Source organism: Mchenga conophoros, linkage group LG13 (genome assembly GCF_057382185.1).
Source record: "Mchenga conophoros isolate Kocher_MC1m ecotype Shallow Benthic linkage group LG13, M_conophoros_male_GT1.1, whole genome shotgun sequence".
NCBI classification, from domain to species: domain Eukaryota; kingdom Metazoa; phylum Chordata; class Actinopteri; order Cichliformes; family Cichlidae; genus Mchenga; species Mchenga conophoros.
In genome coordinates this window covers 604,023-676,111 of record NC_140538.1, presented here as the reverse complement: position 1 = coordinate 676,111, position 72,089 = coordinate 604,023, and the positions used below count along the sequence as shown (strand labels likewise).

The following is a 72,089-nucleotide window of genomic DNA, read 5'->3' as shown; positions in this document are numbered from 1 at the left end:
TTACTGTCACTTTGCAATCACACAAAAAAGCTTGAATACCTTTGTCCTTAAAAATATTTCAGCCCGTAGGGTTGCATGGTTCCACGATCTGAATGTGCACGGCCCAGTTGGACCGCACACATTCAGATTCTCTTCATTAAAGTGTGAGGCACAGTCACCAATAATCATACAGGTAAAATCTCCAGATCTCCAAAAAAGTCTCAATCATGATAGTGCCTAGCATGAATAAATGTGATGTTCAAATTCTGTCACCGCCAAGAACATACAGTGCTTACTTTCACCTGCAGCTCGGTTCATAAAGACATCCGTTCGTCCCTGCAATGGAGGAAGATCCGTATTTGAATAAGCAGAAAACGATCGAATTGGAACGTGCAAAACCTGATTTCATAGCTTCGCCTGTTTTTGACTTAAGATTAATTTGTTGAAACGTCCATAAGATTCAGACGTTAACTGTTGGCCTTTCTAGTCTCAGTGTTGCACAGATGTAGGAGGCAGTCTGCCCTTTAACAGTCGTTGCATTAGGGCCACATTATTGTTTAAATTTCATGCTTTGGAAAGTTACAAATACATACTTTAAGAAAAAGTACAAGTACTTTGACGTATACTCAGTATACATCAGCACCCCCAGGTGCCATCATTAGAGTGGCACCTGTGGAGCACACTGACAGTCAGCAGGAGATTTAGGAGGAAAAACACTCAGTCTCAGCTGCAACAAACTCCCTTAAATTATATAATCACACTTTTGAATTTCATTTTTTCACTGCCATGGTCCAGATATGCAGCAGTTATGAGTTATGTCTGAATTATTATGGATTTCCTTTGATCCTTTGTTTAAACTGTGAATTAAAGCTGGTCTCGCCTTTCAGTGTAAGTGTACAAAGCTGCACAAGCTCCAGTGCCCTCTGCTGTCTTCAGCACTCTTTCTGCGATGCACGTTTTGCATGTGTCACATAGGAATGGCTGCTATTACTAATACACAAAACCACGCTTAACTACTGATGTTTACTCTGGTAGTGTCCTCTTTTTGAGCTCTGGTGTTTGAGCTCAAGCGATGGCAGCTCATAACAAACATTACTGATAACTGAACTAATAACCTTTTATTTTACACGTCTCTGTGTTCACAAAGCATAAATGTAAGACTCTAATAGCACCGTGGTTTTCTTGTTTAACATTAGATGATTGCTATGTGTTTTGTACACCTTTGAGTGTTATGTGATGCACAGGGTACTGTTATGTAGCAGCTTTTTACCTAAAGCTATAACAAGATTAGCAAGATTTAGCTGACTAGCTGACTTTAGCTGACTTTATTCTTGGTGTGTGAAGCATCATTTTTGGTCAATGAGTGAATGATTTCAGGTTATTTGGATGTGATTTGAGTAGCACTCTAGTCAGCTTGCGTTGTCTTTAAGCATCTCCTTAAGACTCTCTAGAAAATCCAAGAATTCAGAAGATTTCGCAGCTAAAATCACAGAGCTTGTTGTAAGGATCACCTTAGCCACTCTGGAACGCAAAAACTAAGCAAACGTTATTGTTTAAGCAAAGACATTTTTATGTTTATTATTTTTCATGCAGTACTATGTGTATTTTACCAATGCCAGATATTCACTGTCACTAATAAAATGTTTATTTCAAATTGTTTGCTGTACTTTCTTCAGCTTAGTTAAAATGGGGTCATTTCATAGGTCTTAGTAGCAGAGCCAAGGCAACCAACAATTAAAATGTTAAAGTTACGCAAAGTGTGTTTATCTATGCTAACATGTGCAACCACAGCCTGCGTGTTACTTGTATGATTAGCTATCTAATTTTAGATTTAGACCTTTGTATTTCCTAACACACCGACCAACGCTTTAAGGTTTTATCAGCAGGTCTGTTAGAGCCAAGCTGACACAATCTGAAGAACAATGGCTACATGTTTGTGAAGCAACACTGCCACCAAGTGGCTCTAATGAGGAATGAGCTGGCTCTACCCTGGTTTTATTATTGTGAGACGTCAAGGACTCCACTTTTTTTAAAAGAAAAAAAGTTTGCTCGTAGGACCAGCATGTTATTTTTGACATGAGTTCTCAAAGCACTGCAGACCTCATTTTAAAGGCTGCAAGTAATTTCCATTTTCATTGAATTTAGTTAATTATTTAGGAAATTATGTGGGAACTGCACCAGAAGTGGGAAGTTACAAATTAAAAATACTTTACTGTATTTAAGTGTAGGGGAAAGTGGTCTTGTTTCTGCAAAGCCATAGAGGAAATTGGTCATGTGACTGCACATTTTTGAAGAGTCAACCATTTTACTCATCCTGCAAGGAAGAGAGCCTCATTGCAACAAAGCCAAATCCTACGACTACGCTGGATTGGTTGAGATGGTTGATGGTTCCAACAGTGGTGCAAGTTTTTAAGGTCAAGTAGTAATAGGTCTGTGAATGGAAAGCCCAGCTTCACTTTCAAAGAAGATGATGATGGAGTCATCCCTAGTGTATAAAAACACTACCCACATCACAAAAACTTGGTGGTAGTGGGTAGCATCAAAGAGTGGGATGTTATGAAGTAGGCCAGATCTGTGAAGACAATTGCAATTCATTTCGTCTTCATTTGAATTTCATTTTTTTCTGAACATGTGGCCGTGTGGCGCTAGGCCTTGTTTAATAAAATTGACTTTGGATGTGCTCATGTGGCGCAACTTGCTTTTATAACTTACCCCGCACTGGGGGCAAGGTGTGCCACAAGACCACTTTGTTTTGGATCCACAGTGATTGTTCCCAGGGATGCACAACATCCTGAAACATCCTGAAATATAAGTACATGTTTTAGTTGGAAGCATTACTGTCATGGCCTCACTGTAAGTAAAAACTGGCACAACTCACCCCACTCTCTCCTAATTTTAAAGGCTCTTTAATTTATTTGTCTGAGCCTTCTAATACTTAAAAGTATTTGTTGGGCAGGCAAAAAGTCACTGATTTTGATTCTAGCTAACAAATGTCCGGTTGGTTGGCCATCACCATTTTGTCCATCTGTAACTGGAAATCTCAAATTATCTTAGATGCTTGCTGGCATCTCCAATCAGGAATTCCCACACCCGCCGATCCAAAGTCCCCCCGCCCATTCCCCGCCCAGTACCTGTGTGCGGAAGGCACTGAAGAAGATGAAGAATGGAAAGGCAACCGGACCAGATGACATCCCAGCCAAAATATGGAAGATGCGTTCCTAGCTGATCTCCTTAATCGTATTGCAGCCGAGAACAAGCCTTCCCAGGCCTGGACAACCAGCACCACCATGCCGATCTGGAAAGGCAAGGAGAATGTCAGCCAGTGCACCAACTCTGCGTCGATTCGACTACTCTGTCATGCAATGAAAATCTTTGAGCGAATCCTGAATAAATGCCTTCGTGATATCGTTGAGCTTACCCCAAACCAGTGTGGATTTGTCAAGGGCTCCAGCACCACGGATGCCATTCATGCTGCTCGACTGCTTATGGAAAAGCACAGGGAGATGAACGGGATGGCGCATGTGGCATTCTTGGACCTGGAGAAAGCTTTCGACCACGTCCCACACATCCTTATCTGGAAAGCACTTAGGTCACATAGCATCCCAGAAGAATAAGTGCAATGGATGCAGCTACTCTACCAAAATGTCACCAGCAAAGTCATATGCCCTGCAGGTACCTCGTCACCGTTTAGCATCACCATCGGCGTCCACCAAGGTTCAGCCCTGTCACCCCTGCTGTTCATCCTCTGCATGGACACAGCAACGGCCGACCTACAATCACGAATACACTGGAGCTTCCTTTACGCTGACGATGTTGCATTTGCTGACCCAGACCACCTGCCCCTCCAAGAGCAGTTGCAGGAGTAGAAGGACTGGCTGGAAGAAAGTGGAATGCACCTGAACACCAAGAAGATGGAGTACCTAAAATGTGGCCCTCGAACTCTGGGATTGATCCAGATCGATGGCCAGGAGTTAAAGAAGACCACTGAATACCATGGTCTGCGTGGACAGTGAGACCCTCGCGGATGTGCTCTTATGAGTCAACGCAGCATGGCTTAAATGGCGTGAATCGACCTGCATCCTGTGTTATCAGAGGATGCCCGAACACCTCAAAGCTAAGATCTAAAAGGCAGTCATATGGCCGGTGGCCCTATAGTACCAGAATGCTGGCCAGCCACCAAGAAACATGAGCAGATCCTCACTGCTGTGGAGATGAAGATGCTCAGGTGGATGGTGGGCTTAACTTGCCTGGATTGTGTGGGGGAGATATCATCACCCCCACCTGAGATTGGGTACCACGCCCCAAGTGCAAGAGGAGAAGGATCATTGAGTGTGAGAGGAACTGACCTGAAAGGTAGGATCATGGCCAAGCTTGAAACCTGGCCGGTTACCAAGAATGCGTGAAGTAATTCAATTCAATTCTATTTATACAGCACCAAATCACAATAACAGTCGCCTCAAGGCACTTTATATTGTACAGTAGATCCTACAATAATAGATACAGAGAAATTCCCAACAATCATGTGACCACCTATGAGCAGCACTTTGGCGACAGTGGGAAGGAAAAACTCCCTTTTAACAGGAAGAAACCTCCGGCAGAACCAGGCTCAGGGAGGGGCGGGGCCATCTGCTGTGATTGTTTGGGGCGAGAGAAGGAAGACAGGATAAAGACATGCTGTGGAAGAGAGACAGAGGTTAATAACAGATATGATTCAATGCAGAGAGGTCTGTTAATACATAGTGAGTGAAGAAGAAAAACTCAATGCATCATGGGAATCCCCGGCAGCCTACGTCTATTGCAGCATAACTAAGGGAGGATTCAGGGTCACCTGGTCCAGCCCTAACTATATGCTTTAGCAAAAAGGAAAGTTTGAAGCCTAATCTTGAAAGTAGAGATAGTGTCTGTCTCCTGAATCCAAACTGGAAGCTGGTTCCACAGAAGAGGGGCCTGAAAACTGAAGGCTCTGCCTCCCATTCTACTTTTAAATACTCTAGGAACAACAAGTAGGCCTGCAGAGCGAGAGCGAAGTGCTCTAATAGGGTACCCTCAGAAGGTCTGCTAGATGACATTAATACAGCACTACGGACGATACCTACAGCTACCAATACCGAGACTAACAAGCTGATCTACAATATGGCAGCAGTGATCAGTGAGATGCTTGGCTACAAAGTTAAATGGCCACAAGGGGCAGTACCCTCCATGGAGAAGGCTAGAGGCTAAGATCAAGGTAAGCTGCAACCACCAAGTACCCGCAGAGGGTCAGCCAAGTCCTGAGCAGTCAACTAAACGTTAACAATGAGATCCGGCCTATCAACACCTACGCCCTGCCCTGCCCGTGATCAGATACCCTGCTGAGATAATAAGCTGGTCAAAGGAGGAGATAGAAGCCACTGACATCAAGACCAGGAAGCGCCTGACCATGCATTTTTAAATACTTTTTTAAATCATAAAGTAACTATGAATCTAATGTAATGCTGTGTTTTTTATATTGTAAAATGTCCTGCAAAACAAACTGAAATATATTATGTTATTCAAAACACTCAGCAGTTCAGTGCGGGACAAATAACTTTGCTTGCAGTACTGTGGTGAATTTACAGTAAAGCACTGTGTTGCACTGCTGCATAGTGGCTGTTGTGTTCATGGGCAGAGTTAGGTAACATCAAGTGTAGCAGAGATGAATTTAAACTAATGACGCTTAGATTAATTCACTGAATTCAGTGTGTGTGTGTGTGTGTGTGTGTGTGTGTGTGCATTCTTTGATATTGTTATGTTACAGTCTTAGAAATTAAGTTCAATTCAATTCAATTTTATTTATGTATTGCCAAATTACGACAACTGTCACCACAAGGCAAGATTGTATCTCTTTGTATCTTTTCATATGGCAAATCGATTCTAATCCAGTGTAATAATGTTGTGTTGCACTTACAGGATATGGAGGCTAAGATGTGGGCCAAATCTAACAGCCTAAACATTTTGTTAGCTAAAGGATTTCAACCTGCATACAACCATCTGAACCAAAACATTACAGTTCTCTGTACAGACCAAAATGACTACACTGACATTTACACAATATCCACAGATGTGAGGAGCTCAGTATAAAGGCTCATGGGTGTATTTTCCGTTTTAATAAGAAAGACATGGTCGTAAGTAAATCTGACTGCTAAACAAGAAAGAACAAAACAAGCTGTTGTTTCTGCTGTGCTTTAAAGGTTACAAACCCCCATAGAGGAACCAATTTTCCATTAAATTCAGCTTTTTCTCTTTCAGTTCTCTTCAAACACCACCACCAGTGATTCACTCAGCTGAATATAAAACTAAACACAACCACTTATTCAGTAACCAGAACACATTTATGCAGAGTGTGTTATTCTTACACAAGTGCAGGTAGAGAGCTACTCGACCCTTTACAGGGCAAGGTTGTTTTTAGCTTGGGTATGGTGTTTGTGTGTGTGTGCCAGGGTCAGTAGAAGGGGCCTGTAGAGAAAGGGTGAGAGAGTTGGATAGGTGTGGCCAACTTCCCTCACGTTACAATGAAGCAGAGTAGTTGCTACAGCAATGTGGAGAGACCCAGACTCTCCAAATGGCCTTTTAGTTGCCAGCTTAGCTGCCCTCTCACTTATGCGTTCTCTTGCAGTTAATGGCAGAGTTCAGAGCAATATGACTAACCAATGAAATCACAGGACAATAACAGGCAGCTTGACACACGTGCTCGTTAATGATTCCTGTCATGAAAAAAAGACAGAATCTAAGTTCAACAACCTAATGGAAAATTTGTGTAACCTTCTTAAATTATCAGGAAGTTTTCACCTGTAAAGGAACCAAACACAGGCTCACTGAGGGAGAAAGACTGTGTTATTATCTATTAGAGAGCACCACAGGTCATAGTATTAAGAGGTGAACACAGATGAAGTGAAAAAGCACATACATCATATACTGATATTAATTATTTCACATAGTTACTGTTGGATTTATTAAGAAAAAACTGAATCAAGGTACATATATAGGTCAAAATTGTAAACAAGCTTCTGACAGGGTGCAATCTTCTTAGCTTGCTCTTTATTGGATAGACAGACAGGAAAGTGAGGAAGCAAAGGGTGCAGGTTAGACTCAAACCCAGGCCTCTACTTCATGCAGCATGTACTTGCCTGCTCGCCCACTGAGCTAAACTGGCACCTTCCAGTCTAAAATCGGTTGACATAATCACATGCATTGATTCTCCACAGTGTCACAATGACATTTATTTGAATAATCTAATGTATACTATTTATTTTTTTCAATGACTTATCTGCACTTCAGGTTGACAGTGATCAGTAAAAATGTTTTTTCATGCTTCATGATTATATTACACACATAATGTGTAAATGTTATTTCCATTCTGTGACCTTCTCTATTGTTTAGATTGGCAGTAATCAGTGAAAATATTTCTTCAACAAGAACCAGCACTAGCAAACCTGGTCAGTTCTTGCAAAGCCTTTCCCTGTTTGTTGCCTAGCAACATGATCATCAGAAATTCTGAGGCTCTTAATATTTTCAGAGGCACTTATTTTGAACCCAATTTCAACCCAATGAATGAGGACAGAGCCTGCATTTCTATGGCTGGAGGTATGTAACAAGTGCATCTGTAGAATCTCATATTTTTTTTAAAAATGTAAAAAATAAAAATGCCAAAAGCCCTCATCTTCTCCTCCTCATGCGTGCCGTCACAATCATCCCACAAAGCAGAAGCTTCATGTTAATTCTAATAAATGTTCTCATTCTTTCAAGCGCTTTAAGTGCTCAGAGTAGAAAAGCGTTACATAAGAAGCAGTCCATTTACCATTTGATTGATGTTATCTATACAATAAGCCAAGATTGCCCTCAATGAAATCTTGCATCAGTGTAGCAACATGATTGATCCATATGTTTTCCATTTTTACTCCTGATTGGTTCCTTTGGTGCAGGGGTGGGACAACCACCAGCTTTGCCCTTACCCCTGACTGTACTAACATTTATATAGTACATCACTAGTTTTACCATCCACTCAAAGCACTTTAGGAGGAAGCTGTTTTGCTTGAGTTCTGTGCCCCCTACTGGGCCTCGTGCACATTTGCTGAAGGTTTCCTGCAATTATCTGCTGCAATCCTCTTTGTTGCTCGTGCCTTTGAAAACATAGTCTCTGAAAACTTGTAAACTTTGGTATATAGAGTAATTTGTTAGTAATATTTTTAGATCTTGATTGATTTTCAAAACGTAATGATCATGAAACTGACCTCAGCCCATTGTTGGTCAGTGGTGCTAGCTCACAGCTATGACATTAGTAACCCCATACACCAACACTTTTATGAAACATGAGCTATCTTAGTTTTATATACACTGCACACACATATAATATTATATATTTCTGGTTTATATTATATTATATTATACTTGACATTGTTGAAATTAGTTACTTGTGTATCTTATTTCCTCTACACTCCACGTCTCTGTGTCATCCAGCACAGAGTGCAGACATCATTTTCATATTAATGATCATGAAACTGATCTTAGCCCATTGTTAGTCAGTGGTGAACATTTCACTCATTAAGCTCATAATGTTGGAAACCTGCAGTCAACTAAGACTGAAGAAGTCACCTGATGATGATGAAACGCTATGTCCAGATGAAGAGAATGAACTTTCTGTGATACTTTTGTTTGTAGTGTGCACATGTCATAGGGTGCTGTGTATTAGTTGGAGGGACCAAAAATGCAGGATATCTTAGACAGAGGTAAATTCAAAATGCAGCTTTATTAGCTAGCACTGGGAAGCTTAGCAAAAACTCAAGGCAGAGTTACCTGAAGCTGACTGACTGAGAGACTGACACAGACACTGACAGACTGGAGCCCACACGACATGAAGAGTTATGACGATAATCTGATGAACAACAGAGGGAAACGGAGGACTCTAAAACACATGAGGTAAGTAGGGAGCTGGAACACAGCTGCGGAAACCATGGGCACAGGTAATTAAGAAAGACTAACCACAGGGGAAACTGAACATAACACACACAGGACAAGAGAGTATCAAATAAAACCAGGAAGCTTACGTTGAGACTGAGACATACAGACTTCCCAAGGTGAAAATAAACAAAGTAATTTATCTTAAATGTGGTATATTTTTTTTGACTTATGAGTTGCCTTTTTACTTCGTCTTATGGTTAAATATTATTAATTCAAAGTAACCATTAATCAAACTGTTGGTTCTATTTCTGTGTTATTAGAATATTTTGTTAGTATTTTTGTTCCCCTATTTGACACTTTTATGTCATGTCAGGATGGTCAGCAATGTGATTATTTGAATAAGTTTATAAAACCATTCTAAATATAGCAGAAATAGACTTGATGAAATTTTATATATATCTTAGTTTATAAGAGGGTAGTACATACAAAAAGATGGACAGCTGTAGCGGTTGTATCTGATGTGTTTAACATGAAACAGGAAATGTTAATCTGGTTAGAATGAATCCCGGTGGGGGTGTCACCTGTTAATCACCTGTGTTAATCTGGTTGGACTGTCACACTGACAGTGTAGCACGAGCGGATTAAAGTGTGTGCTGTAGTTGTAGTGCTGACTATCCTCACATCATGTCAGAGTATGCATGCAGAATAATTATAGCAAAAACATTAACCGAACACTTTAACATTGTTGAAATTGCATACAGTGGCTTGCAAAAGTATTCAGCCCCCTTGAATATTCCCACATTTTGTCACATTACAGCCACAAACATGAATCAATTTTATTGGAATTCCAGGTGAAAGACCAACACAAAGTGGTGCACACGTGAGAAGTGGAACGAAAATCAGACATGATTCCAAACATTTTTTACAAATAAATAACTGCAAACTCCAAAACACAACGGAAGTGCTCCAGGACGCTAGGGGCAGTGTTGAGCTTTTGTTACCTAGTAACTACACAAGCCAGGAAGCACTAATGACCGGATTTGGGGTCTGCAGCCTTAAAGGCCGCATTTTAAGGCCGATTTAAAGCTTTCATCCTTCCATAAGCAGGTCCTCTTAGCGTGGACCCTCATTTATAAACACAACTTCTCACCTCACAAATACCTTATCTGGAACAACAGAGATATTTTATAGAAAAATAAATCACTTTTCCTGGAAACTTGGATCCAGAATGGGATCCTATTGGTGGCTCAGCTGGTTAATAAAGAGGGACAACTACTTACATACGACGACTTTATTGCACTATATAATTTTCCAATCAGTGTTCAGGAATTCTCAATGGTGCTTGGTGCCATACCCTCAGGGACTTTAATGTTATATAAAAACACTGACAGCTCGATCTCTACCTCAGTCACTCTCCCTGATCCAGCTGAGTCACCAACAGGAAAAATCTGCTTTTCACAGGAACTTGGTAATAGCAATAAGAGAATACGTAGTTTATTCCAAGAAGATATCATGTCTCTCCCATATATAACATCTTATTGGAACCGATATGTTCCAGATATCAAGTGGAAGACAGTCTGGATGGTCCCCCATAAATATTTGATTGTAAATAAGGTGAAAGAAGTCTCTTTTAAAATTCTACATAAATGTTATCCAGCCAGTCACTACATGGTCAAATTTAAAAGGGACATAAATACTAATTGTACTTTCTGTGGGGATCATCCAGAAACTGTGACACATCTTTTTTGGTGCTGTTCTTTTACACAGAGATTCTGGAAGGAATTTAGCAGCTTTGTTATTGTCCATATTTTAAGGGAGTTTTCTTTACGATGGGAAAATGTTTTATTCTGTTTCTTTAAGTTCCCCAAGAAGTATGAGAAATGTTTTTTATGATAAATTTGTTAATACTTTTAGCTAAAGTTTTTATCCATAAATGTAAGCTTACTAATAAAACACCATATTTCTTTCATTATTTTAAGGATGTGGAAATGTACATACAATCAATATCAGACGCCACCAACAGAAAGCCTCTCACAACAATATATGTATGTGAATCTTATAATTGTTACCTTTTTCTTTTACCCTTGGCTTTTTGTGTTCATGTTCTGTTGTTTTGTATACTTCATCTGTTCGTATGTTGTATACTCATTGTTTGTTAAATAAAGTAAAAAATTTAAAAAATAAAATAAAATTTTTTAAGGCCGATTACGTCACAGCGACACGACGAAGGCTGTCCCAATTCGAAGGCTGCTCAAATCAAATCAAATCACTTTTATTGTCACATCACATGTGCAGGCACACTGGCACAGCACATGCGAGTGAAATTCTTGTGTGCGAGCCCCACAAGCAACAGAGATGTGCAAACACAACAACACAAACGAGCAAAATACAAGAATGGCCAACCTGAAACTAATAAATATATGTACAATATATAATAGTGTATGCATTTCTGGATGTGTATACTAAATATTTTCCTACGTGTGTGTGTGTGTGTGTGTGTGTGTGTGTGTGTGTGTGTGTGTGTGTGTGTGTATACACATTTTTACAAATTAAATAGTAAAAAAAAAAAAAAAAAAAAAAAAAAAAAATAATAATAATAATAATAATAATAATAAAATATATAAAATATACAGAGTTGAATATGTGCAAAACAAGTGGCATTTATATACAGTGTGGAGTGCATAATGTTGAAGTTCCAGTAGTGAAGCTGAGGTGTCTATGACGTGTCAGCAGTCTGATGGCCTGATGGAAAAAGCTGTCTCTCAGTCTGCTGGTACGGGACCGGATGCTGCAGAACCTCCTTCCTGATGGAAGCAGTCTGAACAGTTTATGGCTGGGGTGACTGGAGTCCTCGAAATGCGGCCCTCAAATGCGTCCTTAATTTCCCTGCCTTCATGGCCCAACATATCCCAGACTTCATAGCTCGGCGGTGGTGTGGATAATTTTGCCGAAAAAAAACGGCGGAGGCGGAGCAGACGAAGAGTAAACTTTCAGAAGTAAGTACTGAATATTATGTCACTTATTTATGCGCAAATGTTTTTATAATGTAGAACATTAAAACATTACTGTTGGCCACATGTCGGCAAAGTCATGTGACATTAGCGATGTTTGTACTAACTTGGTTTTAAAGCCTTTACTTCAAAATATGCGCCGTTCAATAGCTGACTTTAATCTTACAGAGAATCTGATGATTTTATGGATAATTAAAGTCAGATATATATATACACAAACACAACAAGCTGAAAGTCAGTGATGCTGCTCGGTTTGCAGTCCTGAACATCACGGCACAAGCAGGATCCACTGCACTGTTAATGTTAGCTATGTTACATTGCTGCCTCTGCTCGGTGGTGTCGAGCCAAACGGACTTTAACGTGTGTTTGAACGAGCTGACGGTTCACTCGTTAAGCTGAAAGAAAGATGCTTTAATCACAGCAGTCACACATGTGTCCACTGCACCATCTGGAACTCTTCTTGTTTTGTAAAAACACAAACACTAAATCCTGCTTCTCTGTGCTGTTGTGTAGCAGTGTGTACACCTGAGACTGTCACCTGTCTGTCTGTCCTGCACTCTCTCTCTGTTTCTTTCTCTCTGATTGTGGAATAAAAGTATGAACATGTGTTTATAAGTTACACTTGTGTTTGAATCCTGCAGCTTATCACACATTTGATTTCCATGTGTGATGACTGCAAGTGTCCAGAGTGAGGACAGACTGAGGGACCCACTGCTGCACATCATCTGTGAGGCTTTGCACCCCTGATGATCCACCAGGACAAACTCAGCAGTGTGTGAGGAAGAGGAGGAGGAAGAGCCAGCAGCAGCTGACAGATGGAGAGAATAGACAGACTGTTCCCTGTTTGTGAAGGACTGCTAGGAAAGTTTAACATAACTGTCTGTGCTGAATCAGTCTTATTAGGTAATGTTCAAATAATGTGATCATCCCAGTGTTTCCAGTGTGGGAGAAAGTACTCAGGGCCTTCAAGTTACACACTACAGGGAGTGCAGAATTATTAGGCAAGTTGTATTTTTGAGGAATAATGTTATTATTGAACAACAACCATGTTCTCAATGAACCCAAAAAACTCATTAATATCAAAGCTGAATGTTTTTGGAAGTAGTTTTTAGTTTGTTTTTAGTTTTAGCTATTTTAGGGGGATATCTGTGTGTGCAGGTGACTATTACTGTGCATAATTATTAGGCAACTTAACAAAAAACAAATATATACCCATTTCAATGATTTATTTTTACCAGTGAAACCAATATAACATCTCCACATTCACAAATATACATTTCTGACATTCAAAAACAAAAACAAATCAGCGACCAATATAGCCACCTTTCTTTGCAAGGACACTCAAAAGCCTGCCATCCATGGATTCTGTCAGTGTTTTGATCTGTTCACCATCAACATTGCGTGCAGCAGCAACCACAGCCTCCCAGACACTGTTCAGAGAGGTGTACTGTTTTCCCTCCTTGTAAATCTCACATTTGATGATGGACCACAGGTTCTCAATGGGGTTCAGATCAGGTGAACAAGGAGGCCATGTCATTAGTTTTTCTTCTTTTATACCCTTTCTTGCCAGCCACGCTGTGGAGTACTTGGACGCGTGTGATGGAGCATTGTCCTGCATGAAAATCATGTTTTTCTTGAAGGATGCAGACTTCTTCCTGTACCACTGCTTGAAGAAGGTGTCTTCCAGAAACTGGCAGTAGGACTGGGAGTTGAGCTTGACTCCATCCTCAACCCGAAAAGGCCCCACAAGCTCATCTTTGATGATACCAGCCCAAACCAGTACTCCACCTCCACCTTGCTGGCGTCTGAGTGGGACTGGAGCTCTCTGCCCTTTACCAATCCAGCCACGGGCCCATCCATCTGGCCCATCAAGACTCACTCTCATTTCATCAGTCCATAAAACCTTAGAAAAATCAGTCTTGAGATATTTCTTGGCCCAGTCTTGACATTTCAGCTTGTGTGTCTTGTTCAGTGGTGGTCGTCTTTCAGCCTTTCTTACCTTGGCCATGTCTCTGAGTATTGCACACCTTGTGCTTTTGGGCACTCCAGTGATGTTGCAGCTCTGAAATATGGCCAAACTGGTGGCAAGTGGCATCTTGGCAGCTGCACGCTTGACTTTTCTCAGTTCATGGGCAGTTATTTTGCGCCTTGGTTTTTCCACACGCTTCTTGCGACCCTGTTGACTATTTTGAATGAAACGCTTGATTGTTCGATGATCACGCTTCAGAAGCTTTGCAATTTTGAGACTGCTGCATCCCTCTGCAAGATATCTCACTATTTTTGACTTTTCTGAGCCGGTCAAGTCCTTCTTTTGACCCATTTTGCCAAAGGAAAGGACGTTGCCTAATAATTATGCACACCTGATATAGGGTGTTGATGTCATTAGACCACACCCCTTCTCATTACAGAGATGCACATCACCTAATATGCTTAATTGGTAGTAGGCTTTCGAGCCTATACAGCTTGGAGTAAGACAACGTGCATGAAGAGGATGATGTGGACAAAATACTCATTTGCCTAATAATTCTGCACTCCCTGTATGAAAGGCAGCAACAAGTTTCATGTTTAGAAACCTAAAGTCTGTATCAGCAGCAGGATGGAGCTAAAATAAATGTTGGTTTCAGTTCTATGAAGCTTTGAGTATTTTGGATCAGTAGCTGCTGTGTTTGTTGCATCATATTGCTGTAACTGTTTATATGCTTTATATATTCTGAGCTAAGTTGATCTATAGTGTTACATCATATTCTATAAGGATGTTATGTGTTTGTAGACTTTCTGCCCAGTTTGACCCATTTAGCAGACGTCAGCCTGTTTAAGGCTCTGATATCGATTCTGTGTGACTTACAGCAGTTATGACATGGTCTGATTTTCTCACCCAATAAAGGAATATTTCATATATCAGTCTACTCTTCATTTTATCAGAAACAGTTATCACAGCTCATACATTTGCTTTTTATAAATATATGTAAGCAATGAGCCAAATTTAGTAATGCCAACATACTGAAGGAACAACATTTGTCTCTTATATATGATACACCTATATATGCACTGTCAAAGACACTTGTCTTTGAGTGAAGATTTAAGATGATAAGACATGTAAATAACTGCAACTTGAATCTGTACTGAGGCTCAGTATTTGACACAGAGTTCATGTTCACTGCTGTAATAGCTAATAATGATAAATATAATAACTATAATATTGGCCATATTATATTTACATTACCAAAGTGAGATGACTTTAGTCTCATGAACAACATTAACTAATTGTTATTTACTAACTAATCTTAAATGACTGTTCAGCACAGGAATGAAGCCCAACAATCATGTTTTACTGTCCTGTGGTCTCAGCCTCAGATACTTATCAAATCACACAAAGCTCTTGTAGAAACAAACAAACAAATGAACAAAATATGTTCTCCCTCATTTCTGTCAAACAAAGTTGTTTCCAGCGGTTAGTATCATGGTTGCTAGGCAACCTGGGAAGCGCGACGGAGACAGACAAACTTGCCGTTTATTTTGCAAATCGAGCTCAACACTGCCCCTAGCGTCCTGGAGCACTTCCGCTGTGTTTTGGAATTTGCACGTGTTTTTTGGGGTTTGCAAGTGTTTTGGAGTTTGTACGTGCTTTGTCTCTAGGGGCCACCGTAGTTGTGTGATGCTTGTATACAGTTTGCCAGTGGTTTGTATAGGCACGAGACACTGTAGTTACTCATGTTGAATTGACCAAAATGGCGCCACCCTTGTGGACTGAGCTGCCCAAAGTAAAGATGGAGTCTATCCCTGTGCAGCATCCCATGTGTGTCCACCAGGGGTGGTGTTTATTCATTTTTGATTTAGATTTTCTGTATTATTTAGAACAGTTTTGGTTTACTTTAATTGTTTTCTAATTGTAATTTCTGTTATTTTACAGAACCACACACACTCACATAGATTCACTTAATCATACGAAGATTAAAGATCGCAAATGTTCCGAAGATGTTTTTGGATTAAAGGAACCCATATTATCATTGCTGTGGACCCCTCTTTCATCATATAAGTCACCTTCTGACCAAGGATAGGAATATCCTGCTGTAATTTGCCAGTTTATTAAGCACGCACATGTCCAGTTCAGACAGTGTTCTTTTCTTGATAGGCTTCATTTGTCTTTCTGTGAACAGCTGATGTGCTTTGGAAGAAAGTTCAATTCTGGTCTCATCTGTCCACGGGACATTCTCCCAGAAGCTTTGTGGCTTGTCAACATGTAGTTTGGCATATTCCAGTCTGGCTTTTTTATGATTTGTTTTCAACGATGGTGTCCTCCTCGGTCGTCTGCCATGTAGTCCAAACAACGACGGATGGTGCGATCTGACACTGACGTTCGTTAAGCATGAAGTTCAGCTTGGATCTCTTTAGAAGTCTTTCTGGGCTCTTTTGTTACCATTCGGATTTTCCGTCTCTTTGATTTGTCATCAATTTTCCTCTTGCGGCCACGTCCAGGGAGATTGGCTACGGACCCATGGATCTTAAATTTCTGAATGACATGTGCAACTGTAGTCAGAGGAACATCTGCTGCTTGGAGAGGGTCTTCTAGCTGTTACCTTCAACATGCTATGATTTTCTTTCTAATTTAGTTCCTTCACTTTCTCTGGTCCATGTTGAGTGTGGTACACAGTGACTACCTGGAGCCCTATATATAGGCCCACTGACTGATTACAAGATTATAGACACCTGTGATGCTGATTAGTGGACACACCTTGGATTAACGCGTCCCTTTGGTCACATTATTTTCAGTATTTTCTAGGGGTACCATCATTTTTGTCCAGGCTTGTTTCATGCATTTATTTTTTAAATAATTCCCTTGAAGCATGATTGAAAAGCAATGTCTGACTTTCACTGGTAAACATTTATAGAATTTTTATTTATTATTACTTTGTGACCATTATGAGTTTTTCTTTCATTGACCGAAGGGTACCAACAATTTTGTTCACACCTGTATGTGCTTTAGCAAAAAGGAAAGTTTGAAGCCTAATCTTAAAAGTAGAGATAGTGTCTGTCTCCTGAATCCAAACTGGGAGCTGGTTCCACAGAAGCAGCACAGAAGAAAGACTTTTCAGGGAGTTTTTAGGATATTCTCACAATAACTTACAGTAGTCCAGGCATAGTCTGGAGAACGGTAGTTTTTGCCATACATTATCTTCAATGACATAAAGATCAGCACAGATATAAGATTATATATATCTAGACTACAGAAATGTGCAGCCTTACATACCCTCATGTGTGAATGAATTGCAGAAGCACAGCAACGGTTGTCTTCTCAAGCTGTCAAGTATCAGCACAAAACAAGTTAAAGCTAATGTCAGCAGCTGCTGTAAAACACTGCTCTGACTGTGTGTGACAACATTTTATTCAGCCTCTGCTCACTATGCAGACTTCTTTGTGTATCTCATATTACTGCTGGAATCATTTATTATGAAGGTCGAAACACATTTTGGTATTTAAAATTGTTTTATTATAAGGGTAACACAGACCTAATCTTTCTGCTGGCAATGTGGGAAGACAGTGAACAGTTGAACGTTTTGCTGTTCAGTGTGAGGTCTCTGCTCCTTTCAGGTTTGTCTGTGAGCATAATGTGTCCTGTTATGCTTTTAGTCAACATTCATTTATTGGTTGTTCCTCAATGTTGCACCCTCCTGCAAAAATGCTCTCTCGTTACCTCTCCGTCAGTGTTGAATTGCTCCTGTTGCAATAGACACTAACGGCCAGGGGTTAAGTTTGTTGTGCAAGCATTCCACAGGGAAGCTATTTTTCTTGCCACCTACATCTATACCTCGCTAATTCATGACCTGTCTATAAATGCTTTGTTAGTAACAATGCCACCCCTCACAACTGGCTTAAAGATTAGAAAAAGAAGCACTGTCATTCCAAAAATTCCTCTGACAAATACAGATAATTACAGGAATTAGCCTGCTATTTTGTCATTAGCCTTCACTTTCAATGAGCCAATAATGAAAAGAGAAACAAGAGTCGCAGACAAAGATGGATGTCTTTAGAGGATTAAGACGTTTTCTCCCCCCACCTCTGAGCCCACATATTCAATTTGCTGTTTTATTAATATTATTAATGTAGTCAAGCTTGAAGCTTTGAAGCCGAGAGTTTTTTCTTCTGATTGGTATTGTGCAAGCACTCACGGCTCAGCTCAGGGGAAGTCAAAGTGATTTCAAATGCACTTTGTTAGTGCCATGATGAAAATGGCAGCTCGCCTTTTTAAAGCTGTATATTTGCAAGCGTGATTATGGGGTGTGTGTTCAAATAAATGAAGCCAAAACAATGACAAACAATCAGCACTTCATAAGCTAGGGAAAGGCCATGGACAGATTAATAAGTGCTTTGCAGACACACTTGCATCCACACACATACATGCAAAGGACCTTTGGAATTACAGATATATGTGACACACTAGACAAGATTTAGTCTGGCACCGTTCTGTATCCAAACGAACAGGAGAAAGCAGCGACCTCACCGTATAATCTACTGTTGATTTGTGTTTGCACAAACGATATCGCAACATTAGGAGGATGATATTTGCCCTGACAGGCATCAGCGGGCCGTTGGCTTTGTTAAGCAGAGAAGGAGCAAGTTGGACATGTGCAGTGTGTACTCTGCAGTTGTTGAGGTGGTTAAAACGACAATGATAACACTGCAGTAATGGCACTATAAAAAACTGATGCATGTAAGCTCTGCTGCTCATTTTAAAGGTTTTGTTTTCATGTATCAAACGGCAGAGTTTTCAAATTTTAAAACGAATGCATCAACATGTTTTCTATTACAGGGAGTGCAGAATTATTAGGCAAATGAGTATTTTGTCCACATCATCAGACCATGTCATAACTGCTGTAAGTCACACAGAATCGATATCAGAGCCTTAAACAGGCTGACGTCTGCTAAATGGGTCAAACTGGGCAGAAAGTCTACAAACACATAACATCCTTATAGAATATGATGTAACACTATAGATCAACTTAGCTCAGAATATATAAAGCATATAAACAGTTACAGCAATATGATGCAACAAACACAGCAGCTACTGATCCAAAATACTCAAAGCTTCATAGAACTGAAACCAACATTTATTTTAGCTCCATTCTGCTGCTGATACAGACTTTAGGTTTCTAAACATGAAACTTGTTGCTGCCTTTCATACAGGGAGTGCAGAATTATTAGGCAAATGAGTATTTTGTCCACATCATCCTCTTCATGCACGTTGTCTTACTCCAAGCTGTATAGGCTCGAAAGCCTACTACCAATTAAGCATATTAGGTGATGTGCATCTCTGTAATGAGAAGGGGTGTGGTCTAATGACATCAACACCCTATATCAGGTGTGCATAATTATTAGGCAACGTCCTTTCCTTTGGCAAAATGGGTCAAAAGAAGGACTTGACCGGCTCAGAAAAGTCAAAAATAGTGAGATATCTTGCAGAGGGATGCAGCAGTCTCAAAATTGCAAAGCTTCTGAAGCGTGATCATCGAACAATCAAGCGTTTCATTCAAAATAGTCAACAGGGTCGCAAGAAGCGTGTGGAAAAACCAAGGCGCAAAATAACTGCCCATGAACTGAGAAAAGTCAAGCGTGCAGCTGCCAAGATGCCACTTGCCACCAGTTTGGCCATATTTCAGAGCTGCAACATCACTGGAGTGCCCAAAAGCACAAGGTGTGCAATACTCAGAGACATGGCCAAGGTAAGAAAGGCTGAAAGACGACCACCACTGAACAAGACACACAAGCTGAAACGTCAAGACTGGGCCAAGAAATATCTCAAGACTGGTTTTTCTAAGGTTTTATGGACTGATGAAATGAGAGTGAGTCTTGATGGGCCAGATGGATGGGCCCGTGGCTGGATTGGTAAAGGGCAGAGAGCTCCAGTCCCACTCAGACGCCAGCAAGGTGGAGGTGGAGTACTGGTTTGGGCTGGTATCATCAAAGATGAGCTTGTGGGGCCTTTTCGGGTTGAGGATGGAGTCAAGCTCAACTCCCAGTCCTACTGCCAGTTTCTGGAAGACACCTTCTTCAAGCAGTGGTACAGGAAGAAGTCTGCATCCTTCAAGAAAAACATGATTTTCATGCAGGACAATGCTCCATCACACGCGTCCAAGTACTCCACAGCGTGGCTGGCAAGAAAGGGTATAAAAGAAGAAAAACTAATGACATGGCCTCCTTGTTCACCTGATCTGAACCCCATTGAGAACCTGTGGTCCATCATCAAATGTGAGATTTAAAGGAGGGAAAACAGTACACCTCTCTGAACAGTGTCTGGGAGGCTGTGGTTGCTGCTGCACGCAATGTTGATGGTGAACAGATCAAAACACTGACAGAATCCATGGATGGCAGGCTTTTGAGTGTCCTTGCAAAGAAAGGTGGCTATATTGGTCGCTGATTTGTTTTTGTTTTGTTTTTGAATGTCAGAAATGTATATTTGTGAATGTGGAGATGTTATATTGGTTTCGCTGGTAAAAATAAATCATTGAAATGGGTATATATTTGTTTTTTGTTAAGTTGCCTAATAATTATGCACAGTAATAGTCACCTGCACACACAGATATCCCCCTAAAATAGCTAAAACTAAAAACAAACTAAAAACTACTTCCAAAAACATTCAGCTTTGATATTAATGAGTTTTTTGGGTTCATTGAGAACATGGTTGTTGTTCAATAATAACATTATTCCTCAAAAATACAACTTGCCTAATAATTCTGCACTCCCTGTAGTAATCAGAATATAATAGCAGAAAATGTTACATCTATAACTATGAGCATATTTATGAAAGGCTTTCCATTTTAACCACATGGCGGGAGGAATGACACAAAACAGTTTTCTCTGCATATTCTTCTACATGTTTCTTTGGTTGTACTCTCACTAAAGGTTTTCGGTACATGTTTAGACCAAGATCAGGTTGAGTTTTCCTGTAAAGAAAGCAACTGTTTGGTGCTTTCCAGTGAACATTAGTAGAATGCTTATTAATAATTTTGATTATTCTGTTGGGTTTTTTAAACAACAAAGCTTTAAGCATTTCCTGCTTTTGCACCCAACCTCAGGACAAAGATGCAATAAGGACGTTTGTTTATGTGGACTGACTTTGCCTTTTTCGCTGCACCCCACTGTCATTGTGCAGTAACTGTATAAACCTACTACATCCATGAGGTTGAAACTCAGACTGCACATTATGTTTAAATGAATTATCTTAAGCTAAAGTGAAATGATGATTGTGGTTGGTTAAGCATGGCTTGGAAACACAGGCTGGATTGGATTCTCAACATTTCCTGTTCCACTGTTACAGGAAAAATGATTATATGTTTCTTTACCTTCTTTTAAATGTACAAAGATGCCCTTTGTCTATGGTTAGATTAGTTTAGAATTATCCTTTTAGACTTTCCCAGCAAAGACATATTGTTTTGGGACATATTGTTTTATCTCTCACAGCTCTCTCCCAGCTCTCTGCTGACGAGACTAGCACCACATATGGAGTTGTTTATTTTATCTGTTTATTATTTTCTTATCCTGTTCTCACTGTCTCTCCTATAAAAAGTGCCAAGCCTCTGTTCATGGTGTGAGTTGTTCTCAGCAGCTCACCCGTGTACACGTTTAGCAAAGAAAGTAACTTTGTCTCATTGTGTCTTTATTTCTCCTGGGTTTTTTACAGAGTTTTCTCCCAACATTTCTTGGTCCTTCGAGCCGGAGCGCCTCCATCGTGTCCCATCTCCGTGACCAGTCCACGTTGTTCGCCTGTCGACAGCTCACACACCAGGTGTGTGATAAAAGACCAAGAGCGTTAAATTCGGGTCTTGGCCAACGTCTTAGAAAGCGACCCACGGTGGTGGGGCCCGATCGAGGTGGACCAGACCCGGCGACACTGACCAGGTAGATACAGACACACTGACACAATCTTGCGTAAAAGCGTATTTTAAATTCAGGGAATTTGAAATAGCGGAAGTAGCTCGTCGACTGGTAGCTTGGAGCTCGTCGACTGGAAGCTCCCCACCTCTGTGGGTTAGGTTTGGAGCTCTGGGTAGCTCCCCCAGCTGGGTCTAGACTGGGTCTAGGGAGTAAGTAGCTCTGGGAGCTCCCCTTATCATAAGGGTTCCGGTCGCGCGCGCGTCGAAGCTGTGAATGTGTGTGTGTGTGTGTGTATTGTTTTAATTAACGGAGCAAGCTGAATTTTCACGGTCCAATAAGAGACTGAGCTGCTCCTGTGTTTTTCTTTTACTGCTGTTCACTGACGTGCTGGTGGTTTGAGAGAACGGTCGAGTTCCGTCTCGTAAAGTTCACACCGCTTTCGGAACTAGTCCGAAAGTCGAAGGGCGTGTGAGCAACCACTCTCGTCTCTAATACCAGCGAAGGTGATAGCAGCTGTATCGCGTATACATTACTTAAACAAAAATAAGTAAATACACAAATAAGATGGGTAATCAAGCAAGTGAAATTAAAACTCACTCCTGCTGACGAGCAGTGGTGAGAAAAGAAAAGTCCAGACGCCGGACAAAAACAGTGTCTGTAAACTGAGAGATTTAAGAAAACAAAATATAAACAGTCAGAAGAACAGAACTCAACTGCCAGTTTAGTAAAACCAGAAGACGAGACACTGTGCAGTGCCCACAATCCTTTTAGTAAACCAACACTCATGCCTGCAGCCGCATCTGCAGCAACACCCATATCAGGAAGAACTTAATAATCCCTTATTAAGTGAAAACTAGAGATCACAGTAGTTTGAAGTAGTTTAAAAGGGTTGAAAACAGACCCCACTGAGTAGATATAAATATAAAAAGTACGAAATAAAGATGAACAAAGGGAAAATTACAGTAGAAATTATCTTTAGAGTATTTGAAATTAATAATAGCAAGGATAACAACCTGTAAAGTGATATTAACAATGAAACACAGTTGGCATGATGACCATGCCCAGCATGTATAAAATGAATATAAAGCAAATAATTCACACGAAAATATTTTAATAACATAAATAAAGTATATTAAGGCTGTGTCACTGTTCAGCCAAGGACAGTGTGTGAAAAGGTAACTGTCTCCATCCTGGGAAAAGGATGATACTGCAGGTCATCTGAAGCCCTTGATGGATACAAAATAAAATATAAATAATATAATAGAACTGCCTGGTCCGCCATGCAACAGAGAGAACAAATGTGACCGCAGATTGGATGAATTCTAAATTATCTGTTTGCTGAATAAGATGATCCTAACTATCAAATTGGCTCAGGAGTAGTATAATGGTACACACTAATAAAATAGTATAATATGCTATTGCTGTTATATAAGACAAAGAGGATAATATTAACAATGACATAATATTAATATGAAGAGGCACCTTAGTCGGTTATGATGTGAGGTGGATAATTGTTAAGCAGTAGTCTGCATCAAGCTTAAGGTTTGCTGAAACTCAGTGTAATGACATGTGAGATGAAGACAATACAGAGAATAACTAAACTAATGAAGTGCATAGAGGCACTTGACCAGCTTGAAACCTATCATCCTAGAATGACACATTGCTGAGATATAGAGCACACCTATAATAACAACCAATAAGCAAAACCCTGTAGACAACAGCTAAAACTACAGGATTGAGAAGCTGAATTAAATATGTAGACACTGCTAAGCTGATGAGCATGTTACACATTTTCTTTTATTTTTATTTATTTGTTTTTTTTTAGAGCAGAAGCTGCATGCTATTAAAAGCCAACATATGCAGACTTCTGCCTTGTTCGGGTGGCAGCATTTTTTTCTTTTTTCTTTTGTGTCCTGACACGTGTATGTTTTTTGTTTTTGTTTGATTATTTTGTTGGTTTTGGAAACGAATTTAAACGAACTTGTGACAATACTTGAGAATCACAATGACACATATTGATTAGGCATATGATTGAAAAATGCCTAGGTTTAGAGCTGTGAGCTATGAGCTGTGAGCAATGCAAAGTTTAAATATATATATATATGTGTATAAATGGGAAACAACCCTAACTTCAAAGTTTGAAATGTGTGAGATGCATGAATTGTTTGAAAAACTAGAAATTATCTAAAAATGCCTTAAGTGAAAATGTAGTGTTGCATCTATAGAGAAGAGAAAAAAGAAGAAGCATTCTATAACTTAAAAATAAGGCAGACGTGTTGACAATAGACTAAGAGACTCATTTGCAGGTGGCTATCAGGAACAGAGAGGCAAGAAAGGTCACAGACACCAAGGCTGTAGACAGCCACGCAGAGACAGCAGATAAAATAGAGACAATGCCTGCTAGAACCGTGGAGAGGAAGGTCACTTCACACGAGATTGTAGGAGTAGGCCACAGAGAAATAATGCAAAACAGTTTTGAGGCAGCCACTTACGAACTTACAGTTTTCAAAGGACAAATTAGTTGTACAGTCAGCTGCAGGCCACACAACTGTACAACAATTAACTGCTGAGTGCATGCTAAATGACACCCCACCAGAGCTAAAAGCACTACACGATGTGGCCCATCAACACACACCCGCCACATCCACTTTCCAGAAACCAACCGAGTATCACAACATTCTGAGATTTAAACAAACTCCAGGCCCAGATCCACCTTATGATCAGCAAGTGTGGAAGCTAGGAGAACAGCATTTGACCTTACAGCACAGGCCGAAATTGTGTAGGTTACGCAGTAACCACAGATAGTAGGATAATAGAAGCAAAACCACTTTCTTCTTCATGTTCTGCACAGAGCGCTGAGCTGATAGCTGTGATACGCGAAAGTGAAATACACAAAGACAAACTAATAAATATACATACAGACAGCCAGTACGTTTTCTCTGCTGTGCATCATTTTGCAAAAAATTTGGCAAAACAGAGGAATGATTACATCAACCGGAAAACCGGTTCAGTATGCCAACCTCTTACAACGCCTACTGACTCATTACTACAGGCAACAACTTTGCTGACAGAGCAGCAAAACAGGCGGCACAAATGACAAACATCACATTGATGGCAGTAAACACACATCAGATTCCACTGGATGTGTTGCAAAATGAACAAAAGCAGCAAGCACAGCCGAACAGGCAAAATGGCTAAAACACGGTGCAGTTCTGACAAACGACTTAATGATGTGTTATGGCAAGCCAGTGTTGCCAAAATCTCTCCACAAGATGGCAGCATTAGTGACTCATGGCTGTACGCATTTGTCATCGGGGGGAATGACCTGTATTGTCAACTCTCATTTCTACACTGTAAATTTTGAAACTTCAGCAAAACAATTTGTCAGAACGTGCATGACGTGTCAAAAACCTCACCCTTTTCACACAATTCATATGGATTTTATTGAGCTAAGCGAATGTCAAGGGTCGAAATACGCCCTAGTGGTTATAGATGTGTTCTCAAAATGGCCGGAAATCTATCCAGTGAAAAAGGCAGATGCAATTTCAGTAGCAAAGTGCCTGTGCAATCACTTCATACCCACATATGGCATCCTAGCTTTGATACGATCAGACAACGGCACTCATTTTGTAAATGATGTCATCACTAAGGTCTCTGAAGCACTCGGTTTCAGCATAAAACACCACTGTGCTTATCACCCTCAGAGCGCAGGCCTTGTAGAGAGAACTAACGGCGCTATAAAACAAAGGCTCAGGAAATGCATGGCAGAAACAGGAAGGCCGTGGCCTGAATGTTTGGGTTTAGTGAAAATGTGGATGCGCTTAACACAAGGCTCCCATAAACTAACTCCATTTGAAATCATTCATGGTAGGCCGTTCCCACTGCCCATCACCAGTCAACCAATAGACAAATCAATCAGAGAAAACACATTAGCAGAATGGATGTCTAAGCTGTTAGAAAACAAGGAGATCATTGTACATAATCAACAACCTGATGATGTTTCTCCAGTGTCTTGCAGATTACAGCCCGGTGACTGGGTTCTGATAAAGGTGCTCCAAAGAAAAAACTGGAGCGCACCCAGGTGGGAGGGACCACATCAGGTTCTCCTCACCACGCCCACCGCTTGCAAAATTGCAGAACGACCATCCTGGATCCATCAGAGTCACTGCAGGCGAGTAAGTGAAGCCATCTAAACTCAGTCGACACAGGCTCGCCCAATTGTTGTGATCTCGCCCGGTGGAGGGAACAGCCTTTCTGGCCGGGGGGGTCTACTCACGACAGGAGGGTGTGTCCTGTTGTCATGAGGTGGTGGCTCCTAATAACTGCAGCGGCCCTGACCCTGGCCGGGCTCCTCATCTTTGCTTCCGTGAGGGACAACAAGTCACGCTATATGAAGAAAAGGCAGACACTGTATGACAAAGGAAAGTACACCAAGTTTCCCCATGGCTACGCCACTAACTTCTGGTGGCAGTTTATGAACACTACAGCTCACTTGAATAATAAAACTGACTGCTATGCATGTACCCATATGCCCCTATCCTCACAGACGTCTGGTCTGTGGCCATACAGCATACCTGAAGATCACAGTTGGTGCCTGTTGGGCCTGGCAACACATCCAGGCTACGGTACTCTTTGGTCCAAGGCCAACTACAGCATCCCAGCGAAAGCAACCTGGAGGTCATCATCACTCACAAATGTGAACTGTTCCGGACAGACCTACCTACTGACCTGGCCCCAAGTCTCAGACCCGCTGCCTGATGTAATTCTACTGAACAAACTGAACGCAGCACAACTGCCAGTATGTGTGATGAACAATGGATCGCGGGCAGTGGGGGAGCTGCCTACTCACCTATGTAAATACATATACACTTTCTGCCCACCGAGGAATGAGAGGAAGTGTATGGCCTGTTCAACCAACACAACCTGTGCCAGTAACGCGACGCTGATGAGCCTCAACTGTCGCTCCGACTACAGCTACCGAATGCCACTACAAACAAAGACTCAGTACCAGACAGGATGTGCACGGACGGCACCCAGCAGTAGAGGAACCAGAGTTTTGGCTGACTGGTACTTCCTATGTGGCAACAAGGCTTATCTGTCACTCCCTGAAGGTTGGGGAGGTCTGTGCGCCCTGGTGCAATTATCAGATCACGTTTTCTTCATGCAACGTGTTGCACATCACCCAAGCAGCCGACAGAGACGTGAAGTGGACATCGCCACACCCAATTCTTTCGGCATTACAGTGGACACTGGAGTGCCGGGAGAGTTTCGCATCTGGGGAGGAGGAGTGAAATTCTTACAGAGCTTGATCCCCGGCATTGGAGTTGCCGAGGTGCGGGATCACGTGGAAATCAACCGATATGCTCTGCTACGACACATCAACTTAACTAAGACCCTGGGAACGGTTTTAGCAGGAGAACAGAAGGCCATCAGAACGATGGTGCTGCAGAACAGACTGACACTAGACCTGCTAACAGCATCACAAGGAGGAGTTTGCAAGCTGATCGGGGAGACATGTTGCACTTTTATCCCTGAAGGATACGAAGCTGGAGGAGACATTTATGAAGCTTTGCAGAATTTGACCATTCTGCAGAAATATGTCGCTGACCACACATCTGGAGCAGCCACACCACAAGGCTGGCTGGACTGGCTATTTGGCGGCTCGTGGCTGGCTGCTGCAGCGAAGCCGTTTGTCTTTCTAGGTTTCATCATGGTAGCACTGCTCATATTAGTGTTGTGTCTGGTGCCATGTCTAAGAGTAATGATTTCAAAGATGATAACAACTACAATGACTGCTTATGTTGCCGTGCCTCAAGAAGAACAGCATCCCGTCGCAATTCTGTTAGAGGAACTTGTAATAGCTGCTAATAAATGACGTGGTGATTAAAAATGACTTGTCAAGTGATCATGCACTGATTAACACATTAGTAGTTTATACAGGTACAACATAAGATTTTCTTATTCTTTTATTTTCTTTTATTTTTTGTAGTTTTATTTTTATTTTTTTTTCTTCATTATTACTTTTATGCTTTCTTTTACTGTATTTTCCTTAATTCTTTTTATTTTATTTGTTTTATTCTTTAGACCACATGATTTACATTTCTGCTATGCTGACATTTTGACAATTAAAAAATTGCTAAAGATACTTAATAAATAACCTTTACAGACAATTGTTGTATACATTTAAAATAAGTTAAAACAGGAGGGAATATGTTACAGGAAAAATGATTCTGTTTCTTTACCTTCTTTTAAATGTACAAAGATGCCCTTTGTCTATGGTTAGATTAGTTTAGAATTATCCTTTTAGACTTTCCCAGCAAAGACATATTGTTTTAGATTGTTTTATCTCTCACAGCTCTCTCCCAGCTCTCTGCTGACGAGACTAGCACCACATATGGAGTTGTTTATTTTATCTGTTTATTATTTTCTTATCCTGTTCTCACTGTCTCTCCTATAAAAAGTGCCAAGCCTCTGTTCATGGTGTGAGTTGTTCTCAGCAGCTCACCCGTGTACACGTTTAGCAAAGAAAGTAACTTTGTCTCATTGTGTCTTTATTTCTCCTGGGTTTTTTACAGAGTTTTCTCCCAACATCCACAAAAGAAGAAATTGTGGAATAAAATGAGATATACACAGAGACCGAATAAGACTTTGCAGCAAAGAATGTGAATATTTTAATTTACCTATCATGTTTAATTTACTGTTGTATAAATAGCAATGGAATATAATAATACACTGACATTTTTATGAGAAATAAATCTAATTATGCAGTAAATGTTTGAAATATGCATGTGCTCACAATCTGAGATGTAATAACTCAGATAATTATAAAAATAACAAATGCACCTGTTAAGTCTAATTGTTGAATGTTGCCATTGTGTTTCTTAAATTTGTACAGTCTTAGTTTAAGCAGTAGGATCAAAGCCATTCCTTTGATCCTGACCACCTCTCCAGCCACTCTGTGCTGGGGGAGGTTTTATTGTAGATACATCCTAACTTGAAGATCTGTTTGATGTTTGGTAGAGCTTCCTACCCTTTGTATGGTTTCACTGTGTTATCTTTGGTAAACCATACATTGGGTGTGGGGGAAGACTACCCTCTTTATGACCAAGGATGTTGTTCCTGCTTTTAGGTTTTATGACCCTTTGATCAAACACACACACACACACACACACACACACACACACACACACACACACACACACACACACACACACACACACACACACATTCTCACATAACACCCACACACACACACTTACATACAGTGCCTTGTCTTTGTAACCAAAGGGGGTTGCAAGGGGAGGTGTTTTGTAAACTATTGTTTGAAGTTTGTCAATAAAAGGCGGCGAGAGGAGGCCACCAGCGTGGTCATTTCAACGTGCTGGTCACAGACGAGAGGCCTCCCTTGCGCAAGAAATCGATCGAACACTGTTGCCTTGCTTTTCTTTCATGGGAATAAGTCCTGGATACAGCGGGGTCTGAGTTTAGACCCAACATTTTTTGGTCCTTCGGAGCCGGAGCCTAACACATTGCATCCACCGAGGAGAGGGAGAGGACGCCACCGCAACGTCTGGGATGATTGACGTAAAGCCCTGGTGTTTTTGGCTTGCCACCAGGCCGGGAAGTTTGCGCCTGACCTCCCCTCGGGATGGATGACGATTGACGGGATCCAGAGACTCTTCCCATGAACGTAAACAAACAGTGAGTACAGAAGGCCTTAGAGAGCGTCTCTATAACCGCGTGAATGAATGTGGGATCCTAGATACGCGTCACCGTGATTCTGCGTGAAACGTTTGAGTCCCGGGGAGCGCTGGTCACGAGAGCGCACGTGGACCCAAAACAATAGAGAGCGGCTACGGGCTGTGCGTTAAACGTGAGTCCGGGAGCGCGCTAGCCGCGTGAGAGAGACGCAGGCTTCTCCGCCGTTTGGGGCGTAGAGAGTTCTCCGCCATTTGGGGCGTGGAGAGAACCTAGGTTCAGAGTCCGGAATCTCCGCCATTTGGGGCGTTGGAGAGTGTCCGAAGGTTGAATTCTCCGCCATATGGGGCGTTTGAGAGTTTTCAACAGAGAGCGCTAGCTGTGCGTGCAGACGCAAGCGATAGGCCTATGTTGTGTGTGTGCGGGCCAGACGTGGTCTGCGTGAGTGTGGCTGATTGTTGTCTTGTAATGGAGAATAAAATGTGTAAGTCTGCCTTAGAAGGAGATGTAAAATTTATGCAGAAAGTTTTACCAGGCAGCACGCAGTATGTAGGTTGTTGGTATAAGAAATGTGGATTTGAAGGGACATTAGTGGAAGTTCAGTGTAAAATGCTGGTAGAAAGAATAGCTGTAAGTGTAGCAGGTAAAACAGGTAAAGCGAAGCAGAGGAAGGAATTGCAGTTAGCAGTTGCTAAGTTGTGGCTGGAGCAGGCTCAGAAGAGGAGAGAAGCACAGAATGTTAAAAGAGCAATATTGCAAGAAGTAGTTGTGAAACCTGAGGATGAAACTACAGCTCAATCCACTGCAACTACTCTAGAACAACACCATAGAAAAGCATTAGAAAGAGCAAGAATGTTAGCAGAAAGTAGAGTCAGAGAAGAGCGTGAGAGAGCAGAGGCAGAAGTGGAGGAGAGATTAAAGGCATATTAGGAGCAGCATTGAGTCCAAGACAGACTTGGCAGGGTAGGAAACAGAAAGTAAAGTTAGTGAACACAAACGTTACAACTACATATCCATCCCTGACACAACACAAAAAAAAAACAAAAAAAAAAAAACAAAACATATGGTGTTTCTGTAACAGAGTGTGAAGATGAAGAAAGTTTTTCTCCTGATCAATTCCATGAGTGTGAGAGTGTCTGACGTCATGGTGTGTGTGAAAGGTATCCAGCTGGGGCAGACGTGATTCTGCATGTCACCTGCCCAGTGGACAAAAAGAAATAAAATAGTTGTGTGGATGAATGATAGCACGAAGAGTGTTTGGTGTTTCTCAGTCTGAAACAGCTGTAATGCTATTTTCTGTTTTGGAGAAAAGTACAGTTAAAGAAAAAAAACAGAGAGATGTGTGTTGTTTTAAGCAGTGATGAGAATAATGGAAGTGTGATGAGAGATGAACACAAAAACATACTGAAAATGCATTAACCATACTAACCCTACATGCATATACACATACAATGATACTCATGAGACCAGACAGCATCTTAAGCATGAGATTCTGTTTGTCATCTTGTCCAAGTCACTAGTAAGATGAAAGTGATACATAGACTAGTGGACTGAATATTATAGGAGGACAGATGGTTGCATCATAGAGGAGGAAACAGAATGCTGATGAGAGGTCTTAAATGAGTGAGTTGAGTGAGCTGATTGTGAGTTTCTGGTGTGTGAAGAAGTTTTACCATGGCACACATTTAGTTACATGAGAACTAAAACTTATTATGTGCTAAGACAACAGGGTTATGCTGTATGTTGTGTGTATGGCTGATTGGATGAATGTTTGAGATTAAACTGGCTGTTTGATTTGTCTTTTGTTACGATTTATCCCCCTGGCATGAAGAACACGTGTCATGATTTAAACAAGGCCTATCTTTCCTTTATTTTCTTTGATTTCTTTTATTTTCTTTCTTTTATTTTGTTACTTTCATGGTGCACTGAAAGTTTTGTTTGATGATCTCTGTTGAGCAGATCTGCACGATTAGAATCGAAGCGTCGTCGAGAAAACTGTTGCAAAGTGAGCTTCCCCAAAATTAAAATGGGCTCTTATTTGGGACAATCAGGAAACAAGTTCCTGTCCAAAAGGATTCAACGAGGAAATCCAGTCTAAATTATTTTTCTTTTTGAAATGACGTTGTTTTGCTGAGCGTGGAAACGAATGCGACGATAATTTCCACAATTAGCAAAAGAAGGAATCACTGAGTGAATGAGTAAGAATTTTAAAATAAATCGGGAACTGACTGACTGACTTAACACCATTGTGTGAAGTCAACCCCCACTTGACAAAGGTGTGGATGTATCTCTGTGTGTGTCTCTGTTACAGGAGCAGAAAGATGATAGCAACATCTGAGGTTGCGTGATGGTTTAACCTTTTAAATGCCATTTTTATGTTTGTGAATCTATCAGAGGTGTGTTATTCATGGGCTTGTGGTACTCACAGAAGTTACTGTGAGAAAGTGTGTACACACCTGCGCAGCGCTAACATTTGCATTTTTTCTTACAGCATTGCAGTTTTTCATGTGATTTGATGATGTGGTTTTTAGCAGAACAACTGGTGGATGTTTGTTTCTTTATTACAGGTTTTGTTTTCTTTAAGAGTGCATGTAGCATTCAGCAGAAGCGGACAAGTGACATGAGTAAAACAAATAAGAGATTACGATATTTATGGAATAGTTTATTATGGGCTCATTTGCTGGCCACTTTTGGACCCATAATAAATATATGAGTGGAGTGACTTTGCTTAAGAGAAGTCACCGATTACATTAATGTTAACTGAGCACATGGGATGATCCATGTTTGAGGCGAATTATGGTAACAATAGTGATTTAATGATTTGAGAAAACCTGCACATGACACTTGTCTTGCTGATGCTGAATGCTTGTTACCCTTGTGATATACTTGTTTATAAGTGTGAAGTTTGATTTTACTTCCAGATCTTGTTTTCCAGGCCATGATGGTGAGTATGCAGGCTCCTGGTGGAGCCAGTTTTTAAGACAGGGATCCAGGTTTGGTGAGTTGACGCATGAGAAGTGTCCATGCGTCAAGAGGTGGGGTCCAGAATTAATATTAAACAATGTTTTCTATTATTGTTGCAGTGATTTGTGTGATTAGCTGTTTATTTACAAGTATTAAACCTATGCAAGTGGTGCATCCATGTTCAGATGAGGCTTTGATGGCCTATAAGTGAAGTTCACTGATTACAATGTGGAATAACATTGAGATGTTAAATAATTTGGAATAAATTATGGGAAAACGTAGGAGATTAATGAGTTTAGAATAAACCTGCAATGATACTTGTCTCTGTGATGCTGAATACTTTATTACTCTTATGATCTACAGTTGGTTGCAAATGTGAAGTTGTTTAAATTTAAGACTTTGTCTTCTGTGATACAGGAGCTGGGAGTTAAACAAGCTGAACATTTAAGTGCTGATTAATGTTCTTACACAGGGTTACAGCTTGGAGTGAAGCTGCTCCAAGGGACAAACCCTGGAGATTGTTTTAGGGAGACTGTGCAACACTCTTGTACATGTCTCATTGGGGAGTTGACACATGGCGAAAGCCGTGTGGCGAGAGGAGTGTCATTTTTTTCAATTTGTAGATGTCGTGAGGTGCCATGATGAGAAGGAGAGACTGAGAGGATCGTCCACAAGATGGAAGCTGAGGCCTGGAGGGAGTCTTCAGGAGGATCGGAGATCACCTTCAGCACAGAGAGCTGTGCTACTGGGCTTCCAAAGGATTGTCACAAGGAGACTTTCAGCGTTGGAAAATGGAACCTGAGGGAGCGTGCCAAGCTCCAAAAAGTGACAGCGCAGAGGAGGTCCAGCGATGGACTTGTGGTTCTGTGAACAGCACAAATGCCAGGTGACTGTAAAATAACTAACAGCACTTTTTCCACAAGTGAAGCCAGTAACTTACTATCCTAAAAGATTAGCTCTAGTTGCTCGTGCTTTACCTCCATGCGTGAGATCAGTATGTGCAGCAGCTTAAGCTGTACAATGTTTCAATAGTTTATTTCACCTTTTGCAATTGTTAGTTCCACACGAGGTAGATGTTTACTATTGCAGACTAAACTTACATTTCTGTCACCTACAAGACACTTGTCTTTAATGTTACTGTTACTCTCACAACCACACATATTACCATAAAGTGGTGCAGAATTCTGAATCTGTCAAACCCTTTTTGCCAACGGAGGAGGACACTTCTCATGAGTGTAGAGAGCGCGAGGAGAAGACGTGTAAGCTGAGGGATGACTTAATAGATGTGCCACTCGTTGAGGGAAAGGTTTGGTTTGTTGATGATTTGAGTTTTACAACAGCAGAGGGACAGACTAGAACACGTTTTACTGTAGCTGACAGTGAGAGAGAGTTATCTATGTAGGACAACTAGCATGTTTCATGTTTGCTTGAGCAGCAGAGATGCTAGCTTTAACGGAAGCGTGTAAAGCTGTAGAGAGACAATATACACTGATAGGTAGTATACATTTGCTACTGTACATTTCTTTGTAGTGCAGTGAGTGAGACGAGGTGTGACAACCTCTACAGGGAAACCTGCAGAACACACCAAACTCTTGCAAATTCTGCTGGATGCAGCGTTATTAACCAGTGGAATTGCCGTTTGTAAATGTGCAGCACACATGTGAGGGAAAGATCCGGTTGCATTAGGGGAAGTTTTTGCAGATAAGATCGCAAAAGAGGCAGCTTTAGTTAAACATGGTGTTAACCTTTTATCAGTACAGCATTAGCAGACATGCAGGCCCACTCACCTACTGCAGGACAATAGTTGTGACTTACAGAGGGAGCAAGCTTGCAGGATGATTTTTTTATCTGTGTGATAAACCAGTACTGCCTAATAATTTGTATAAGACTGCTGCTATTTTGAGCCATTGGCTATGCCATGTCTCAAACAGGAGGGAGATGAGCAGTCGTTATACTCACTCTAGGATTATTAAATACTTTAAAAAAAAAACTTTTGCAGACAGTAAAGTTAAGATTTAGGAAGACAGGCAGGACATGGTTAGACTGTATAGAATAAGTACATGAGGATTACTCCAACAGAGAATGGTCTGACTCTTTGAGATTACACATGTTAGAGCATTTAGAGTTCCAGTCTTCTGTAGTGATGATAGAAAAGCAGAAGAGAGAGCATATTAGCAGATTAGATGCTTGAAAATGTTTAAAAGTAAAGTAGTCATGAGAACAAATGATCTGCCAGATGATTCTGTTTCTCCGCAGGAGCAGAGCCTGAAGTCTGGAGATTGGATGATGATAAGGCCATGGAGAGGAAGTGCTGGTCCAGTCCATGGTGGGAAGGTCCATATCGGATGCTGCTGACGACGACCACAGCAGTGAAGATTGCTGGAAGGAACACTTGGATACATCAAGCGCACTGCAAGAAGGTGACACACATCCAGGCCAGCTCGGAGTAAGTGGCAGGAAGACCGGGAACAAAGGGGGGGAAAGCCTCCAGGGCCCCTCGTCTCAATCCGGTGAAGAAACCAACTGAGCCACAGGTACTCATCAGAATGGCTGGGAATGTGCTGTGCATCTTCTTGTGCCTGTGGACCCTGAGTGGGATGACAGGAGCGCATTGGGACAGAGCAAATCACACCCAGTACCCGCATGGGTTTTCAACCAACTACTGGTGGCAGTTTAAGAACACAACCGGATAGCATCACTTGGAGCGAGACAGTTTGTTTGGTTGCTTTAGCAACACATCCAGGAACACTGCCAACTTTTCAACTTTCCAATTCCTCATAACCTGAATGGAAGGTTGATTCACCAGTAGCTGGGAAGGTGAACTGCTCTGGTGAGACAGACCTGCTCGTCTGACTCAAAGAATATGACTTGTTGCAGGACATTATACAGTTAAACGAACTGGAAACAGGCCAATTGCCTATGTGTACGAAGGACAATGGATTAGCCCAAGTTGGAGATTAACCATGGAACATGGTAACATCACTTATTCTTTTGTCTTCTGCAAGAAGGATGTAAACAGAGAAGCCTTTTGTCTACATTTACATCATGAACACTTGAGGTTTTGAGCCAAGAAGATCAAAACAGCTGGATCCAATTTCCTTTACAAAGCTTTTTCTGTGGTGACAACAGGACAGGAGAAGAGTTGTAAATGCAGATAATTCACAAGTTGACTCTAACCCCCACAGGATGCCTACAGTGAGAAGATTTGGGGGGTTGATAGGAGTCATAAAGAAGGGTGTTGACCAGGCTGCAGCTTTGAAGTTAGCTGAGAGCCACATGGACAAACAATAAAGTCAACTGATGCGTTTAAATACCTATGTCTGTATACAGTTGGATTGTAGTGACATATGATTTTTGAGAATGATGATTCTTCTTGTTTGACCTTTGACATTCAGTTGTTTACTTGAAGAAATACATAATGAATTGCACGACAGGAGTAGATCCGCCACAAGGCTGGATAGCTTGGTTACTGTCTGGTCCTTGGTGGCATCTTCTTTTGAAGATATTAATTCCTGTTTTTGAACTGTTGATACTGATTTGCTTATGTATAGGATGTAGTTTACTGTGCATGAATGAAATCTACACTGACACTGTCTAAACAAAGGGTGCATAAGTTGAAATTTAAGAACAATGACAAAAAGGAGGGAAATGTTAAGTCTAATTGTTGAATGTTGCCATTGTGTTTCTTAAATTTGTACAGTCTTAGTTTAAGCAGTAGGATCAAAGCCATTCCTTTGATCCTGACCACCTCTCCAGCCACTCTGTGCTGGGGGAGGTTTTATTGTAGATACATCCTAACTTGAAGATCTGTTTGATGTTTGGTAGAGCTTCCTACCCTTTGTATGGTTTCACTGTGTTATCTTTGGTAAACCATACATTGGGTGTGGGGGAAGACTACCCTCTTTATGACCAAGGATGTTGTTCCTGCTTTTAGGTTTTATGACCCTTTGATCAAACACACACACACACACACACACACACACACACACACACACACACACACACACACACACACACACACACACACACACACACACATTCTCACATAACACCCACACACACACACTTACATACAGTGCCTTGTCTTTGTAACCAAAGGGGGTTGCAAGGGGAGGTGTTTTGTAAACTATTGTTTGAAGTTTGTCAATAAAAGGCGGCGAGAGGAGGCCACCAGCGTGGTCATTTCAACGTGCTGGTCACAGACGAGAGGCCTCCCTTGCGCAAGAAATCGATCGAACACTGTTGCCTTGCTTTTCTTTCATGGGAATAAGTCCTGGATACAGCGGGGTCTGAGTTTAGACCCAACAGCACCTTTAATTGAAATTGATTTGTTCTAAATCTTTTCCCCGAGCATTTCTTCTTTAACTGAAAGTGTACTGTAACAAAAAAAGTCACCAATGAAATTAAATCATGAAAACTAATCAACCACCCCATCCCCATCCTGTCCTCCAGCTCCAGTCACCACTAGGTGGCAGTAGAGACAGTCCCATGCTGCCCTCTAGTGAGTTCATTTGACAGAGCACTTGCTGCAGTTGGACACAGAGTCAGTGGGGCTCTGTCAGGATTTCTGTTTACACATCCCAGTTTCCCTTTCCTACTCCATAGTAACACGTTGGTGTTTCACCAACTCAGAAGTGCATGACTGCTCTAGATTTCATACAAATAGTGTTAGGATATTAATATTAGGATAGTCATTACTTACTTTAGTACTTCTGATGTTGCATGTTGTTTATGGAAAAAGTACCTTCACTATATTCCAAATAAATCTATTTGTGTTGCTTTCCTTACAGTTATCAGGGTGCTCAGCCTCTCTACAGCCCAGGTGACCTCCAGCATTAGGACACAAACATGCTGGCTGTGTGTCGTCTCTGACTTATTGGACCAACAGCATCCATGTACATTTGTTCATACAAGGGCATGTAAGAGAAACAAAATCATAAAAAACAAAACAAGCAAGTCATTATTTAATGAGATAAGGGCCTGAATCACATCTTTAAAATCTCCATTCTGAAATTATTCCTGACACCACTAGGAGGCGTACTATCAACATTAAATGGATGATGAGGACACAGCTGATAGCTATAAAAGGTTAAAAGAGAAAAAAGCAGATACAAAATAAGTTTTCCACTAATTTTAGAATAAGCAGTTGCACTCTTCTTTGGCCGAGTAAAACTCGATAACATTGTTTTATTTATTATTATTCATTGCTATCCATTTTTAACATTTCCCAAACATTTGGGCATTTTGCTTTTTGTTCTCAGGTTATTATGCAGCAGGTGACTGTGTTTTCTGTTTTGGAGATCAGTGGGCTGAATGTGGCCATGGATTAAAATGAGAAAAAGTGTGTTAGTTTAATAAATGATGGATTTTTTCCTCATTGCAAAGTAAATCATTTTTTCAATTCTATATCCAAACTGTAAAATCTCTTCTCTTCATCTTTAATCAGGGTTTGTTTTCACTCTGTGACATGAAGAGAAAAGACAAAGTCACGTCTTATTTCCTTTGCCTATCTGCAGCTCCACCTCGGAAGCACTGTACCTGGGTTTCGGGGGATTGACACAGAAAGTCCCATACACCTGAGCCCTTTTGTTCTCAGTCACTCTTGGTGGCGTCTCCCGCTGGGACTTGTTGTCCACATACAGCACAGATCTTCTTGTACACTATCCCAGCCGCTTGGCTGTGCCTCTCAGTGTCCCCTGCCTCAGTTTGCATCTCACATCCTGCTGCTATGTGTCAGATAGTCTATAGCGTACCTTTGTACAGTCTGCAACCTGCGTCCTGTGGGATGTGGTTTGCCTATGCCTCCATAGATCTGGTGCCTGTTCATGTGCTGCCATTATTAGAGCCTTTGTTCTAACCTTTTCTAGTCAATGATGGATTCATTCATCACTGCCACTTCCTCTATGTGTCAGGGGTACATACCCCTTTGGGATCTTAGTTATCCTTCATATCGTAGGGTTACTGCAAGGCAGACCAAGACAAGTGTTAGTGGAACAAACATGAAGCTCTCCTCCCAAACAAAACACCCTCTCTAATGACAACTGGCAGCCTTAAATACCTTCAGCTGTCACAGACATTGTTCCACTCACAGGTAAATTCTTAAATCCCAACCTTCCACCACAGTATACAACACAATTTGAATAAAGATATACATACATTTCATATTTCCATATTATTAAATATTTTACACTTTAATCAGACACCACACCCATTATTATAAAACCCCCAAAACCCAAGCACCAGAGATTCCCCACACTCTCTTAACCCATGGTGTCTGGACCCCCGGGGAAGAATTTGCCCAAACACCAGGAAAGAAAGGTGAGTAATCACATCTTACAATCATTTCTTTGCCCCCCCTTTAATTCTAGACTTCTACACACACACATGCATTAGTTCTCCTTACTGGTAAACCTTATTTACTCTCAATCACAACCTTTGCCTTTTTAAAGACAACCACCACAATCCTTGATAAGCAGCAGCTATGCAGGACCTGAAACAAGGCTACCAACTGATTTTAAAATACCCAATAAATATTCAATAAATAATTAAACTCCTTGTGTGCAACTGTTCTTCCTGTGCAAATCTATGCTTAAAGTGCGATGCTAAATAAAGTGCTAGATAAGGTGCTTCTAATAAAGTGAAAGGTGCTTCTAAGGTGCTGAACAGATTATTTTCATTCATTTCATTTCATTCATTCATTTCATTTATTTATTCATTTTCAGGCACAACAAATACCTATATTGAACATAAAATACACAAAACAAAAAACAAAACTTGCCTGAAAAAGGAGTGGGACGAAGAAAACTTATTAAATCCCACCCCTATACTCACTCATCAACAAAAAAAACCCAATAAACTTCCCGCAGCTACGCCCATCATTGCATACAGACCCATCAACAGCCCCGGGCACATACAAGCATCTAAGCGGCAGCTCGCAACCAACAATTAGAGCCTTCATAACTGAATACAGAATATATAAATTATAAATTGCATTACCACAGGTAACAGGCAGTAATAACTACAAGTAACAAACACACATACATATACATACATATATATCTACACACACAAGTACATATATGTACATACATACGCACACTTTATTTTTTATTTTGGAATCTATACCAGCAGTGGTAAGAGGACAGACATTACAGAGCACACTAAAAGCATCATTGAGTATACTGTGACCAGACCAACTGTTTGTAGAGAAATTTAAATCTATGAATATTTTTGCATTGTTTCAATTGTAAACTCAGACTGTTCCAGATTTTCACACCACATACAGACACACAAAAGCCTTTACGGGTTGTTCGAGTTCTGGGTAATTTGAATTCTCCAAAGCCTCTCACATTATAAACCTTTTCTCGAATTTCAAATCTAGTTTGTAAATTTGCCGGTAAAAGTTTAGTAAAAGCTTTATACAAAATTATGGATGTATTGTAATTAACCAGATCCTGGAATTTAAGTAACTTTGCCTGAAGAAAGAATTTGTGAGTATGATCTAGATAACCAGCCTTGTGAATAATACGCAGTGCTCGTTTCTGTACTGTGACTAATGGATTAGTTGTATTTTTATATGTATTTCCCCACACTTCCACACAATATGTAAGATATGGAAGAACCAGGGTACAGTACAGAGTACGAAGTGCATCTTTATCAAGGAATTGTTTCACTTTGTTCAAAACTGCGAGGCTTCTGGAAATTTTGGTTTTTGTGTCTGACGTGGGGTTTCCATGAAATTTTGTTATCAATTACGACTCCCAAAAATTTGTTTTCACTCACATTATCAATTGGTACACCTTCAATGATAATTGGTAATTCTATATTATATTTTAAATTACCAAAAAACATTGCTTTAGTTTTATTTATATTTAATGATAATTTATTTATGTCCATCCATTTTTTTATTAATTTTAGCTCCCTGTTTACAGTCATTACAAGATCAGTATAATCATCGCTACTGAAAAATATGTTGGTGTCATCTGCGAACAGTATGAGTTTAAGTACTTGAGAAACATCAAAAATATCATTTATGTATACATTGAAAAGTTTTGGTCCCAACACTGACCCTTGGGGAACACCACATGTAATACCAAGTTTCTCTGAATGGTAATGCCCTATGCTAACATATTGTTCCCGACCTGTTAGGTAACTTTTTAACCAGTTACCAGCTTTCCCTCGAATACCATATCTTTCCAATTTATCCAGTAAAATTGAGTGATTGATTGTGTCGAAGGCCTTTTTGAGATCAACAAAAATACCAACTGCATATTTATTTTTATCCAGTGTATCAGTAATTTCTTCTACTGCCTCAATTATCGCCATTGAGGTGGTTCTTTGCGTTCTGAAACCATACTGACCAACATTTATTATTTGATGTTTTTCAAGGAATTTTTCTAATCTTGAATTAAAAAGTTTTTCTAGAATTTTTGAGAATTGAGGCAGTAGAGAAATAGGCCTATAATTGGTAAAACTGTGTTTGTCATTACTTTTATATAGTGGTATTACTTTCGCAATTTTCATTTTTTTTGGAAAACAACCGGACTGAAATGATAAATTACAGATATATGTTAAGGGACTAGCAATATTCAGAATAACCTGTTTAACTACAGACATATTTATGTCATGATAATCCATTGAAGACTTACTTTTACATTTTAATGTGATATTTATTTCTTCTTGCTCATTTGTAGCTGAGAGGAACAGTGAAAAGGGATTTGATTTTATATTACTGATATTTTCATTTTTATGACACGGGATGTCCGCTGCTAGTTCAGGGCCAACATTTATGAAGAATTTATTGAACCCATCGACAATATTACTCATGTTGTGATTTTCACCATTTGCATCAGTAAAATATTCAGGATATGATGTTCCAGAAGATCCTTGTTTAATTAAGTTGTTTAACACATCCCAAGTTCCTTTTATATTGTTTTTATTTTCATATAATCTTCTTCTATAATAAAGTTGTTTGCTCGTTCTTATAATATCAGTCAATTTATTTCTATATGCTTTATATCTTTGTTCCACTTCTTTTGTTTTTACTTTGATAAACTGTTTATACAGATTGTTTTTCTTTTTGCAAGCATTAATAATTCCTTTTGTGAGCCAAGGACTTTTTATCTTTTTTTTCTTTGTCATGTGTTCGTTTACAGGACAATGTTTATTGTACCACATAGTAAAAATATCTAGAAAATTATCATAAGCCTTGTCCACATCTGACTCTTCATACACCGAACTCCAATCTTGTTGTGCTAAATCGAAATTGAAGGCATGAATTGCTTCTTCATTTATTGTTCGCTTTGCTATCATGATCTTGGTATCTATTTTTTTTAAATCACAGTCACACAAAGTAAAAACTGGTAAGTGGTCAGTTATATCACAGACAAGCAGACCACTATTAATTTGGAAATCCATGACATTAGTAAAAATGTTGTCAATAATAGTGGCGCTATGTGAAGTTATTCTGCTTGGCTTTGTTATTGTTGGATATAGTGATAAGCTGTACATTGTGTCAGTAAAGTCATCAATGGCTTTTAACCTTGTTGGATTTAGCAAATCAATGTTAAAATCACCACAGATAAATAGTAATTTTTGGTTCACCGAAGCAAACGTTTTTTCTATCCATTCATTAAAAGTGTCAATACTTGAACTGGGTGTCCGATATATACAACTTATTATAACATTTCTCTTTTTTTCATTCATAATCTCAATAGTCAAACATTCCAAAATTCCATCAATAGCCATAGACATAGTTGTTACAACATTATATTTTATAGAGTTATGAACATATATAGCAACCCCGCCGCCCGCCTTATTTAATCTATTCATGTATTTTAAATCATATCCATTCAAACAAAAATCTATTCCTTTATCGACATTGAACCAAGTTTCAGTGATGGCTATAACACTAAAGGGGCGAGAAAATTGTTGCAAATAGTCCTTAATGAAATCAAAATTAGAGTACATACTTCTGCTGTTAAAGTGAATTAATGAGAGCTTCCCGTCTAGGTTAATTTCTTTTTCATATTGTTCCTGAGTGAAATAATTACAATTTTTAACAAAAGAAGAGAGAAAGTTACTTTCAGAATCTATTTCTGGATCTATTATATTATGCTCCTTATATTCACAATCTAGATCAATTACTTTCTGTTGAAGAACTAATTTCAACGTGTCCATGTCATTTCCTGGTGTAATTGATACATTGGTGTCAGTTATACTTGTCCAGATCCTCCATGTTCCTCACTATCAGTACTTTTGCCTCTTCTGGTGTCCCGTTTAGCTTAATGAAAATCTTACAGTTTGTTACCCATGTATGTTGTATTTTACCGTTCTTCTTCAGTTGCCTTGCCTTCCTCGCGATGTCTGCGTTTTTTCGTGTCAGATGCTCATTAATGAAAACGTCCGTGCCTTTCAGTTTGCGTCCTTGTTTCAGCAGTGCGACCTTGTTCTTCCGATTGACAAATCTCATAATGATGGCCGGCAGTCTGTCACTCCTCCTGGGCAGTGAGTGACATGCTTCTATGTGCTCCAGGTCCATCTCTATCCCCTTGCTTTGGAGGCAGGACGCCACCTGTTGCTCTACCGAGCGGGTCTCCTCGTCTCTGGGCTCCCCGACGTTCCCGGCCACCGCGCGCGCGTACGAGCGCGGCTTGATTTTAATACCGCTGATGACCACGTCGTTCGTACGGGTGTACTGCTCCAGCTCATCCACCCGCCGCTCGAGATCCATGATCCGTCTGTCCTTCTCGGGATTTTGGAGGCGTAGCTGTTTTACCTCCTCCAGAAGCCCCAGAAGCAGCTCCTGCTGTGCCCTGACTGCGGCCACGTCTCCGCACAGCGCTCCGAGGGAGGTTTTAATGTCCTCAACCTCCTCTGGTGTTGGGCCTTTCTTGGGTGGCATACTGAAGCGAGAGCACGAGGCGGCCACCACGAGGGACCCGGAAGCGGAATTTCTGATGATGGCGCCTGGCTATAAATAAATAGTAGTAAGGGAGGCCTCTTCCTTACACTACCTTATGATAGAAAACATCTTGAGGCAGCTGATGTTGTGATTTGAAAGTATAGAAATACAACTGAATAAAGTTTAATAGAGTAATTTTTCTACCCCTTAAATCCAGATCACGTTCCAGGGCTGGGCTGGCCCTAGAGACCGGCCCACCAGGTTTACAGGAAAAACCATAAAGCCTTTGAATGAAAACAAACGCTGTTGTGACAGTGACGTACAGTCTTGTTGGTATTTATGTATGATTTCTATACAGTTCACACCAGATGGCCACTTAAGGACATCTCCTGGGTTCATTTTCATGTTTCCCTCTCACCACATATCCAAACCGACATCATGACCAGCAACTTTAGGGCTGTGGCTCCAGCAAACATCAGCTGATACTAGACAGTGATATTAAATCAATTCTAACAACAGCTTATTAAGCTTAAACGTGCTGCTGTGGTTTATCCGCTGGTTTCCTCTTTCTGACGCAAAGTGGGCAATAAACAAATGAGAGAGAAAAGCCGATCAGCTGATCATTAATCAGTTTCATGATGTATGAACAGGAGAGGGAGGGGGGGAGAAGAAGAGGCAGCAGCGCAGCAAAGACAGAATAAATCCAGCTTTGTGTCTTGGTTTCATTCTAGCTGAAGTACAGGACCAATCGCTTCCTCTTCACCTCAGTAATGATGTATTGTAATTGGTCCTGCCCAGAGCCCATCATGACCAATTGGCAAATCCACCACCTTTCATTGTTTATACCATTAAAGAAAACAAACAAACATAAAAAATCAGTCCAGCTGTGTTGCCTTCCCTCTCTTTGCAACCATTTGGTGACACTTATCCAATTCAAATGCCCTCCCGGATCCTCGATACAGATGGTGACATGATGGATCAGTCAGTCGAAATGTCGCTCAGTCCTGGCTTACAGCTTAATATCATCCATGTACAGGAGGTTTCTGATGGTATTCAAACAGTGCTGGTGTAAATGGGTGAATGTGGCATGTTGTGTAAAGCACTTTGAGTGAAAAAGCACTCTGTAAGAATCAATCCATGTCCTCTCCTGAATCGATATCTCTATCCATTCTTGAGTTGGCCTCCAGTGTTGTCTTCACAGTCCCATTGAGTGCTTGATGAATGCCATGAGTGCACTATTTGCCTTGTATTCCAATATCAGCGTGAGCCACTACTGGTCTTTCTTGTAGTCTGTCCAGTGTTCAGGTTGGTCTGCCTGGTGTGCTGCTCCATCAACCAGGAGCTGGTGCAGTGGCTCACAGGGTGTCATTATCAGGGCCCACAAATCAACACCCACAAGTCCTGCTAGCCTGCAGAATTCTCACAGCACAGGCTGAGGAGGGCAGCAGCTTTTACCTCCAGCACTTTGATCAGAAACCTCGATAAAATTTATATTCATCTGAAAGCCTGACCAGAAGGGTAACACACACCAAAATAAAGAATTTCATGCTTCAATAATGAATTGTGCAATAAAATATGCATTAGTGAATTTATTTAAAATAAATTTTTTAATTCTTTCATTTACATTACTTAAGTAATGTATTACTTAATAATGTATTTAAAATCACTAATTATAAATCAATATTTTGATGTAATTATTACTCCATTAATAAATGCTTCAAATGGTGCATGGATTTCACAAAAAACAGGATAAAGCTCTCAATAGTAACCTCACTTCAAAAACCATTTTCAGATCTATACTACAAAGACACATCTCACATCTCAGTGATGTATCCTAGGGTCATCAGGTGTTTCGGGTCTCACAACATCATACACCCTCGCCCAGGCGACCCAGCCGGGGGTGATCAGGCCCCGACTTGCGTACCAGTAGCAACCCACGGATCAGCCCTCTTGATCCACAACCACCTTGTGGCTTTCTCTGCCGCTTCACTCACAGCCTGGATGGCCCTCTTCTTGGCTGCCCCAGCCACGCCCAGCCGGCCTAGGACTTTGCAGAGTGATCGTCCTGCAAAGCCCCTACAACCCACTTCTATGGGCTCATAGAAAGTCTTCCAGCCCCTTCCCCTGCACTCCTGCACTAGTTCCTGGTACTTTCCTCGTTTCCTTTCATTGGCCTCCTCAATCCGCTCTTCCCAGGACACTGTGAGATCCAGCATGATCAGCTGTTTTGATGCCTCAGAAATAATTATCATGTCTGGCCAGAGTGATGTTTTTGCAATGTTCTGAGTTAGTTGTTTACACAGGTCAGCCTGTAGCTGCCAATCAGAGGCTGTGTTGAGGAGGCCAGTTGTCAAATGTGGGCGCACCTGGGGTTTCTCTCCAGCCTTAATAAAAGAGATTGCCTTCCTCGGAGCATGATGATGCTTGCTGGTGCTGATTGCTGAGGCAATCTTTTCAGCAACTACTCTGAGCACCTGGTCGTGCCGCCAACGATGCCGACCATCGGCCAGGGCCCTTGGGCAGCTGCTAAGGAGGTGTTCTAGGGTCCCTCTTCCAGAGCACAGGGGACAGACAGGTGTCTCGCTCTTTCCCCACAGATGGAGGTTTGCTGGGCTTGGCAGAGTGTCGTATACTGCCTGCACTAGGAATCGGATCCGGTGGAAGTCTGCCTGCATGATGTTTGCCCAGGTGACCTTGCGCTGCAAGGTGCTCTCCCACCTTGTCCATGCTCCCTGCCGCTTAAGGCCTACAGCTCTACTTACTCACTCCTCCTCCACACCTGATCGGACCTCTTCCTAGAGTAGCTGGTGTGTCTCCTTTCCCTGTGCCCTGCTGACCTGGGCCTTTGAGACGTACCCCAAGCCTGCTCCCCCTGTTGCTAAGACCCTCACCAGTGTTTTCTGCCTTAGGCGTGACTCCGCAACCTCAACTGCCTTCTCAGCCTTCCACTTTCTTCCTGTCCTTACCTCAATACCTGCTGATGCCACCTTGCAGTCTTTAGAATCTCTGTACTGTAGGGCTTCTCGTGTGCGAGCCACCTTGAACTCTTCTGTGAGACCACTGAAGGGTAACTGCATGCTGTTGCTTGCCCCATACAAGGCAGCGCTGGTGAGACTGCGGGGAAGTCCCAGCCACTTACGAAGAAAGCCACTGATCTTTCTTTCAAGGGATTCCACAGTAGTTATTGGAACTGTATAGACAAGCAAGGGCCACAGGATTCGGGGCAAGATGGAATGCTGGTAGATCCAGGCTTTAAATCTTCCAGGCAGGCCGGACTTATCCACCTTAATGAGCCACGCTCCCAGCTCCTCATTTGCCTTCTGAATAGCAGTAGAGTCTTTCAGGCTGGAGTCTAAGAGTTTCCCCAAGCTCTTAACTGGTTGTTCCGTTATGGATCCTGAAATTGAGAACCGGAACTTGTCCGTCACCTTGCCCTTCTTCAGTACCATCGATCTTGACTTGGAAGGTTTAAAACTCATCCTTGCCCATGAGATGAGTCTCTCAAGACCTTGCAAGATCCACCTACACCTGGGAACTGATGATGTTGTAATGGTGAGGTCATCCATATAGGCTCTGATAGGGGGCTGACGAACACCTGACCTTGTTAACGGCCCTCTGCACTCCACCTCCGCAGCCTTTACCACCATGTTCATTTCCAGGGCAAAGAGCGTAACTGAGATGGTACAGCCTGTTATTATACCTTTCCCGAGTCGGTGCCAGTCTGACATAACTGCCCTAGAAGTGACCCTAAGCCTGAAATTGGCATAATAGTCCAGGATCAGGTCCTTGATCTTGCTGGGGACATGGTGGAGGTGTAAAGCATGCTCAACCAGTTTGTGTGGGATCGACCCATACGCATTAGTCAGGTCCAGCCACAATACGGTTAGGTTGCCTCTGTTCTCATGGGCTTCTCTTATAAGGTGTGTAACTACACCAGTGTGCTCTAGGCAACCAGGAACTCCTGGGATCCCCCCCTTCTGAACTGATGGATCAATGTAATTGTTTCTAAGGAGAAACTCGGTCAACCTCCGGGAGACAACGCTAAAAAACACCTTCCCCTCCACGCTCAATAGCGAGATGCTCTGAAACTGGTTTATGTTTTTCGAATCCTCCTCTTTGGGAATCCAGACTCCCTCTGCGCACCTCCACTGATCAGCAACTCTCCCTCTCCGCCATATCACCTTTAAGATCTTCCACAGGTGGCGAAGCAGCTCTGGGCAGCACTTATAAACAAGGTAGGGTACGCCACTGGGACCTGGGGAGGATGCTGAGCGGGCTGCTTTGATGACCTCACACACCTCCTTCAAACTTGGCTCCGTCAACTTGAACTCTACTGATGGTGGGGCAGGGTTGATGAGAGCTTTGTTTGGTCCCAAGTCTTGTTCCCTCAGTGGGTCACTCATGGTCTCATGAAGGAAGTTATTCACCTCCTCTGCTGAGCACTCCAACTGCCCGCTTCGCTTAACCCCAAGCAATTGTTTGGAAAAGCGAAAGGGATCAGCAATAAAAGCTGCACGTTTCCTGGCTCTCTCTCTTCCTCGCCTCCTGTGCCATTCTGCTCTACGGAGGGTAATCAGCTTCTTCCGCAAGATGTTATGCAGTTCCTCTAAAGCTTGCTTCTCCTCCACATCAGCGTTCTTGAACTGCTTCTTAAGGCTCCTGAGCTCCTGGCGCAGTTGATGAATCTTCATGGCCCTGCGGTTCATGGTGTAAGGGGTCTTGTTGTTACACTTCTCGATCAGGCCGAACCTTTCTGAGGCGTAGCTGACTATGATGGTGGTCATTGTTTTAAGCCTGCTGTCGGCATCTCTTTTGGCCACAGCTTGTATGATGTTGGAGACATCCTCATCAAACTTCTGCCACTCGCTCCGGCTGCTGGCTGGGGGCCACTTAATCTGCTGTTGTGGAACTACACTGCTTGGATTGGAAGAGTCCAGTGCATGGAGGGACTGGGCTCTGTGGGGTGCCTCCTGGCCGGGCTCCTCCTGCGTCTCACCAGGTTCAGGACCTGTGCGTTGCACCTCACTCTCCCGCTCCAAACATTTCATTCTAGCCTGATGGACCTTTAGGCCAAGCTGGTTCTTACACAGCTTGCCGCAGATACATGTCTTACTCGTAGTCCTTTCCATTGCGTTGGTCGTTAACCTTGAGTCCGTCCGATTGGAGACCTCATCCTCCCTCCCTCTCGGGATCTCCTGGGGGTATCTTTCTTTAGGGCTTTCCGTAGCTTTTTGGGGTGCTTTCTCACGAAAACTGCAGACCGGGATGCTAGCCCACCCTACCCCTGGAGCCGTCTTTCGGAGCTGTCATCTGTCTCTCCAGTAGTCACCAAACTTTCTTGGTTGTCACCTAGACTCTTCCTAAGCGTCACTGGCTCAGCCAGAGTTTAACTATAAAGACACATCTCCTAGATGCACTGGTATGCATCTTCAGTGATGTATCCTATCAGATAAATCCATTTCAAAATACAATTTTACAAATTACAAATAAATTTTTAATGTGATTAATCTGTCTTTTTTAGGGGCTATGTAGCTTAGTCTTTTGAGATGTTATAATTTAACCCATTACTTAAAAAGGCCTTTATTTGGCCCTGCTGTTATTATAAACCAACCTTCAGCTTTCCTTTTATATACAAAATCTTGAAGTTTCAGAATTGGTCACAGTATAGAAACAGCACTGGTGAAAATTACTAATATCCTCTTTATGGTCTCTGACCATGGACCTCTGTAGACTGCACTGCAGCATTGATGCCACTGACCACAATATTTTACTACAGATAGTACAACATACCATAGCTATTAAAGGAATTGTGCTTCATGTGTTGACTCATATCTAATAAACTTCATTCACCTCTTTTTCACTTTCCATACGTCAGTACACCACGGAGCACCATGTGTTACACCAGGTGGAAATGGGGAATCTCTTAACCCAGAGGAGTTAGTCGTGGAGGAGCTCACATGCTTCCCTTGGGCAATATTATTAGAAGTCACAGCATACATTTTCACAGATGCACACATATTATTTAAGCTATGGGCATGTCTTAAAGATATCAAGGCCTGGGTGAGCTTTAATATCTTGATTCTAAGTTCAGATAAAACTGAGGTCATTGTAAACCTTGAACCTAAAAAATTTCAAAACACAATATCTAACCAGACCCTTACACTGGATGGCATTACTTTGGCCTCCAGTAACACTGTGTGAAAGTGTAGTCATTTTTAGCCACCATATGTCCTTCACCTTGTGGCTCTAGGAAAAATCCACTGGGAGGTCCAGGGCTATGACACAACTCATAAAAATATATAGGGGAGCTTACTTGCATTTAGGCAACATCTCTGAAATCAGAAATATCCTGTCTCAGAGTGACGCTGAAAAACTAGTTCATGCATTTATTACGTCCAGGCTGGACGACTGTAATTCATTATTATCAGGAAGTCCTAAAAACTCACTGAAAAGCCTTCAGCTGATCCAAAATGCTGCAGCAAGAGTCCTGACAGGGACTAGAAAGAGAGAGCAGATTTCTCCTGTTTTGGCTTCCCTTCATTGGCTTCCTGTTAAATCCAGAATTCAAAATCCTGCTCCTCACATACAAGGTCTTAAATAATCAGGCCCCATCTCATCTTAATGACCTTGTAGTACCATATCACCCTATTAGAGCACTTCGCTCTCGCTCTGCAGGCCTACTTGTTGTTCCTAGAGTATTTAAAAGTAGAATGGGAGGCAGAGCCTTCAGTTTTCAGGCCCCTCTTCTGTGGAACCAGCTTCCAGTTTGGATTCAGGAGACAGACACTATCTCTACTTTCAAGATCAGGCTTCAAACTTTCCTTTTTGCTAAAGCATATAGTTAGGGCTGGACCAGGTGACCCTGAATCCTCCCTTAGTTATGCTGCAAAAGTTTTAGGCTGCCAGAGGATTCCCATGATGCACTTGAGGTGTTTCTTCTTACCTCTTTTCATTCAGTTATTTATTCCTGGACAGCGTGTCTTTTGTCCTGCCTCCTTCACCCCCAGCGAGGTGAGACTGGCGTGTAACCCGGCGAACGCGGGTGAACCGCCAGGGGAACACAGCCTACCAAGCCACTCGAGCACAGCAGCTGGCTATCGCTGTGACAGAAAGCCGCTATATGCGGATGACGCTCCATACAAAAAAAAAAAAAAGGATGACGCTCCATACGGGAAGGCTGGAGATGTCAAGTCACAACAGATACCCACCTGGCACTAGGCAGTGACACAGTGCCAGGGAGAGAGAGCCTTTTGCAGCAGCTCGGCCACTCAGTGGATGGCCGAGGTAGGACGAGACCCAGGGCCTGTCCCAGGAGCAGAGCAGCTGACCTGCACCATCCACGACACGGGAGGGGCTGGTGGCTCAGACCACTGAGGGCCCAAGTGAGCGTCATAAATATCAACCTCCTGACAATCAACCTCCACCAGCCCAGGCCTCACAGAGGCAGGGCCATGGGAGGGAATGCTGTCGGAGGGGCCCGGAATCAGGCGACCCAGAAATGGGTTCACTCGTCTGGGGCCCCACTCCAGTGATAGCCAGAGGGGATGGAAGCTTCTTCAACATCCACCTCACGATAATCAACCTCCACCAGCCCAGGCCTCGCAGAGGCAGGGCCATGGGAGGGAACGCTGCAGCCATCATCCTCATTTAGCCTGAGAGGCACAGGATTGGGGCAGGCTCTCCATGCCCAGTCGGCCTGCAGCTGTCGTGTCAAGCTCCACCCCATAGAGGGAGCGACAAAATGGCCACCAGCAGGGCATAAGTAACCCTCACGCCCTTGTTAGGGCATGCCACCCTGCCCAGGGAAGGCCCGAAGGGGAAACAAGGGACCGGGGGAGGGCTATCTGGGGAGGGGCCAAAGGTAACTACTCCCACCATGCACGGCAGCAACCAACTGCGGGCAGGGGACCATAAATGCTGGGAGGCAGGGCACTCAACTGCCTGCAACCAGGCCAACCAGGCAGCAGCGGCACCTTAGACAGGAGGCGTTGAGGCAGCGTGACAGCATCAACCTTGAGTTCCACTCTACTAGATGGCACCTCAGGAAGGGCTAATTCCCACACCCGGCATGCTCCAATCAAGAGCTGAAGGGACCCATCTCGCCCGACACTGTGCCTGGGGACCAGCAGGGCGCAGCCCAGGGACAGGTGGGCAACACCGGAGGAGAGGATGGAAGCTTCTTCAACATCCGTCACCTGATAGTCAACCTCCACCAGCCCAGGCCTCACAGAGGCGGAGCCATGGGAGGGACGCTGTGGGAGGGGCCAGCAGTGAATCAGCAACAGGTGTGGGAGGGAGGGGACCCAACCCATGGCCTGCCTAACTGGTGGCACAGCAGTGGCAGCCATGTTCCCCATAGTGGCCTGCTCTCTCATTTTTGGAGGCAGGAGAAGGGGGAGGGGCGGGCCATTTAATGATGTCAGAAGACCAAGCATGGTCTGCCTAGTTCGTGCTGGCAACAAAGCAGTGCATGCAAGCCTCAGTTTCTTTAGCCAGCACAGCATGCTCTAGGCTGCTTTTATGTAGTTAGTTATTTTCCCTTTTTCACCCAGGCACAGCAACACTGCTCATGCCTATCGTCAAAAGGCAAAAGTGCCACACACAGACATGTTTGGGACGTGTGGGCTGCCATACTTCTGCTACCGAGCAGTGTCGCTAGTGCCGGCGACACGCCAAACAGGCTAACTGGCTGGAATGCTACTCGCAGGCCGGCTAACAATTAGCCAGCACGAACCGTAGCCTAATTCCCCACTGTTCATTCCCCACAGTTTTAAGCAGGCCAACAGCGAACACTTGGAATGCTGAAGCCCCTCTGTGTTTACATACTTTGCAGCCGAGCTGCACAGTGCCCGGGCGACAGCGTATGCTTGAACGCTGAAGCTGTGTCCCTGCTGTGTTTGCTCACTGTAACCGAGCTACTCGCTAGCCAGCAGCCGCACAGCGTGGTCCGACCGGCGCATAAGCCTATTTTTCAAGGCAATAAGCTGGGGAAGAGAGACCAACCAAGGGGAAGCAAAGGGCCAGCTAGGGGGAACCAAGCTAAGGAATACCAGGGCATATCGGAAATACCGGGGCTACCAGGGGAATACCGGGGGAGAGGCAGTGCCCACGGAGGATGCCGAAGCACGCTCCTAACGGACGCACATACATACAGCACTCTCAAGGCACTCACACACACACACACACACACACACACACACACACACACACACACACACACACACAACACAAGTGGAGGTCAAACAATCACTGGTGTCATGTCTGCACAGCCGGAGTGTCTTAAAGAAATATCCACAAGCCACGGACAAGGGGGCTCGTAACCCGTACATATGGAATATGTAACGGTGTGGAGAGATAGGCTGTGTCCCAATTCAGCGACCGCACGCTCCGGAGTACGCATTTTGAGACCTATTACATCACAGCGACACAACGTCGGCTGTCCCAATTCGAAGTGTACTCCAAATGCGTACTCCAAATGTGCCGTCGGTTTCCCCAAATTTCAAGCGTGGTCCGGTGCACGCTTTGTGGTCCCATATATCCCACAATGCATAGCGCGACGCAGCCAGGTCAGTGCGTAATGATGGCATCAGCGGCGGAGGAGGTTGAAACGGCGGCAGAGGACAGCAACACCCTAAAATGTAAGATATGTGTGAAGGAGCGAAACAAATACCAAGATGTAAAAGTCAGTGGAAGTTGAACAGTAAATGTCAAGGTGAATCTTGTGACACCTGTCGGACCCACGTGACCGTAAATGCACAGTCCCACAAATCCGTGAATCATTTACCAGACAGAAGGCAGTGTGAATAGAAGTATCACCACTACACGTGTAATCAATTGTACTAATATGACCCTTCCTGGGCCACAAACAGAAATGTCAACATATACCAGGCAGGAATGTAGCTGTGTACACGCCAAATATCTGTGTCTGCAGCACATCATATATTTGCAAAGGTTATCACACCTGCCATGTCAGAACCCCCTGACCCCAACCTAGGGCCTGAAAAAGTAAATGTGTGGCCTTAGTCAGTGCTGCCCCTGTCCCACAAGAAATTTTTTGCCTGACATTGCAGTTTGCACGAGGCACGAGTGGCAAAAAAGGAGGAGGGATGGGAAGGATGAACTCATTGCTCTAATAAAAGAGGACATGGCACAGCAACGTCAAATGGAGGAACGGAGAGCCGAGAGGATGGACAGGCTGCTAGGTGTCCTTGAGAAGCCAGTGGAGCAGAAAAAGGATTGAGTCATGTTCACAGACAGCTAATGTACATAGTTGCACTTTATTTATGCTGGCACCCCAACATTTGTTTTGTACAAACAAGATGATTTCAGTTATGTAAATAAAACATTCAGAACATCCCAACTGTAACTGCATGTCTGTAACAAACTCCATAACGCAATTTTGGGGGGCCTGACCTATTGCACTTGCCAAACTGTGAAAATAACAACAGTGCAACGTAAAACACAACAGGATTGTTGGTAATGCACTGCCCATTGTGGTCCAGTATGCACAGGTATTATTAACCAGGCCCGACATTTTCCTGAGCAGGGAGTCTTGGGCAATGCTGCTGGATCCGCTGGACCAGGACCAGAGACATGAAGGAGGTGCCACAGGTGAGACCCCTGGTTTGCGTAGCCAGGTACTGAGGGGGGCATCCTACATAGGCATCCCCAGATGTTGCTCAGGCATGCTCATTCCCACTGTCCACCGCATCATCTTCCACTTGGGTCTGCAGAGCCGGTGAAACTGATGGCAACATAGTCAGCAGCATAGAGCAGCAGCTGACTTTTCTCATTAGAAATATCACCTGACAGTTGGTTACTGTCAGGCTGATGATGGAGAACTAACTCTTGCTCATCTCCCCCCCCCCCCCCCCCCCCCATATGTTCAGCTGGTACTACCACAAAGTTAGGCTATATTTAGCTTCTGTTCTGCTCTACCTTACATCTCCAGCAGTTGTTTCACCTGCCATTACTGGAAGTCCCTAAATGTAATTAACATGACATGTTTTGGTTCCTTTTAGTGTTTTGTTACATGTGTGCTCCTGAGGGCCTTGGTCTTACTGTGCAAAGTTTCCTGAAGTGACAAAATTGATTTAATGGAATTAGTGTCCGTCATCATTGAGCTTAAAGAATGGAAAACAATGCAGGTATATCTCCATCTCTTTTTATAGTGAAATCTAAACACTGAGTTCTTACAAACTGTGTGAAAGTCAAATCTATATATTGTATTGGAGAAAGGACAGGGCTTTGAACTGTCTGTGCTGAGGAAGTACTTCATCTTGAAAATGCCATCAGTCAGTAAACCTGTCAACATAATGGCTCATCAGTGGACAATTATTGTCTGCACATGGGAAACACTTTCCCTTTGAAGACAAGGGCATCGTGAGGTGTCAAGAATGAGCTCATCCTGTGATCGAGTGTAGGAATTTTCTCCTGTCAGTGAACGGTCCAGGAAAAAGTGACAACTCTGAAAGACCTTTGGCCTTTTACTCCTTCAAATGTTACAGATTTCCACCCTATAAATATAAATGTGGGGAAGTCTCATGCTTTTGCAGTAAGTTACTCTATAGGAGAAGACTGACTGTGCAGCTGTCAGCTGGGCCTGCTGGAATAACAGCAGAGAGCATTTGTGAGATAAACGAGGAGATGCTATCATCTCTCAGAATGGTAGAAGACATATGAGGCCATTCTTGCTCTTTGTTGATTGGGACACATGTCCAAAGCAAGGATATAGTGTCATTAACATGGACATTTGTCCCTACCATCCATGGGGGATGCCCGTTTACATTAACCCATCCACCACACACAAAAATCAGTCCAATCTCCATTCTTTCTTTCCTGTCCTGTTTCTTACATCTTCCTCTTTCTCCATCACTGAGTAGTTGGGAGTAAAATATAAGCTGGCAGAAAATTAAAGACGCCTAAAATTCTACTTAAGTATTTGTACTTTGTTACTTCTCACCTCTGGAAATATGCGTGCACACACAAAATTGTTTGGTCCAAAGTATATTTAGGAAGTATATTTTGGTCAGTGGTGATAGGCATAAAGGATTTGCAGGAGGAGGACCCAAATGCAGGCTTTTGAGGCAACAGAATAAACTATTAACATGCCTTTATTTTACGATTTGGACTAAGTCAAAGTCCACAAATTAGAGGAAGTGAACACAGCTGAGGAAAATAATGTACAGGTGAAGAGAATCTGGGTAGCAAGACAAGAAGGAACTGAATAATCAATACAAAGCACAGGAGACAAAAGACTACCAAAATAAAGCAGGAAGTAACAAACAGGAAACAGATATGAGGACTTCACAAGAAACAGAAGGACACTGGGGAGGCTATACTAAACTGAAGCACTACAAAAGTAACCCGAGCTAAAGTACAAAAAGCAAAACAATGACCTACAATATAAAACTCAAAGAAGCAAAAACTCTACAAGGCCTGAATTTTAAGATGCAGGTCAGACACCCAGCACCATGAAAATAACAGCGGCCCCTGCAAGCAGTTCAACCATAGATTGCAGGTTATTGTTGGGATTACATCGTGGTTTGAATTCAATACACCTGTTTGCCTGTCAGTGAAATATTACGTTATCTACTGTGATACTCTGTGCTTTCAAATGTGACACTGAAGGGCAGCGACCAAGTCTCATTATGTGACAAATAAGGAGAGAGTGGTCTCCAAAGATGACTAAACTGATCACTATTTTATAGTTTCATAATTCCCAGTCTATGATCATGTCCCCTGAAGCACCAGTGGTTGGCTAGCATGATGGTGTAGTTGTTAGAATTGTTGCCTCAAAGCCTAGCATGTGTTTAGGGCTGAAATTAGCATTCATGGGTAATGAAGCCATGGGTGTGATGTTGTTCAAAGACCTGAAATCAGCTAAATTTGAATTCACACTTACCTACTGAGCAATTTTGTCTTGATTAGACTTCCAGTCAAGGGAAAAGTGATGGTGCACTGTCAACATCAAAGCTAAAATTTTGTTTCATTTGGTTTAAAAGTTACATTTAAGGGGACACCTACATAACACCTACGATTAAGATCCCTGACTTTGGACCTGGCAGACTTGGGTCTGCTTTATATGATAAGTATTTTTCTTATAACATAGTTTCCTGGTTGTTTTCTTTATATTTATATTCTGTGGTTTTAGTTTCTCATCTAATTCTGTTCATGGTAACGGTCGGATGTATATTTAATTCCTTAAGTTCTTGTATATTCCTGCATCCTTGTTCATTTTCATCTCTGTGGTACGTTACTTCCCATTTCATTCGTGGCAGTCTTTGTTTCTTGTGCTTGATGTTTAGTTTTAATTCCTTTCAAGTCCTTGTGCCATGTTTTCCGACTCTTTCCTCGTGTTTTTAGACTTTGCTTATTTTTGCCTGACAGGATTCTGATGTCTCCTGCATTTCAGTCCACCCTGCAGCCTACAGCCGATCTATGACACGTACATGTTGCAAACACTTGAACTTTTGTTTTTATTTGCGAAATGGTTGTTATCAGACAGTGACACAACTCTGAGCATAGGAGAACATAGCTTTCCAGATGGCAATATAAAAAAGCACATTTATGGGTTCATATATGTGCAGTTGTGTAGTGATTAGCAACACTGCCTCACAGCAGGACAGATCGGAGTTTGAATCGATTGTTTTATGAGGTGTTTGCAGAGGTGCAATCCCAATCTCAACATTTTTAGACATCTGGCAAAGTCTTCTTTCACTTCTCTTCAGGGTTTTTAAGCATGTTTTTACTGAGTGGGTTCTCTCTCTCTTTTCTTTCTATTATCAGAATATATTTAAAGAGGGTAAAAATGCTCAAAGGTCTTAGAAATAAAAATGATCTAACTCGTGGTGTGTTTAACGATCAGTTTGAGACGGAGATGCTATCAGGTAAGGAGCAATATTTAAAGACAGAAATACATACACTATTAAAGCCTTGAATTTCACTTAGCAAAATATGAGTTCAGTTTGAATCAACTGAATTATTTCTAGTTTCACAGCCAATTTAAATCAGTATTTCTGAGCGCTGAGCAGCACTTGGCATTTTAGATGACTCACATCTATCAATTCAGTTTTGTTTTCACAGAGGAGTAGGAACATTAAAACTAATCTGAGAGTCAGACTAAGAATGTGAGACAGTGCAGTGCAGAGACAGACATAGAAAGAGGTCAGGGGTCCTTTTGTTTTCTGTTCCAGTACGGGGAAAAACAGGCACTCCAAGACCTCGAACTATGCAGCGCCAGCTCCCACTCACCCGCTCTTATCCACAGGATCAAAAGTGGCAGAGTCACCACTGTGACAACACCCTCATCTCCTCCATTCCAGACCCAGGAATGGCACCAATGCTGTCACTTGAGCCTCTCTGCTCAGCAGCATATTTCAGAAGGACATCATCATCCCTTATCAAAAATATCTGCGCAGAATGGTCCATCTGGAATAACTCAGCCTGGGATTTCTTTACAGCTTTTCCATTGGGACAAGTCCAGTATTCCACAGGACAATCTACATTTTAAGTGGCGTGATTAAGAAAGTATGAGTCATTTTGTTATGTGTAGTAAGTAATATCAAGATACAGACCTGAAAACACTGGATGTGCTGTGTGGAGGTCAGAGATGGCATCATGTGCTGGTGTGAAAAAGTGCCCCACTTCCTGATTTTGTCACACTTAAATGTTTCAGATCAAACAAATTAAAATGTTAGACAAAGATAAGATGAGGTTGTATGTGAGTTTCACCTTGCATCCTTCCCTCACTGTGCTCACCCCACAGCACACTCTGATGGACATCTCCCCCAGGACTCACTGGCTCCCCGTTACATCACTTCCTGTGTGTTCCCCTCGTGTAACATTCTCCGTCCCCTGCCTTCAAAGTTTCTCAGGACTCTGTGAATGTTATCATGCTGAGCTCTGAGTTCTGTTTTGTAAATAATGTTTATATAATGCATGTTTAAGAGTGGTTGCACAATAGCATGTTTAAAGAAAGTGAGAACTGCACGTGAACTAAGAGATGTGTTGACCACAGTTAAAATACGACAGCCAACAGTGATAAAAACAGGATTAAATAAGATAAATAGGGGAACATAATAATTACACTCATCACAAAGAGCAGGACATAAAGGGGATATTAAGAGGTCAATAACAACAGGTTCTCTGCATAAGGTTACAAGTTTTTTCAATAAGATCTCACACATTATATTGCTTAATGTAACTACAGATATTGATCTGTAGTCAGAAGATCAATAAGAGAAATAAAAACCATACAAGGAACTTGAGACCTGGGTGGTGATACAAAAACTCAGGATTTGTCTTCTTTACAGCTCTTTGATACTAAACATTATGTTCAAAGAATTTCAGGAAACTCCGGAGAGGATCTTGGAGTGCCTCCTCTTTTCATTTTCACTGCGCTTGTCTGCAGATACGTCAGAGAATGAATATTCTCGTTCAGCCGAGGCTCACAATGTGCCCTCTTTCTCAAAGAGGAGCAAGAGCAATTCAATCAACTATCTCCCAGGAAGTATGGTCAAAAACTCCTCTACACTGTATTCATAGCTCAATTTCAATTCAGGTCAATTCAGTTTTATTTATACAGCACAAAATCACAACAACAGTCACCTCAAGGTGCTTTATACTGCAGAGTAGACCCTACAATAATGTATGCAGAGAAACACCCAAGAATCATATGAACGAGCACTTTGGCGACAGTGGGAAGGAAGAACTCCCTTTTAACAGGAAGAAACCTGGAAGGATCACCCGATCCAGCCCTAACTATATGCTTTAGCAAAAAGGAAAGTTTGAAGCCTAATCTTGAAAGTAGAGATAGTGTCTGTCTCCTGAATCCAAACTGGAAGCTGGTTCCACAGAAGAGGGGCCTGAAAACTGAAGGCTCTGCCTCCCATTCTACTTTTAAATACTCTAGGAACAACAAGTAGGCCTGCAGAGCGAGAGCGAAGTGCTCTAATAGGGTGATATGGTACTACAAGGTCATTAAGATAAGATGGGGCCTGATTATTTAAGACCTTGTATGTGAGGAGCAGGATTTTGAATTCTGGATTTAACAGGAAGCCAATGAAGGGAAGCCAAAACAGGAGAAATAGATAAATTCCATCAGCAGTGCTCGGTAACCATTCTGTGTTGATGTAAACACACAGTCCACCGACATGTGCTTTTCCGAATATGCCTTCTATCCACTGAGTAAATGTGAGCAGTGAACGACTCTACTTCATGGATTTTGATTTTGACCCAGATGTAATCAGCGTATTTGCACCAGTGACTGTAGCTTTAAAGAGCCAAGTGTTCTTCAGTTGCCCAAAGGATAAGAGTTTGTTGTTTCTGGATGACAGGTTTGAGGGAACAATGAGGTGCTAATTTGTTTGTTTTCACCCACATATAGGAAACACATCATTGGATTAAAAAGGAGCTTAAATTTCAGGGATGTGTTTTTGTAGTAACCCACAGGAACTTTTTATGTTATTTGAATTTCTTTTCAAAAATGGGGAATAACATCAATTTGTGTTCATCATGAAAAACATAAATGTTAAAGTTTCATACTTCAAAGTTTTACTAGTTGAAATGTTAACTAAGCATCTCTAATCAGTTCATATTGTTGGAACTGTGTTTATTCTGACAGAGTTCTGATGACGTGTCAAAGCCGGGTCTGTGTTGTGCAACATGTCTGCTGGAGGGGATCTCGTTTTAGTCATAATTTAAGAGATTTAATATGAAGTGTTTTTAACCTTTACACCAGTCATCTGTTTTAGAACATGTATCGAGGAATAATTTATTTGCATCGGAGTGTGTTCGATGCAATAGTTGACCAGAATAAAATACACAGAAGGCTGGCATCTAAGTTCTGTAGTGTTTATCAAGAGTCATGTTTTCTCTTCCTCAAACACAAATAAAATGCAGGTTAATATCGAACAGTGTTTGTTTATCGATAAATAATCCTGAACTTTTACATTTACTAGTTTACAAGAAACTGTTCAAGGGTGTGTAGCAGCTGTACAGCATGTTTAGTCATATTGAAAACACTGGTAACAAGAATTCATGAACGAATGTATAAATCAGCAGTTTAATCTGAAAACAGAAATCAAACAGGATCAAATGCATTTCTTTCTATTCTTTTATTTTCTAAACATTTTGAGTATTTAAATATTTACAAAGTTTTCATTTCACCTAATAAACAGGTTTAAAATGTTTTCTTTAGCTGGAAAAAAACGCCTGTTGTTTGCATAAATATGTCAGTCAAAACATTAAAAAAGAAAAACAATACTACTTTTATAAAGCTATCTGTAGTTAAAAAAATTAATAATTAACATCCCCAAATCAACCAGTTTTTAACATCAGATAAAAACAATGAATTCTTTCTTTGTTTAAAACTAAAGAATAAAAATAAGCCGTGTCTGTCCCAGAAACTGGATTGTAGTGCTGTCACTGCAACTAAAGATCTCAGCTAAGGATGGAAAGGTAACAGTGCAGGAACCGTAGTCACGGGTGGGCGTGGGGCAGTTCATGTCAAGGACCTGGTTCAACTTTGATCGTTCACTTGAGAACATTGATTTGGTTAAACATATTCATTTGCTACAATCTTGAACACAAAATCAAAACAAATAATAAAAATCATTTTTGTTAGCAAAATTTCCCAAAGCAGGTTTATAAGTCATTCTGTATTATAGGAAAAGATATTCATTGGGTTCATCTGCTGTGCTTGGTTGAAGTAAGAGGTTCTCTGACGTGATAAGGCAACACAAGGTGAGAATGGGTTCATCACAGGTATAAGGTCCTCTCTGCTGGCATCCACTGCCTCCCGAGGAACTGTTTCAGAGGATCCTGTCCTCTAAAACCATGAGGGATGGTGTACGTGGGAATCACGCATCCACTTGGAGCAACTGCATCTCTGCTTCTGCGTATTCTGTTGGTGTTCCACAAATGTGCAGCTTGCTGCAGCTCTTCCTGTAAATGTTAACAGTTATAAAAATCTCACATCAGTAAAAGAACAGATTTCTTTTGGTTCAACGTGTTACCCACGTGAGTGGGAAACACGTTGAGAGGAAGGAGTGAGAGGAAGGACGCTAGCATCAACTAGCTAGCCGGTCGTCACGGCAAAGCTACAAGAGCGTCTCTCAGCATGGGCCCGAAAAAAGTTCTGTCAGCCGAGGAAGGAGACGATATTAAGAAGTCGCTGGAGTTTATGACAGAGGAGATTTCTACTGTCAAACTGCAGCAGAAAGCCATCCTGGACCTGGTCGAGGAAGTTAAGGCTCTCCGCATCCAGAACGCCGAGAAGGATCGGTGGCTGGCGTACCTGGAGAACAGAGTGGTGGATTTGGAGCAGGACACCCAGATGAACGATGTTATCATCACGGGGCTTCGCATCAAACCCCGGTCATACGCCCGGGCGGTCGCCACTGACAATGTAGGAGGGCCAGGAGAGGAAGATGTCAACTCCACGGAGCATCAAGTGGTTACCTTTCTACGGTCCAAAGGTGTGGAAGTGGATTATAACAACATTGAGGCTTGCCACCCTCTACCCCGAAAAAATGACAGTAACAAACCAGCCATCATTGTGAGATTTGCAAACAGAAAACAGAAAACAGCACTGTTAAAACAAGGAAGGAAACTGAAAGGATCCGATGTCTTCATGAACGAACATCTGATAAAAAGAAATGCGGACATTGCCAGGAAAGCACGTTACTTGAAGAAACAGGGAAAAATTCAAAATACATGGACCACCAACTGCGAAGTATTCATTAAACTCAATGGAACACCGGAACAAGCCAAAGTGTTGGTCATCAGAAATATGGAAGAGCTGGACAAATACTGAGGTCAACTTACTCTGGAGGTATGAATACACATGTGACGTGACACACAACACAACACATGGCACAGTCCAAAAGAACTTCATCTGCATCCGGCAACAATATCAACATAACTCATTGGAATTCTCTTTATGATAATCTGGAACTGAGAACATTTCGATACACAGACCATAATGTTCTAGACTTAGAAAAGGATATAGACCCGGAAAATAATTTCTTCTACAACATCAGCTGTAACTGCTGCTACTTCACTGATGAACAGTTTAAGCACACCATCAACACGGAAAATAAATTATCAATAATCCATTTTAATAGCAGAAGTCTGTATGCCAACTTCAACAATATAAAGGAATATCTAAATGAGTTGACAAATCCATTTGGAATTATTGCCATTTCTGAAACATGGATCAATGCGGAGAAAGGAATGGACTTTGGACTGGAGGGATATGAAGTGAATTTTGTAAATAGAAGGAACAAGAGTGGAGGGGGAGTAGCTGTGTATGTGGATAAAAACCTAAACTACAAGGTGGTAGAAAGTATGACAACTGTAATTGATAATTTACTAGAATGTATAACAATTGAAATTTATAAGGAAAAAGAGAAAAATGTAATAATTAGCTGTATATATAGAACACCTGGCTCTAGTATTCAAGTATTTAATGACTTCATAGAGGAAATATTCTCTAAAACAAATCAAAAAGTTATGTTTATCTGTGGTGATTTTAATATTGACCTGTTGAATCCAAAAAAGCATAAAATGACCGATGAATTCCTAAACACTATGTACAGTTTGAGTTTACATCCTAAAATAACCAGGCCTAGCAGAATTACACCACATTGTGCCACCTTACTTGACAATATTTTCACTAACAATATGGAAAACAACATTGTGAGCGGAATATTAATTAATGACATCAGTGATCACCTACCAGTTTTTGCAGTTTATGACACTAATTATAAGAAAAATCAGCATGAAGAACAACTGAGATACAGACGTGTAAGGACAGAAGAAACTATGACTGCATTTAAGAACGATCTATTAAATCAGGACTGGGACAAGGTGTACAAAGAAGCTGATATTGATATTGCATATGGCATATTTTTAAGAATATTCATGGAGTTGTACGATAAAAACTGTCCAACAATAAAATACAACAGAAAGCACAAATATTCAGATAGACCATGGCTCACTAAGGGTTTACAAAATGCATGTAAAAAGAAAAATACACTCTATAGGGAATACCTAAAACAAAGAACAAAAGAAGCTGAAAATAAATATAAAAAATACAAAAATAAGTTGACCAATATTATACGTGTATGTAGAAAGGAGTATTATAGTAAAATATTGAACAACAATAAACATAATATGAAAGGAATATGGGATGTTTTAAACGGTATCATTAAAAATAATTCTGGACAACAAAGTTATCCACAATACTTTATCGATAATGGCAATATTATGGAAAACACTGCTGATAAGGTCAACAGCTTTAATCATTATTTTGTAAATATTGGACCAAAACTGGCAGAACAAATTCCTGAGTCACTGCCATCAGTAGAATGTAGTGAAAACCTGATTGATAGGAACCCTAACTCAATGTTCCTCACATCAGTGGAGGAAAAAGAAATAATTGACATTGTACACATGTGTAAATATAAAACATCCACTGATTGTAATGATATTGACATGAAAATCGTCAAGAAGGTGATTGAAGGAATTGTAGGACCTCTAACATATATTTGCAACTTATCATTTCAGACGGGAAAAGTGCCAAACAAAATGAAAATAGCTAAAGTTGTGCCGCTGTATAAAACCGGGGATAGACGCCACTTCACAAATTACAGGCCTGTTTCTTTACTACCACAATTCTCCAAAATCCTAGAAAACCTGTTTAATAAACGATTAGACAAATTCTTAGATAAATATAAATTACTCTCTGACAGTCAATATGGATTCAGATCAAAAAGATCAACATCTCTGGCATTAATCGAATCAGTTGAGGAGATTACGAATGCTATAGATCAGAAACAGTATGCAGCTGGAGTATTTCTGGATCTCAAGGAAGCATTCGACACAATCAATCATGACATATTAATTAATAAACTGGAACGGTATGGGATTAGGGGGGTTGTACTGCAATGGGTGAAAAATTATTTAAGTGACCGGAAACAATTTGTGAAGCTGGGTGTCCATTCCTCATCATGCTTGGACATTGCTTGTGGTGTTCCACAAGGCTCTGTACTGGGTCCAAAATTATTTATTATTTATATAAATGATATTTGTAAGGCATCTGATATATTAAAATTAGTATTATTTGCAGATGACACAAATATTTTTTGTTCTGGGGGGAATCTAAAGGAGCTGCTGGATACAATTACTTCAGAAATGTGCAAAATTAAAAAATGGTTTAACAGGAACAAACTATCGCTAAATCTAAGTAAAACTAAAATTATCTTATTTGGGAATTCCCTTAGAAATGCACAAGTGCAGATTCATGTAGATGGTGTGGAAATTGAAAGAGTACTTGAACATAAGTTTCTTGGTGTGATTATAGATGATAAATTAAACTGGAAGTCTCATATAAATCATATACATAACAAAATTTCAAGAAGTGTCTCAATCTTGAGTAAAGTAAAACACATTCTGGACCACAAATCACTCCACATTCTCTATTGTTCCCTGATTGCACCGTATTTGAATTACTGTGCAGAGGTTTGGGGCAATACTTACAAATGTTCGCTATCATCAATCTTTATATTACAAAAAAGGGCCATAAGGATAATCCATAAAACTGGTTACAGAGATCATACAAATCCACTATTCTTAAAATCAAAAATTCTAAAATTCACAGATCTGGTTCATTTTCTCACAGCACAAATTATATATAAAGCAATAAATAACCTGCTTCCTGACAATATTCTAAAAATGTTTTCTAAAAGGGAACGGGGATACAATTTGAGGGGGGAATTAAATTTAAAACATCCTCGTATCCGTACAACATTAAAAAGTTTTTGCATCTCTGTGTGTGGAGTGAAGCTGTGGAACAGACTAAGTAAAGATATGAAGCAATGTCCAAGCATGGCGCAGTTTAAAAAGCGGTTTAAGGATATGGTTTTTACAGGGTACAGGGAAAAGGTAGAGATTTGATAGGGTGTTCTTGTCTAATATTTTCATGTGTGTGCGCATGCACGGGTTTGTTGGTATGGGTATATATATATATATATATATATATATATATATATATATATATATATATATATATATATATATATATATATATATATATATATATATAATTGTAGGCTGTGCTTGTCAGCGCACACTCTCAACTGTGCCTCTGTAGGAGGTGGTGATAACATCTGGACTCAGATGCAACCTTTTCAGCCTCCAAAAAAGTGCAGGCAGTGGTTTACTTGGTGTGCAGGGACCAGGACAGATTGTTCATCACATGAACTCCCAGGAATGTGCTGCACGCTCTCTACTGTGCTGGTGTTGATCTAGAGTGGTGTGACTGTGAGCTGTTTTTCCTGAAGTCGATCAGTAACTCCTTGTTTTTATCCTAAATCAGGACCAAGTTGTTGTTGCTGTACCCCGACGTAAAACGTCACGTGAAACGTGAAACGCTCCACCTCCTCCCTGTAGGAGTCTCCCCATTGTTGTATCGTCTGCATACTTAATGATGTGATTTGTACCAAACTTTGCACAGCAGTCATGTGTCATTAGGGTGTATAACAGCAGTCTCAGGACACACCCCTGAGGAGAACCAGTGCTTAGATGGTAGATGTGTTGTTTCCCACCCGCACAAACTGAAGCCTGTTTGTCAGAAAATCGAGTACCAGTTTTGAACGGGTGTCTTCATCCCCAGTGGGCCAAGTTTTTTTTTGATTATGGTGTTAAATGCTGAGCTGAATTCTGCAAACAGCATCCGGACACGAGTTCTTTTCCTCTGGGTGACTCAGGCTCAGGTGCAGTCGATATAGCATCCTCAGTTCGTTTGATATGCAAATTGAAGAGGGTCAAGTGAGAGTGGCAGAGTGAGGTGATGTTATTCTTAATCAGTCTCTCGAAGCACTTCATTTTCAAGGATGTAAGTGCTACAGGCCAACAGTCATTTAAGCAGGTGACTGAGGGTTTCTTTGGCACCGCTGAAGGCTGCAGTTTTGTAGCAGAATGGCACAGCAGCTTGACACGAGGAGATGCTGAATATCTCCCTGAAGATGTGAGTGAGTTCTTGTGCACATCCCTTTAACAGACGACTCGGTATATTATTGGGACCTGCAGCTTTCGTCTTGAGGTTAAAGCTCAGCACCTGCTCATCATGATGTGGGGTTATGCTTTTGCTTTGACAGGTGGACATCATATGATGCAGAACAGCAAATGTTCTCCAAAAGATCTCCCCCAAAGTTCACATCAGTAGTTCAGATTGTGAAAAGATGTAATGCTCCAGTCATATTTACTTGTCCAAGGTATATCAACTGCTAGAACAAACTTTATATTGTAAGGTCGACCTACAAAAATACATACAGAGGAAAAACCCAACAATCATATGACCCCCTATGAGCAAGCACTTCGGCGACAGTGGGAAGGAAAAACTCCCTTTTAACAGGAAGAAACCTCCGACAGAACCAGGCTCAGGGAGGGGCGGGGCCATCTGCTGTGATTGGTTGCGGTGAGAGAAGGAAGACAGGATAAAGACATGCTGTGGAAGAGAGACAGAGGTTAATAACAGATATGATTCAATGCAGAGAGGTCTGTTAACACATCAGCAGTAGTGTTACAACAAGATCAGCCTCGAGGTGAACCAACAGCTCAAGCTCATGTCAATATTCACAGTAGTTCACTGGTTTAGTGTTAGTAAGACCCTAAGGGCCTTCATCAGGAAGTCAATGGGGATGTGGCCTACAACACTAGAGACCAACTACAAGCTAATTTCACAAGCAATCATCAGGCACCTCCTGTATGACATCAAGCTGTGTGCCAGGAGTGAACGAGACATCGATTCACTGATCCACACCACCAGGATCTACAGCACAGGTGTTGAAGTCCAGGCCTCGGGGGCTGGTGTCCTGCAGGTTTTAGATGTGTCCTTGATCCAACACAGCTGATTTAAATGGCTAAATGATCTCAGCGTGTCTTGAAGTTCTCCAGAGGCCTGGGAATGAAGTCATCATGTGATTCAGGTGTGTTGACCCAGGGTGATATCTAAAACCTGCAGGACACCAGCCCTTGAGGCCTGGAATTCGACACCCCTTATTTACAGTGATGACTTCAGACTGGAGAAGTGCAGTGGCATGGTAACTGAGGGAAACTAACTGCTAACTGAGCGGGTCGGCAACATTGCAGACAGGGCTGGACTGGGACAAAAAATCAATCCGGGCATTTTGACTAGAGACCAGGTCTTAAAGCCATAAAGCCTTTGAATGAAAACGCTGTTGTGACAGTGATGTACAGTCTTGTTGGTATATGTATGATTTCTATACATTTTACGTCAGATAAAAACTTTGGTTGTAAGATTCAGATAATTATATAATAAAAGTGAGACATTTTAAATGAGAATAAGAAAGAAAAGTATTTCTTTGGGCCCCCCTCTCCCTGTTAATTCAGTAAGGACATCTCCTGGTTTCATCTTCATGTTTCCCTCTCACCACATATCCAAACCGACATCATGACCAGCAGCTAAACAGAAGGAAGGAGGCTGAGAACTAGTGAATCCGAACCACCATCCAGGATAAGACAACAAACAACAGGACATCTGGAAGATGGCCACAACTGACCATGTGTTCAGTGAAAACTTCAGGACCTAATAGATCCCATCTACCAGAGCCTAATCCGACTCATGATGACCACACAGGCACTATTTAATAATGTTCTGCTGCAGCGAACAAAAAAAATACATTTACTCTTTAAAAAACTGATTTGTACATCACTCATAACAGGCATGTTATTGTGATTGTCATTATTTCTGAACAGGAGAGAGAAAGCCTGTCCCAGCTAATTGGTACTATGCACACTGTGTTGAAAACTGTCATATTAGATCTTTCCTCTCTTGACTGTTAGTAAATGGACTTACTGCACATTACATCGATACATAGATATCGACCCTGATTGAATATAATCACTGAGGGGTTTAATTTGTCAAAACTGCAGTCTCTACATAAAGACACATTTTTATAACTTAATGTGCTTTTGAAGCTCTGTCACCTTCCAGCAGACCTGCTGCTCCAAAACAATGAGATAAATAAGAGTGGGCGAGTCTTTGCCAGATAATGCAATGAGACTGTCGGGGTTTTTCTCTGTGAACAGTGTTTGGATTTGGACCTGGGTTAATCCCTTGTGAAAACAGCCCTGCATGCACTCTGCTCTCCTGGGCTCCTGGATAAATATCGCCCAATTAGAGGTGCCTGGGACTGGTTTTATACCAGGCTAGTCTGCAGTCAGTGTGTGTGTGTGTGTGTGTGTGTGTGTCTGCGCACACATAAGGCATTTTCCAATCATCATTGCAAAGATAACCTCATAGTTTTACTTCATAAACCTAAGAATGGATATTCAGTGATATACGTCACAGACATGTAAGTTTCTTTGTATATAGACAAATATAGCATCATTATTAAGTAGCATTTCAGGTTCTAAAAAGGCATATTTATATTTGACTTAATATTTATCATTTTGATCCTCTGCAGTTTTCTACAGAAGCATTTTTTCACTGATAAACGCGACGACACAATAAAGCTATTTTAATAGGAAACTGTGGGCTTAGAGTGAAGAGCTACAGCCTTTGGAGAGAATCAGTAAAATATGTTATTGTTTCTCATTAAATATAGCTATTGTACAAATGTAGATTAATTCTACTGTTGTGTCAATGTTGTTAGTTTCTATTTGTGTGACTTTCTTTACAGCAGTATTTTGGAATAAAAAGTGACATAAGCCCAATGGTTTATCACAACAACAAGAAGAAGAATCATCATGTTATGTTCAACATATCTACTGATTACAGGAGATTGCATCGAACATGAACAGAAGAAGAAGAATAAAGTGAAAGTGAGGAGAGCCCGTGCCGTAAACTGACAATGTGTCTGCAACACAAACTCACAACATCTCTTCAAACTGTGTGCATGGCATGCATATTGGAGTCCATGATCAGGATAGTGGGGGGAGTTTTAAGGCAAACAGGAAATTACATGCAAGACAGCACAAGCTGGAGGGGCTGGAGAAGAGAACAGAAAAGCTAGATCGGTCGGCTCGGCACTGCAAAGGCTTACTGTAGGAATGTTAATCCTCCTAATGTATTACAGTTGGAGGAAGAACAGGACCACAGGCTGACCCGTGGCCTCGGGGCACAAAGGGGGAGGAGACGCAGGAGAGGAGACACAATACAAGGTCAGAAGAGAGAAGACAAACTGTAGGCAGATGTGATGAAAGATAAAAGGAAGTGTGGTAACGTATTGTCTGTTTGTGTGTTTTCAAACTTTCCACCACCTGGCATATGAACATAGGTTTTCTGAAAGCCCTAAATCATTCCTGTCCTATTAATACGAGATGTGCCAGCTCCTGCTTCACTGAGCCTCCATCACAAATTTGCCTGAGCTCTCCTCCAAGTTCAGCTTCGACCTCAACCATGGTGCGGTACACACCCATTTCTGTCTCCAGCATGACACAACGCTGGCTTCAGCTATAATACATGCATTGTGAAAAGTGATGTGAAGAACAATCTCCATAGTTTTATATGAAGACTGAAACATGTAGCTCGACTCTGTGTACACACCAGTTATCTGTCGTGGTCTGTGTGCTGCCATCCATCAGGGCGTGGTTTCCATTTCTCACCTGCTGTGACCACCTGCAAGCCTTCAAACAGCAATCAGCCATCCAGTGTTTAAGACTTCCACTCTCTGCCAGACCGTCTACTACCCTTGGTGGTAACTTGGCTCATGTACTCTTGAATTTGGGAGCGGTCTCTGTGCTACCTTTGTGTCTTCCTGTGCTCTCTGCATCCTTACCTGCCGTCGCTGGATTTTCCCTCACGGCTCACCTGAATAGCCTCCGCTGGCTCTCTTCTCTGCCTGCCCTCCTGCCCGTCTCTCACAAGGTTGGACTGTCTACCTCTCACACACTCCTCCCCCAAGGCCTCACTTCTCCCAACCTGAGAAGCACCTTCTCCATTCTTCTCTGTCACCAGGCTGTTATTCTCTGTCCCTCCACTAACCGCTCTCTTCCTCTGTTTCCAGTGATGCCTGAGACTCTCACCTCAGCCCACTACCCCAGTTCACCCCCTGGACAAATAAAAGGTTGTTCACTTAATTAATTTGTTGTTCATTGGGTCTGCTTTTGGGTCCTTCCCACGTATCGGACTGTACAGTGACAGTACAGTCAGGACCGCTATTTCAAAGCAGGGCATCATAATCACATGAGCAGTCCCTGCGATTGTTAGTACAGCATTATAAATCCATTAATGACTAACTGGCGCAGATTCTCTCAGGACATCCGTTCTGGGACCGTTGAAGGTCCTACTCGGCTGTCTCCCCCCACAGATCACACTTGCTCAGCCAGTCCTACGCCTCCTTCAAGCATGATCCAAGACACTGTTTCAGCAGCACCCGAGTCTTTTCCCGGTGATTTGTGTTGCTCTGGTGGCTTTTTATTACAAAGCTCATTGGTGTTCGGCATGAACAAACTGGAGTCTATTAGATAGATATGATACAAACCACTGCAGCACAGTACCTGTAATACCTACAGCATGTTCTAATCGCTCTAATAGGATATTATGGTCGACAGTATCGAACGCTGCACTAAGGTCTAGCAGGACAAGCACAGAGACGAGTCCACTGTCAGAGGCCATAAGAAGATCATTTGTAACCTTCACTAAAGCTGTTTCTGTGCTGTGATGAGCTCTGAAACCTGACTGAAACTCTTCAAATAAGCCATTCCTCTATCACCCTATTAGAGCACTTCGCTCTCGCTCTGCACACACACCTTTTTGATATAGTTAGGGCTAAAGGTGGGGATTGATCAGAATTTAGCACTTACGATTCCATTATCGATTTAGTTCCTTATCAATCCCTTATTAATTGTTGGCGGCTCCGGTTTGAGAGTCGCCACCATCTCTAAGCAGCAAATCAAAGACATTACATTCCTGCAAACTGATTACATGCTGTAGGTCAAAGGATTGTGGGTGTTGGTATTTCTGCACTTTGCTGTGATCAGCGTAGGTGTCAATACTCAAAAAAAGTAATGTATTACACAGAACCATTTTTGAGTTAATTACTTACTAATACCTTAAATGTAATGTAATGCATTACTTAATTATTCCCAGGAGGAAGTAAGTCGTTAAACTACATTACTGTTGCATTTCTCTGTGAAATGACCTGAAACACATTCTCTCATAATTATCGTTTAACAATATATACCTGAGGCTACAGTCCTACACACCAGCACACATGTGATCTTACTCTTAGTGTTTAGGTATGAACACAAAGCAAAAATGAAACCAGAGACTTTAAAGTGATCTTTAGAAACATGAAGAGGGTCGTATTTTGCACATATTCAACTCTGTATATTTTATATATTTTATTATTATTATTATTATTTTATTTTATTTTTTTACTATTTAATTTGTAAAAATGTGTATACACACACACACACACACACACACACACACACACACACACACACACGTAGGAAAATATTTAGTATACACATCCAGAAATGCATACACTATTATATATTGTACATATATTTATTAGTTTCAGGTTGGCCATTCTTGTATTTTGCTCGTTTGTGTTGTTGTGTTTGCACATCTCTGTTGCTTGTGGGGCTCGCACACAAGAATTTCACTCGCATGTGCTGTGCCAGTGTGCCTGCACATGTGATGTGACAATAAAAGTGATTTGATTTTATCGTATGGTCTTTACTTTCCAATATAAAGTGCCCTGGGGCAGCTG

At 41.6% G+C, this 72,089-nt stretch overlaps 2 protein-coding genes, 1 long non-coding RNA gene and 1 pseudogene across 8 annotated transcripts in view; 3 read left to right on the top strand and 1 right to left on the bottom strand.

The window, feature by feature from the left end:
• The window catches only part of hspa12a (heat shock protein family A (Hsp70) member 12A), a 72,857-nt gene extending 71,224 nt beyond the window's left edge, over positions 1-1,633 (top strand). For all 6 annotated transcript variants that reach the window (XM_085295886.1, XM_085295888.1, XM_085295883.1 and 3 more), the window contains one exon: positions 1-1,633. This exon is cut by the window's left edge and continues 2,492 nt beyond it. The gene's annotated coding sequence lies outside the window, so the exon portion shown is untranslated.
• Positions 1,634-26,304: 24,671 nt separating this feature from the next.
• Positions 26,305-27,869, top strand: LOC146560533 (uncharacterized). Its single transcript, XM_085243158.1, has 2 exons — positions 26,305-27,489; positions 27,861-27,869. The coding sequence occupies exons 1-2, from the start codon at positions 26,305-26,307 to the stop codon at positions 27,867-27,869; spliced, it is 1,194 nt and encodes a 397-aa protein (XP_085099284.1).
• Positions 27,870-28,481: 612 nt separating this feature from the next.
• LOC146560532 (uncharacterized) lies at positions 28,482-36,670 on the top strand. Its single transcript, XR_014894761.1, has 2 exons — positions 28,482-29,477; positions 33,062-36,670. It is a non-coding gene; the product is annotated as an uncharacterized LOC146560532 (long non-coding RNA).
• Positions 36,671-45,245: 8,575 nt separating this feature from the next.
• Positions 45,246-48,125, bottom strand: LOC146560531 (uncharacterized; annotated as a pseudogene).
• Positions 48,126-72,089: the final 23,964 nt, after the last annotated feature.

Excerpts from the sequence above, each read along its gene's own strand:
- LOC146560533 (XM_085243158.1), top strand. The coding sequence starts at position 26,305 with ATGCCCCTATCCTCACAGACGTCTGGTCTGTGGCCATACAGCATACCT.